The sequence below is a fragment of the Nicotiana tomentosiformis genome, chromosome 6 (assembly GCF_000390325.3).
Source record: "Nicotiana tomentosiformis chromosome 6, ASM39032v3, whole genome shotgun sequence".
Classification (NCBI taxonomy): Eukaryota; Viridiplantae; Streptophyta; class Magnoliopsida; order Solanales; family Solanaceae; genus Nicotiana; species Nicotiana tomentosiformis.
In genome coordinates, this window is record NC_090817.1 from 146,565,026 (window position 1) to 146,631,688 (window position 66,663).

The 66,663-nt window shown below is 38.8% G+C and overlaps 3 protein-coding genes across 4 annotated transcripts; 1 reads left to right on the plus strand and 2 right to left on the minus strand.

Annotated features, from left to right (window-relative positions):
• The first annotated feature begins 12,788 nt into the window (after window positions 1-12,788).
• On the plus strand, window positions 12,789-13,406 carry LOC138894906 (uncharacterized). Its single transcript, XM_070179641.1, has one exon. The coding sequence runs from the start codon at window positions 12,789-12,791 to the stop codon at window positions 13,404-13,406; it is 618 nt and encodes a 205-aa protein (XP_070035742.1).
• A 26,088-nt stretch (window positions 13,407-39,494) lies between these two features.
• Window positions 39,495-41,791, minus strand: LOC104120939 (transcription factor MTB3). 2 transcript variants are annotated; one of them, XM_009632817.4, is made up of 2 exons: window positions 41,654-41,791; window positions 39,495-41,310 (listed from the first exon to the last, which is right to left on the minus strand). In XM_009632817.4, exon 2 carries the CDS (start codon window positions 41,156-41,158, stop codon window positions 39,734-39,736), a length of 1,425 nt encoding a protein of 474 aa, XP_009631112.1. In that variant the 5' UTR covers window positions 41,159-41,310; window positions 41,654-41,791; the 3' UTR covers window positions 39,495-39,733. The 2 variants fall into 2 exon arrangements, with proteins under 2 accessions (XP_009631112.1, XP_009631111.1); XM_009632816.4 differs by having other exon boundaries at window positions 39,495-41,350; window positions 41,654-41,774.
• A 7,483-nt stretch (window positions 41,792-49,274) lies between these two features.
• On the minus strand, window positions 49,275-51,837 carry LOC104120938 (heavy metal-associated isoprenylated plant protein 33-like). The gene is made up of 5 exons (XM_033652743.2): window positions 51,695-51,837; window positions 51,250-51,287; window positions 51,061-51,136; window positions 50,041-50,368; window positions 49,275-49,441 (listed from the first exon to the last, which is right to left on the minus strand). Exons 2-5 carry the CDS (start codon window positions 51,268-51,270, stop codon window positions 49,420-49,422), a joined length of 447 nt encoding a protein of 148 aa, XP_033508634.1. The 5' UTR covers window positions 51,271-51,287; window positions 51,695-51,837; the 3' UTR covers window positions 49,275-49,419.
• Window positions 51,838-66,663: the final 14,826 nt, after the last annotated feature.

Sequence of the window (66,663 nt, forward strand, 5' to 3'; positions counted from 1 at the left end):
AGTCGTGACATTTGCATAGCTTGAGGTTGGGCAGTATATACAAGGTATGTGAGGCTATCCCCTTCATTCTTTTGCATGACTCCGATTGTACATAATGTAATGAACGAGCTCCCAAAGATACTCTACTCTTAGAAGCTAGCAGTACTTACATTGCTGCCCTTCTTATGAAACGATTGATATTGATGTTACTTCTCTTATTCTTATATTATCAATGTTGTTGGTAGTTCCTGATTCTTATAAGATTCTCGATGAAGAGTTAATCCTAATAACGTGTACGAAGGATACCGACCTTACGTCACTCCGAAAGGTTCAAAATGTGATTCCAATGAGTCCAGCATGCATCATATATATGTATCTATTTTACTCTACCGAGCCGTGCTATAGTCGGCCGGGTATGGCACCTATTGTGCAACCACTGATCAGTTGGGTTTTACCGAGCTCCACGTGGCCGGTATGATTCTACCGAGCCCTATGATGGCCGGGTACGTTTTACTGAGCCTATTACGGCCGGGTACGATATGATGATGGTGATGCCCACAAAGGCGTATGTTTTAAAAGTTTATGTATATATATGTATGTATCATGTGTTTCATGTCAGTAGCCCTCAGAGGTACCTAGATGTCACAGGTTGTATATTCTCTATCCCTGTTTACATTACTGTTCTTACTTATGCTTTCCTGCCTTACATACTCAGTACTTTATTCGTACTGACGTCCCTTTTATTTATGGACGCTGCATGTCGTGCTGCAGGTCCTGATAGACGGGTAGACGCAGTCCCCCACCACAGTAGGCTGTCCAGTTCAGCGGTTATTGGCGAGATCCCTTCTCCGGACTTTCCGTGGTCTTGGTATGCATTTTTGTTATAGACATTATGGGTATGCCGGGGCCCTGTTCCGGCAATGTTGTAGAACTTATGATCCTTTAGAGGCTCATAGACAGGTGTCGACTCATGGTAGCTCGTACCTTATATATAGTTTCTTGACAGTCTTGTCGTCCCATGTTATGTATGTTCATGACATTATCTTTCATTGTTGGATGTTCATGATCCATGTCTACCATTTATATTGATCTTGTCGGCCCTTAAAGATAATAAGGAAGGTTAGATAAAATGTACATTGGTGCTCGGCAAGTATGGCCCGGGTGCTAGTCATGACCCTCCAGTTGGGTCGTGACAAACTTGGTATCAGAGCAAGTCTGTCCTAGGGGTTGTCTATGAGCCGTGTCTAGTAGAGTTTTGATTATGGATGTGTAGCGCGCCACATTTATAATCAGGAGGCTACGTGACATCTAGGGTTGTTACCTTCTTCCTGAATCTAGATCGTGCGTAGAGTTGAGTCGTAAGTGTTCATATCTAATATTCACCTTATTTTCTTTTAGCGATGCCTTCGACTAGGAAGCAAGCAATTAGTAAACGGCTTGATACAGCTGTGAGAGAGGGTAACATTCAGGTGCCTCCAGCCATAGCAGGCCAAAGTGAGCCTCAGAGTGAGATGCCATCTCATACCTCTCTGTCTCCTCCAGAGGATATTAGGAGGCACCCAGTACATCCAGTTCCTCCGTCTGGCACTACAGACCACGATATGCGCAGTGCGGTGCAGTTGTTGACTAGCTTGGTAGCTGCTCAGGCTCAGAGGCAGAATACTGGTGCTGCTGATAAACCGGTTATGCATGCTAGTGATACGGAGGCAGTAGAGTTGGCTTCTTATCGGTTATGGGATTTAGCGATTTTATGGTATTATTGTACCATCCCGGTAAAGCCAATGTTGTGGCAGATGCTCTCAGCCGTAAGTCAATGGGAAGCTTAATACATATTGAGGCAGGTAGACAAGGGTTGACCAAAGAGCTTCACCAGCTGGCCAATATGAGAATCAGATTGTTGGACTCTGATGACGGAGGTGTTACTGTACAGAATACAGCAGAATCATCTTTGGTAGCCGAGGTAAAAGCACGGCAATATGAAGATCCTACCTTAGTAAGATTGAGAGAGGGAATTCAGCAGTGTAAGATTACAGCTTTCAAGATCGGAGGAGATGGGACACTGAGATACCAGGGCCGATTATGTGTGCCTAGTGTGGCAGGGTTGCGAGAGAAGATTATGATTGAGATTCATCAGTCCCGATATTCTATCCATCCTGGCTCGACAAAGATGTATCATGACGTTAAGGAGCAGTATTGGTGGGATAACATGAAGAAGTCTATTGCAGAATTTGTAGCCCAGTGTCCTAATTGTCAACAAGTAAAGATCGAGCATCAGAAACCTAGTGGATTGATTCAGAATATAGAGATTCCGACCTGGAAATGGGAGGTGATTAATATGGACTTCATTATTGGATTACCTCGCTCTTATCATAAGTTTGACTCCATCTGGGTGATAGTTGATCGACTTACAAAATCTGCCCATTTTTTGCCAGTTAAGACAACTTACACGGCTGAAGATTATGCGAAGTTGTATATCAAGGAGATTGTTAGGCTTCATGGTGTTCCGGTATCTATTATATCAGACCGAGGAGCTCAATTTACGGCTAACTTTTGGAGGTCTTTTCAGAAGGGTTTAGGCACACAAGTAAATCTCAGCACTGCATTCTATCTGCAGACTGACGGATAGGCTGAACGTACCATTCAGACGCTTGAAGATATGCTACGAGCATATGTTCTAGATTTCAAGGGGAATTGGGATGACCATCTAGCACTTATAGAATTCGCCTACAATAATAGCTACCATTCCACTATTAAAATGGCCCCGTATGAGGCACTGTACGTGAGGAGATGTAGATCACCAGTTGGATGGTTCGAAGTCGGTAAGGTAGAATTATATGGGCAAGATTTGATTCACCAAGCCATTGAGAAGGTGAAAGTGATACAAGAGCGACTGAGGATGGCACAAAGCAGGCAAAAGTCTTATTCCGATGTCCGACGTCGTGATCTGGAATTTGAGGTTGGTGATTGGGTTTTCCTGAAGATCTCGCCGATGAAGGGTGTTATGCGTTTTGGGAAGAAGGGTAAGTTGAGTCCGCGGTATATTGGGCCGTACAAAATTCTTCGACGAATTGGACAGGTTGCTTATAAGTTAGAATTGCCATCCGAATTAGAATTTGTACACCCGGTATTCCATGTATCTATGTTGAGGAAATGTATTGGAGACCCTTCTCGGGTCGTCCCTATCAAAGATGTACAAGTTACAGAGGATCTATCATATGATGAAGTGCTAGTGGCTATATTAGATCGACAAGTTCGCAAGCTGAGAATAAAGAATGTAGCTTCTGTCAAAGTATTATGGAGGAACAAGAATATAGAACAAATGACATGGGAAGCAGAAGAGGAGATGAAGTCTAAATACCCTTACCTATTCCAGAGTGAAGATAACGAGGATGCCGGGGGAAAGAAGGACACATTATAAGGTGGAACGGCTCTATGAGGTAAGCAATAGCTTGTGAATACATTTTTTTTAATACAAAATGGTGATATGCAGATAATGTACATATCCATAATGCTTTGTATAGTCTTGTAAGGCCATAGGTTGGGTTTAACTGCTTGCAAGTTTGGCTAGTGTCCATTTTATAGGGGAAGCTCAGCCGGAAATTTCCGTCAGAATCCACGATGAGTTAGACACCCCATAAACCCTTACATTCGAGGACGAATGTTCCTAAGGGGGAGAGGGTGTTACAACCCAAATTTGCATACCTTAGATCACGCCGTAAGTTATTCGACGTAAATCCAAGAAGAGATTATCTTTGAGATGATAAAAAGTTAATCCTATTGGTCTTAAACGATACAAGGGTGTATAAGAGTGGTTAACAAGTATTAGAAGTTAAACGAATCAAGGATGTTGTAACCCATATTTTCGGGTAACACTAGAGGTGATTAATTGTCCCAAGAGATCATGTTTTAATGTATTTGAATCATATAATATCCGTATCATAAGTCTTGAAGTCAAGCGAGTTATGAAACAAATTCGATAAAAGTTGTCGCAACTTACGTTTATAATTTTACTTAAACTTTAGGTCAAATGTTACTACATTTTTCTCCCAATATACTTGGAATTATGGGGTGATCTACCTATCAAATTGAAGATCTATGAGTCTAGTTTCCAACGCATTAAACCGTTCGCCGATACGATCTCGGAATAGAGAGATATTCACATTTTCGTAAGAGTGCACCAAGCAGCTCTCTATGGGGCCCACATAGGCGGTTTAAGACATATGGATATATATAAGATACCTCAACCCCGTTTTAAGTCATTATTTTTCAGTATATTCAGACCTTAGAACCCTAAAAACACTCTCTCAAGGTTCTCTCATGATCCAAGACCCAAACAAAGGGCAAACAACACAAATCAAGTGTCGGGAATCCCGTGGCGCTAGTAAGTTTCTTGTTCTTCTTGTTGTTGCTGATTTTTGTGTTGTTCCAGCTCGTGTGGGAGGTTGTTTTAAGTGTTTTATGTTCTGTAAATACTCCTTCAAGTTTTTAATATCAACCCTAGGTGATTTCAAGTCTTCTAAAGTAATTCTATTGCCGAAAAACCCGAATTGATTGCTAGTTTCGCTTCCTTGTTCTTGTGGCAGAATTGGAGAGATATTTCGTGGAAAATTAAGGTCAAATTGGAGTTGTTATTTCTGTTTAAAGGTAAGGAACCTCTTACTCTATATATATATATTTAAGATTATCCAAGTTGCGGCTAAGTCGTTGAAGCTAGAACTTGTGAAATATATATCGAAAGGCTTGGTAGTAATGTTGTTGGTTGGTGGACTGTTTTGGGAGGCTCAATATGATTATTAATGATGTTGTTTGGGCTGTTTGGTGATTGTATTGACTTGTGTGAAGTCATATAAATAGGGAAGGTGCTGTCCGTTTCATCGTAAAATAGGTTGCGGTCGATACATAATAGTTACGACGCTTAAACGATAATGATAGTGTCATTTCTCTTATTGTAGACTAAAGAGTCGTGACATTTGCATAGCTTGAGGTTGGGCAGTATATACAAGGTATGTGAGGCTATCCCCTTCATTCTTTTGCACGACTCCGATTGTACATAATGTAATGAACGAGCTCCCAAAGATACTCTACTCTTAGAAGCTAACAGTACTTACATTGTTGCCCTTCTTATGAAACGATTGATATTGATGTTACTTCTCTTATTCTTATATTATCAATGTTGTTGGTAGTTCCTGATTCTTATAAGATTCTCGATGAAGAGTTAACCCTAATAACGTGTACGAAGGATACCGACCTTACGTCACTCCGAAAGGTTCAAAATGTGATTCCAATGAGTCCAGCGTGCATCATATATATGTATCTATTTTACTCTACCGAGCCGCGCTATAGTCGGCCGGGTATGGCACCTATTGTGCAACCACTGATCAGTTGGGTTTTACCGAGCTCCACGTAGCCGGTATGATTCTACCGAGCCCTATGATGGCCGGGTACGTTTTACCGAGCCTATTACGGCCGGGTACGATATGATGATGGTGATGCCCACAAAGGCATATGTTTTAAAAGTTTATGTATATATATGTATGTATCATGTGTTTCATGTCAGTAGCCCTCAGAGGTACCTAGATGTCACAGGTTGTATATTCTCTATCCCTGTTTATATTACTGTTCTTACTTATGCTTTCCTGCCTTACATACTCAGTACTTTATTCGTACTGACGTCCCTTTTATTTGTGGACGCTGCATGTCGTGCTGCAGGTCCTGATAGACGGGTAGACGCAGCTCCCCCACCACAGTAGGCTGTCCAGTTCAGCGGTTATTGGCGAGATCCCTTCTCCGGACTTGCCGTGGTCTTGGTATGTATTTTTGTTATAGACATTATGGGTATGTCGGGGCCCTGTTCCGGCAATGTTGTAGAACTTATGTTTCTTTAGAGGCTCATAGACAGGTGTCGACTCATGGTAGCTCGTACCTTATATATAGTTTCTTGACAGTCTTATCGTCCCATGTTATGTATGTTCATGACATTATCTTTCATTGTTGGATGTTCATGATCCATGTCTACCATTTATATTGATCTTGTCGGCCCTTAAAGATAATAAGGAAGGTTAGATAAAATGTACGTTGGTGCTCGGCAAGTATGGCACGGGTGCTAGTCATGACCCTCCAGTTGGGTCGTGACAAGAAGACCGTGGAACGTTCGAGGATCATGATTGTGTGGGTGGAGGAGATTCCATTGAGAAGTTATGGAACTGAAGGCTCATGTGATAGAAGAGATATGCTCACGCTTCAAGAGGTAACTCGTGAAACCTCGTATATGCTAGTTGTCTAGATTACATATGATTTTTAATACTGGGATTGCTTCCGCTGCTTATTATAATCCAACACAAAGCGGATAATATATATCATATCATGTTAAGAGCATCTTTGGACAGTTTTAGCCCAACAACTGGCCGGTATCAGAGCCACTATTTTGGCAGGACGAGTATGGATATAGCAAAGTGATAGTGTAGGGCCCCACTTAGTGCCTTTGTCCATCTATTGGCGGGATTACTAACTTTACTCATAGCTTCAAAGATGCGTATACAGCCTCTCCTTAGGTTTCATTGATCGTAAATACTCGAATCATGTAGGGGAGAATGTTGGATGCGTGTGAACAAAGTCTCACATGAGAAGTAAAATCTTTAAGAAAAATCGTGTGGGTTTGACCCAAAGCCGATAATATCACATCGTGATAACAATATTTTTGGACCGTTTAAACCTAACACATGAGTCTCAAATGTATATAGAAGTCATATGATTTTTGTTCCCCTAATTTTACAAGACATTAATGTAGACTGTAATCATCATAGGTTACGACCTTAGCCACCCAAGTGACGGAGCTATACCCCAAGGAATGATTCAAACAACTACTCTTTCTCTTCATTTTTGTTCAATTCTATTTTGGCGTGAACTTGAAATTTTAAGCAGACTTAAGTGGCAGTGATTGGTACAAACCTGAAAAAAAAATTAAAACTTCGAAGTCATCGCATGCGAGTACTAATACATTCAAAGTGATGACCATAATTCAAGAAAATAAAACATAAGTAAACTATAAAAAAAATGTTTTAACATAAGTAAACCACCACCTCACCCCGCCCCCAAAAAGGAAAAAAATACAAATTTGCTTAACATATAAAAAACATGTAGAAAATTTGAAACACTTTCAAATTTGGTGATTGAAAGTGGAAATGTCCTTTTATCTTTTTTATTCGATATTATGTCTTCTCCCAACTATATAATACTGGCAATACGCTTAACTTTTTATCCTTGAATTTGCTCGATATAGCCTTTTCTTCCTTGTCAAGAGAAAAAGACGTTAAATTGTATTATATACAGTTTGGTATTATTGTTAAAAGTTTAATGAATAAGATGATGATATGAGAATTCTTCATTACGTATTATTGTGTTCTGATTTTTATTATCACAAGACTAAAACCAAGCCATCCAACTGGCCTGGAGATGAAGAAAAAAAATTCCTTGATTAGTTTCTTGAAATTAAGAGATAGAAAGAACTTGAAATTAATAAAGTTCTTATCGAGAACTTAGACGTTTGAATTAATGAAAATTGGAGATGAAAAAAAACGTATGTCCTTGACTAATTACTACTAGAAATTAAGAGAAAGAAAGAGCCTGAAACTTATAAAGTTCTTATTGAGAACTTCATCATTCAAAAAGATAGAGATTATACATTACACCCAATTTATAAAAAAAAATACAATAAGGTAACAGCAAAAGCAAAACAACAGAACAGTAGAGAGATATCGTACTCATTTACGTTCTTTATTAATCCGCTAAGTATATGAATTAATTAAATACTACTACTTTACAAATCAGGAGTAGTTTTATTCCCGAGTAATAGTCATAGCCACAACACCAAAGAGGACATTATTCTGAGGGTATGCATTAATTAGTAGAAGGTTTAGAAAATTTCTAGTGCTAGTGAAACTTTTCCTTTTTAACAATACTAGACCGAGACGGGCTTATTAATGGAGCAAGAAGGACAATACTGAATTTTTATATAGCTGACCTCCATTCGTTTGAGATTGAGACACAGTTATTATTAATGTTATATGCAGTAGTCATATTCACACTGGTGTCAGTTCCTCGATTAGTTGATGAAGACCGAAATCGGGAACGAGTTTGCAAAGATGGTAACACAAATGACTTGCAAGTTAATGTTGTTGCAACAAAAATGGATTCAAATCATGATATTTGTACTACTTTTTCAGGGTTTTTCACACAAACATATATGTTATCTATGTCAAAGAGGATAGACATACAGGAACATACCGGGTCAAACCAACTGATTCATACATATGAAAAAGTACGATAAAAGCCAATGGCCTCTTCCAAACAGGGCACTCCTAAAGCATAAGGGATGGCTCAACTATCAACCTCTGGAACGACAACTGGCTCCCACACAATAGATGCCTACGCCACACGATCCAGGGGCCCATACAACACATGGAGGAACAACTATATGTATCCTCAATCATCTCAAACCACTCATGGTCTCTAGGGATACATCCTACAACTGTTCAATTCATAAATAACTGTAACGACCCGTCCGGTCGTTTTGATTATTTCAGCCCCCCCTCCCCCTCATTTACTGCTCAATTTATGATTTACAGTTGTTATGTGACTCGTTGGGGTGATTGGTTTGGGTCCGGTGAGGTTTTAAAATGAATTGGAATACTTAGTTCCAAGGTTTAAAACTTAAGTTGAAAAGGTTGACCGGATATTGACTTATGTGTAAACGACCCCGGAATAGAATTTTGATGATTTCAACAGCTCCGTATGGTGATTTTGGACTTAGGAGCGTCTCCAGAATTTTATTTGGAAGTCCGTAGTTAAATTAGGCTTGAAATGGCGAAAATAGGAATGTAAGTTTGAAAGTTTGACCAGGGAGTTGACTTTTTGATATCGGGGTCGAAATCCAGTTCTGTAAATTTTCATAGCTCTATTATATCATTTATGAATTGTGTGCAAAATTTGAGGTCAATCGGAATTGATTTGTTTGATTTCGGCATGGAATGTAGAAGTTGGAAATTGTTAGTTTTCATTAGGCTTGAAATAGAGTACAATTTGTGTTTTTGATGTTGTTTGATGTGATTTGAGGGCCCGACTAAGTTCGTATCTTATTTTAAGACTTGTTGGTACATTCGGACGGAGTTCTGAGTGGCTCGGGTGTGTTTCAGGGCGAGTTTTGAGCAAGTCCGGGCATTTCGGCACTCTAACGATGTTATGGAACAGTTGAAGTGCGGAGGGTACATTTTAGAGTGCAGAAGTACGGCCACAAACTCCCAAAGTGCTGGGGCAGTAGGAATTGTGTGGACCGCACTTGAAGATGTGCGGACCGCAGTTTAAATTGTGCGGTCCGCAGAATTCTTCTCGCGGCCGCAGAAAGGTGATTTCGCAGATTCGCTGGTCAAACTTCGGAAGCTTATATCGTTTATTCTACAAGGAATTTGGAGATGATTCAAATTCAAAGGTTGTAGACCTTTGAATCTAGTTTCTAGAAAGGTATAACAGTAATTATTTGGACATTTGTATAGAAAGTTATGCGTATTTTACTGAAGCCTGGTAGTGCAGTCACTGTGAAGTGCGGCCGCACAATTTGGATTGCGGCTGCGGAACTTGGAAATGTGCGGACAACTCTTGAAATGTGCGGGCCGCACATTGGGAGATCAGACGTGGTACTATATAACCGAGGGTTAGGGTATTATTTTATATTTGGACTTTGGGAGCTCAGTTTGTGCGATATTTCGTGAGATTTTTAAGAAATTCATCGGGGTAAGTGATTCTAACTCGGATTTGGTTAACATACATAAATATATCATTATTTTCATCATTTAATCAGTATTTGGAGATGAAAATTTGGGGAAAATTGTAGAAATTTCATAAAATAAATTTTTGGGATTTGAATGTCGATTCGAAGTCGGATTTGAGTGAAACTAGTATGGTTAGACTCGTAATTGAATGGGTTGTCAGATTTTATAATTTTTGTCGGATTCCGAGATGTGGGCCCCACAGGCAATTTTTTAATTAAATTTCGGATTTTTGTGGAAAATATGTATTTTCATATGGAATTGATTCCTATAATTTGTATTGACTAAAAAGAATTAATTGTGGCTAGATACGAGGCTTTCAGAGACTAATTCTCGAGGCAAGGGTATAGCGGAGTAAGAAATTACACGGTTTGAGGTAAGTAACACTTCTAAACTTCGTTCTGAGGGTATGTGCGATGATCCCAAAGATCATCTTTAAATTTAAGAATTATTTCTATGTTCTAAAATCTCAAATAGCACTATTAATCATTTCTTGACTTGCGTGTACAGTCCGTATAATTTTCCAAAAAGTTTTTATATGAAAAATTGATTAAAATGTGAAATAGAGCCTTAAAACTCAATTGAGTTGACTTTGGTCAATATTTTGAGTAAATAGATCCGGATCAGTATTTTGACAGTTTTGGTAGGTCCGTATCATGATTTAGGACTTGGGCGTATGCCCGGAATTTAATTTGGAGGTCCCTAGCTCAAGTTATGGTCATTTAACGGAAATTAGGAATTTAAAGGCTAAAGATTTCCAAGTTTGACCACATATTTGATTTTTTTATATCAGGGCTAGAATCCGATTCCGGAAATTGGAATAGCTCCGTTATGTCATTTGTAACTTGTGTGCCAAATTTTAATTCATTCCGGATTCGTTTAATATGTTTTGGCACGAGTTTTACAAATTGAAAAGTTTGAAAATCAAAAGTTCGAATCGAGGTTTGAATTGTAATTTCTGTGTTGTTTGATGTGATTTGAGACCCCGGGTAAGTCCGTATTATGTTATGGAACTGGTTGGTATAATTGGACGAGGTCCCGAGGGGCTCGGGTGAGTTTCAGACGTGTTTCAGATCATTTTCGTAAAGGTTTGCAGGTCTGGTTCTGGTGTTTCGCACCTCCGACTTTTGGAGCGCAGGTGCGGCCCCACTTCTGCGGAGAGACTCGTCGCTTCTGCGATTTTGGAACTGGGCAGCCTACTCGCTACTGCAGTTAGGCCTTCGCAAATGCGGAAGGCACCGCTTCTGCGGCTCCTTCATGCACTTTTGCGCAACCGCAAAATGCGGCTTAACCTCCGCAGATGCGGACACATGCTGGGCAAGCCTATTTCGCAGATGCGAGATTTTTCTCGCAAATGCGAGCTCGAAGATGCGAAAATGCTGGACAGATTGCTTGAAAATTGGGAGTTAGCCATTTTTACTCATTTTTGGGTTTTGAGTCTCGGATTTGGGCGATTCCAAAGGGGATTTTCACGACTTTGAATTGCGTAAGTGTTCTATAACCAAAAATGATTATACTTCATAAATCCTTGTCTATATTCATTATTTATTTCGGATTTAGATGGAAGAAATTGGAAGTTGTGTAAAACTTTCCAAAAACGAAAAATAAGATTTGAAGGTCCAATTTACATCAAAATTTCATAATTTTTGTAAGGTTGGACTCGTCTCGGAACGAGTGTTCGGATTTCGTAAGTTTTTATGAGATTTGATATGCGGGCCCTACTGTTAATGTTTTAGATAAATTTTGGATTTTAATTCGAAAAATTAGTAAATTCATATGGAATTAATTTCTATGATTTGTATTGAGTATATTGAATTGTTTATGACTAGATTTGAGGATTTCGAACACGAATTCGCGAGGCAAAGGTTTATTGGAATCTTGAATTTGGTTACAAAGCGAGGTAAGTGTCGTGGTTAACCTTGACTTTAGGGAGTATGACTTATTTGTCTATTTGCTACGTGATTTAATGTGCGAGTATAATGTATATGTGAGGTGACAAGTACTTATGCGTTGTGGTTGAGTCAAAGCATGCAGGTGGAATTTGTTTATTGTGAATAATTGCCTATGTAATTAAGATATTCCTACTTTTATTCGTGAAATTATTATCTATTTAATTATTGTTGAATATTTTGGAAGGTGAAGTCGGTATTCTGGTATTGAATTGATTGATAAGTGTATATCCCCGCATTTAAATACTCTTCCGAATTTATATTATTATTTTTATGGTAAGAAAAAGTGTAAAAGCATGAAGGGTGATGTCGTGCTATTTTTACTATTTATAATATCATTGTGATGGTAAGGAAGAGTGTAAAAGCACGAAAGGTGTTGCCTTGCCATTTGTGAGTGTAAAAGCACGAAGGGTGATGCCGTATCATTTTCAGAGAGTGTAAAAGCACGAAGGGTGATGTCGTGCCAAATGAGAGTAAAAGCATGAAGGGTGGTGCCGTGCCATTTTCATATCATCATTTGCTCATTTTATTGTTGAGGAATTATTTGGTTGCTAAGTGATAATTCTCCTGCTGAAATTATTATATCAACCCCTTTCGCATGTTCCCTCCCAAATTTATAAAGTGTTATTTATTATTTTATTGTTGCTTCGTATTTGTATATCCTTGTACAGGTTGTTTACGTATGTGTCCTGTCATAGCCTCGTCACTACTTCGTCGAGGTAAGGCTCGACACTTACGGAGTACATGAGGTCGGTTGTACTCATACTACACTCTGCACTTCTTATGCAGATTTTGGAGTTGGTCCCAGTAGCGTACCATAGACGTGCTCAGATTTAGCTACTCAGAGGAGACTTGAGGTATAACTGCACAGCGTTTGTAGTTCGAAGTCCCCTTCTATCTTATCTCAGCTGTGTATTATTTTTCAAACAACTTGAATTTTATTCAAACCTTTATTTGTATTATTCTAGTAGCCCGTGCACTTATGACACTAGATTTAGGGATGTATTTTGATAATTCGGTATTTATGATAATTCGGAACATGGGTATAGTTGAGACTAATGGGGTCGATTTTGCGGTATTTCAGATGACGGATTCTGCCGAGAGGTGGTGGAGAGATTTTATGTTGCCCAGACCAGACGGGTCGCCTACGCTGACATGGGAACAGTTCTCACAACTATTTCTAGAGAAGTTCCTCCCTATCACATTGAGAGAGGATTTTCGCAGGCAGATTGAGCGTCTCAAGCAGGGCAGTATGACTGTTACTCAGTACGAGACCTGTTTTGTGGATCTAGCTCGTCATGCTCTCCTTTTAATTCCTACTGAGGGAGAGAGAGTGATAAGGTTTATTGAGGGACTTACTCACCCTATCAGGCTTCAGATGGCCAATGAGACCGGATGTGAGATTTCCTTTCAGGCGGCTGTTAATGTTGCTAGGAGGATCGAGATGGTTCTTGCACAGGAAAGAGGGCAGGGGTCTGATAAGAGGCCTCGGCAGTTCGGTGGGTTCAGTAGTGCCTCGTATGGAGGCAGGGGTAATTTTGGTAGGGGTCATCCTCCCAGGCCGTTTCATTCAGCGCTCCACGCATCCTACAGTGCACCATCAACTCTTATCAGTGAACCTCCGATCCAGAGTTTTCAGGGTGGTTACTCAGTTTGACAGGGACAATTTTAGGGTCAACAGTCACAACAACCGAGGTCCTATTATACTTGTGGTGATTGGAGGCATATTGCTAGATTCTGCCCAGGTCTCAGGGCAGCATGCAGTAGCAGGGTTCTCGTGCTATGATTCCAGCACTAGTTGCTTCACCGCCTGCTCAACCAGCAAGAGGTAGGGGTCAGGCATCTAGAGGTGGAGGTCAGGCTATTAGAGGTGGAGGCCAGCCAGTTAGAGGCCGTCCCAGGGACGCAGTTCAGAGTGGTGGGGCCCAACCCTGATTTTATGCTTTTCCAGCTAGGCCTGAGGCCGAGTCATCCGATGCCGTGATTACAGGTATTGTTTCAGTTTTCCATAGAGATGCTTCAGTTCTATTTGATCCTAGATCTACTTATTCCTATATGTCCTCTTAGTTTGCTTCATATCTGGTGATGCTTCATGATTCTTTGAGTGCTCTTGTGTGTGTGTCCACTCCGGTGGGAGGTTCTATCATAGTAGATCATGTCTATCGTTCGTGTGTGATTACTATTAGGAGTCTTGAGACTAGTGTGGATCTTCTACTTCTTGATATGGTAGATTTTGATGTCTTCTTGGGTATGGATTGGATGTCACTTTATCGTGCTATATTGGATTGTCATGCCAAGACGGTGACCCTCGCTATGCCGGGGTTACCTAGATTAGAGTGGAAAGGAACTCCTGGTCATTCTACAAGCAAGGTTATTTCTTATATGAAGGCTCGATGTATGGTCGAGAAGGGGTGTCTAGCCTATTTGGCTTATATTCGCGATCCCAGTGTGGATGTTCCTTCTATGGACTCAGTACCAGTTGTTCGTGAATTTCCAGAAGTATTTCCTGCAAATTTGTCGTGGATTCCACCCGACAGAGATATAGACTTCTGTATTGATTTGGCTTTGGGCACTCAGCCCATTTCTATTCCATCATATCGTATGGCCCCGCCGGAACTGAAAGAACTGAAGGAGCAGTTACAAGACTTTCTTAATCCGGGATTTATTAGACCTAGTGTCTCGCCTTGGGGTGCACCGGTGTTATTTGTAAAGAAAAAAGATGGTTCAATGCGAATGTGTATAGATTATCGACAGTTGAACAAGGCTACTATCAAGAACAAGTATCCACTGCCAAGAATTGATGACTTATTCGATCAGCTTCAGGGTGTCAAGGTGTTTTCAAAGACCGACTTGAGGTCTGGTTACCATCAGTTGAAGATTAGGGCATCTGATGTCCCTAAGACAGCTTTTTGAAATCGGTATGGGAATTACGAATTCGTAGTGATGTCATTTGGGCTGACAAATGACCCAGCAGCATTTATAGATTTGATGAATCGGGTGTTCAAGCCCTATTTGGATTATTTTGTGGTTGTATTCATTGATGATATATTGATTTACTCTAGCAGTCAAGAGGAGCATGAGCAGCATCTTTGGAGTGTGCTTCAGACTTTGAAGAATAATCAGTTATATGCCAAATTTTCAAAATGTGAATTTTGGTTAGACTGAGTTGCCTTTTTGGGGCATGTTGTATCGGCAGAAGGCATAAAAGTGGATCCTAAGAAGATTGAGGATGTTCAGAATTGGCCTAGACCTACTTCGGTTACAGAGATCTGTAGTTTCCTGGGTTTGGCAGGTTATTATCGTTGGTTCGTAGAAGGGTTTTCATCTATAGGATTTCCATTTACCAAACTGACCCAAAAAGGTGTTCCATTCGGATAGTCAGACGAGTGTGAGTTGAGCTTTCAGAAGCTCAAGACTGCTTTGATTACGACGCTAGTGTTGGTATTACCCACAGGTTCAGGATCTTATACGGTGTATTGTGATGCATCTCGCGTTGGGCTTGGTGCAGTATTGATGCAAGATGGCAGGGTGATTGTATATGCGTCGCGATAGTTGAAAGTTCACGAGAAGAATTATCTTGTTCATGACTTAGAATTGGCAGCCATTGTTCATGCGCTGAAGATTTGGAGGCATTACCTGTACGGTGTCTCGTGCGAGGTATTTATTGATCATCGTAGCTTACAATATCTGTTCAAACAAAAGGATCTCAATTTGAGGCAAAGAAGATGGTTGGAGCTGTTGAAGGACTATGATATCACTATTTTGTATCATCCCGAAAAGGACAATGTGGTGGATGATGCTTTGAGTAGAAAGGCAGTGAGTATGGGCAGTCTTGCGTATATTTCGGAAGGTGAGAGACCGTTAGCGGCAAATGTTCAGACTTTGGCTAATGCGTTCGTAAGGTTAGATGTTTCAGAACCCAGTCGGATTCTAGCTTGCACAGTCGCTCGGTCTTCTTTATATGAGCGCATCAGAGAGCGGCAGTATGATAATCCTTATTTACTTGTCCTTAAGGACACGGTACGGCATGGTGATGCCAAACAGGTTGTTGTGGGGGAAGATGGAGTTTTGCGAATGCAGAGTCGTATTTGTGTGCCTAATGTGGATGGGCTTTGTGAATTAATTCTGGAAGAAGCCCACAGTTCCAGGTATTTTATTCATCCAGGTGCCGCCAAAATGTATAAAGATTTGCGGCAACATTATTGGTGGAGGAGAATGAAGAAGGATATAGTTGCATATGTAGCCCGGTGTCTGAATTGTCAACAAGTTAAGTACGAGCATCAGAGACCTGATGGTTTACTTCAGAAGTTAGAAATTTCTGAGTGGAAGTGGGAGCGTATCACTATGGATTTTGTTGTTGGGCTTCCACGGACTCAGAGAAAATTCGACGTAGTTTGGGTCATTGTAGACAGGTTGACCAAGTCAGCACATTTCATTCTAGTGGCAGTTACCTATTCTTCAAAGCGGTTAGCTGAAATTTACATTCGTGAGATTGTCCTCCTTCATGGTATGCCCGTGTCTATCATTTCTAATCGAGGTACGTAGTTCACTTTGCACTTCTGGAGGGCTGTACAGAGTGAGTTAGGCATGCAGGTTGAGTTTCGAATTCATTGGATCCTTTCCGCGTTCGAGAATCCACCCCCTCCCCCCTTCTTCCACTCCGCCCCGAAGAGTAACTACGACCAATTTAGTCACGTTTTCATGTTACAATTGAACACTATCCATTTTTTATTATTCTCAAAGGATAAGATTATTCTCTTTACCAAACATATGCGGATCGAGTACATCATTTCATCCACAGACAAATAGACAGTCAGTACGCACTATTCAGATATTTGAAGATATGTTTCGCGCTTGTGTTATAGACTTTGGAGGTTCTTGGGATCAATTCTTGCCACTTGCATAGTTTGCCTATAATAATAGCTACCAGTCGAGCATTTATATGGCTCAATATGAAGCATTGTACGTGAGGCGATGTCGTTCGCCAGTTGGCTGGTTGGAACCGGGAGAGCCTCGGTTGTTGGGTACCGATTTGGTACAGGATGCCTTGGATAAGGTCAAAATTATTCAGGATCGACTTCGCACAGCTCAGTCTAGACAAAAGAGTTATGCCGGCCGTTAGGTTCGTGATATTGCATTCATGGTTAGAGAAAGAGTATTGCTCCGGGTTTCACCTATGAAAGGTGTAATGAGGTTTGGAAAGAAGGGCAAGTTGAGCCCTAGGTATATAGGACCCTTCGAAATTCTTGAAAGGGTGGGCGAAGTAGCCTACAAGATTGCATTACCACCTAGTTTATCAGCGGTTCATCCAACGTTCCATGTGTCTATGCTCCGAAAATATCATGGTGATCTGTCCCATATGTTAGATTTCAGCTCAATCCAATTGGACAAGGATTTGACTTACGAAGAGGAACTGGTTGCTAATCTAGACCGGCAGGTCCGACAGTTAAGGTCTAAGAGTTATCCATCAGTTCGAGTGCAATGGAGAGGTCAGCCGGTAGAAGTATCTACCTGAGAGTCTGAGTCGGACATGCGGAGTAAATATCCACACCTTTTTACCATCTCAGGTACTTTTCTAATTCCGTTCGAAGACGAACATTTATTTTAGAGGTGGAGAATATGATGACCCAAAAGGTCATCTTTAAATTTAATAATTATTTCTATGTTCTGAGACCTCAAATAGAACTATTTATCATTCCTCGATTTGCATGCGCAGTCCGTCTAGTTTTCCGAAAAGTTTTTATATGAAAAATTGATTAAAATGTGAAATAGAGCCTTAAAACTCAACTGAGTTGACTTTGGTCAACATTTGAGCAAACGGATCTGGATCAGTATTTTAACAGTTCTAATAGGTCCGTATCATGATTTGGGACTTGGGCGTATGCCCGAAATTTAATTTGGAGGTTCCTAGCTCAAGTTATGGCCATGTAACGAAAACTAGGAATTTAAAGGTTAAAGATTTTCAAGTTTGACCACGGATTTGAATTTTTTATATCGGGGACGAAATCCGATTCTGGAAATTGGAATAGATCTGTTATGTCATTTATGACTTGTGTGCCAAATTTGAAGTCATTCCGGATTCGTTTAATATGTTTTGGCACGCGTTTTACGAATTGAAAAGTTTGAAAATCAAAAGTTCGAATCGAGGTGTGAATTGTAATTTCGGTGTTGTTTGATATGATTTGAGACCTCGGGTAAGTCCGTATTATATTATGGAACTGGTTAGTATAATTGGACGAGATCTCAAGGGGCTCGGGTGAGTTTCAGACGTGTTTCAAACCATTTTTGTAAAAGTTTGCAGGTCTGGTTCTGGTGTTTCGCACATGTGACTTTTGGAGCGCAGGTGCGGCCCCGCTTCTACGTAGACACTCGTCGCTTCTGCGATTTAGGAGCGCAGTTTTTATGCGTATTTTACTGAAGCCTGGTAGTGCAGTCACTGTGAAGTGCGGCCGCACAATTTGGATTGCGGCCGCGGAACTTGGAAATGTGCGGACAACTCTTGAAATGTGCGGGCCGCACATTGGGAGATCAGACGTGGTACTATATTACTGAGGGTTAGGGTATTATTTCATATTTGGACTTTGGGAGCTCAGTTTGTGCGATATTTCGTGAGATTTTCAAGAAATTCATCGGGGTAAGTGATTCTAACTCGGATTTGGTTAACATACATAAATATATCATTGTTTTCATCATTTAATCAGTATTTGGAGATGAAAATCTGGGGGAAATTGTAGAAATTTCATAAAATAAATTTTTGGTATTTGAATGTCGATTCGAAGTCGGATTTGAGTGAAGCTAGTATGGTTGGACTCATAATTGAATGGGTTATCGGATTTTATAAATTTTGTCGGATTCCGAGACGTGGGCCCCACAGGCGATTTTTTAGTTAAATTTCAGATTTTTGTGGAAAATATGTATTTTCATATGGAATTGATTCCTATAATTTGTATTGACTGAAACAAATTAATTGTGGCTAGATACGAGGCTTTCGGAGACTAATTCTCGAGGCAAGGGTATGGCGGAGTAAGAAATTACACGGTTTGAGGTAAGTAACACTTCTAAACTTCGTTCTGAGGGTATGTGCGATGATCCCAAAGATCATCTTTAAATTTAAGAATTATTTCTATGTTCTAAAATCTCAAATAGCACTATTAATCATTCCTCGACTTGCGTGTACAGCCCGTATAATTTTCCGAAAAGTTTTTATAAGAAAAATTGATTAAAATATGAAATAGAGCCTTAAAACTCAATTGAGTTGACTTTGGTCAACATTTTGAGCAAATGGATCCGGATCAGTATTTTGACAGTTTTGGTAGGTCCGTATCATGATTTAGGACTTAGGCGTATGCCCGAAATTTAATTTGGAGGTCCCTAGCTCAAGTTATGGCCATTTAACGGAAATTAGGAATTTAAAGGCTAAAGATTTCCAAGTTTGACCACATATTTGATTTTTTTATATCAGGGCTGGAATCCGATTCCGGAAATTGGAATAGCTGTGTTATGTCATTTGTAACTTGTGTGCCAAATTTTAATTCATTCCGGATTCGTTTAATATGCGAAAATATGTCCGCAGATGCGAAAATGCTGGACAAAATGCTTAAAAATTAGGAGTTAGCCATTTTTACTCATTTTTGAGTTTTGAGTTTTGAGTCTCGGATTTGGGCGATTCCAAAGGTGTTTTTCACGACTTTGAATTGGGTAAGTGTTCTATAACCAAAAATGATTATATTTCATAAATCCATGTCTATATTCATCCTTCATTTCGAATTTAGATGGAAGAAATTGAAATTTTTGTAAAACTTTTTAAAAATTAAAAATTAAGATTTGAAGGTCCATTTGACATCAGAATTTTGTAATTTTTGTATGGTTGGACTCGTCTCGGAATGGGTGTTGGATTTCATAAGTTTTTATGAGATTTGAGACGTGGGATCCACTGTTGATATTTTAGATGAATTTCGAATTTTAATCCGGAAAATTAGTAAATTCATATGGAATTAATTCCTATGATTTCTATTGAGTATATTGAATTGTTTATGACTAGATTTGAGGATTTCGAAGGTAAGTGTGGTTAACTTTGACTTGAGAAAGTAGAACTTATTTGTCTATTTGCTACGTGATTTAATATGCGGGTACAATATATATGTGAGGTGACAAGTACTTATGCGTTGTGGTTGAGTAAAAGCATGCAGATGGAATTTGTTTGTTATGAATAATTGTCTATTTAATTAAGATATTCCTGCTTAAGTTTATTATTGATTATTTGATCATTATTCGTGAAATTATTATTCATTTAATTATTGTTGAATATTTTGGAAGGTGAAGTCGGTATTCTGGTATTGAATTGATTGATACGTGTATATCCCCGCATTTAGATACTCTTCCGAAGTTATATTATTATTTTCATGGTAAGAAAGAGTGCAAAAGCACGAAGGGTGATGCCGTACCATTTTTATTATTTATAATATCATTATCATGGTAAGAAAGAGTGTAAAAGCACTAAGGGTGTTGTCGTGCCATTTGTGAGTGTAAAAGCACGAAGGGTGATGCTGTATCATTTTCAGATAGTGTAAAAGCACGAAGGGTGATGTCGTGCCAAATGAGTGTAAAAGCACGAAGGGTGATGCCGTGCCATTTTCATATCATCAGTTGCTCATTTTATTATAGAGGAATTATTTGGCTGCTAAGTGATAATTTTCCTGCTGAAATTATTATATCAACCTCCTTCGCATGTTCCCTCCCAAATTTATAAAGTGTTATTTATTGTTTTATTGTTGCTTATTTGTATATATTTGTACATGTTGTTTACGTACGTGTCCTATCATAGCCTCGTCACTACTTCGTCGAGGTTAGGCTCGACACTTACGGAGTACATGGGGTCGGTTGTACTCATACTACACTTTGCACTTCTTGTGTAGATTTTGGAGTTGGTCCCAGTAGCGTACCATAGACGTGCTCGGATTCAGCTACTCAGAGAAGACTTGAGGTATAACTGCACAGCGTTCGCAGTTCTAAAGTCCCCTTCTATATTATCTCAGCTGTATAATGTCTTTCAAATAGCTTGAATTTTATTCACACCTTTATTTGTATTATTCTAGTACCTCGTGCACTTGTGACACCAAATTCAGGGATGTATTTTGATAATTCGGTATTTATGGTCTTCCACACTTTATTTCAGTAATTGACTTTTATTTAATTAAATTTGCTTTAAAATAGTTAAGATTATTTTAACGTTTACTTGCCTAGCAAGTGAAATGTTAGGCGCCATCACGATCCCGAAGGTGGGAATTTCGGGTCGTGACAGTATGAATCCCCGAATTTGGTGTTATATAAATTATTTGGAGGTGACGCACACGATAGTTGACGAGCGGGTGGACGTGCACCGTAGAAATTGTAACTTGAATAAATTCTGTGGAGTTGAAAAATTAAAGAACCATGTTATTATCCATGTATCATATACGTGTTAGAGAAATTGAGTTGAGGCTCTTAGTAAAGATCATGTTTAGGCTACATACCGATATTTTGGGACCCATGGGTCATGTTGCTGTTAAATTAATTGTTTTAAAAATGTACATTTCACACTCAGTCATATTCATCCATTGTGAGGATATTTATAGGATCGAGTTGCCCGCCTGCATCAGGCCTTATAGGCTTTACTATTATATGGATCGGGGCTGCCCGCCTGCAGCAGGCCTTATAGGCTTTATTATACAGATCGGGACTGCCCGTCTGCAGTAGGCCATATCGGCTTTATATCACGCTTGGGCTGAAAGAGCCCCTCCGAAGTTTGTACACACCCCCAATGAGCGTAGTTGATATACGTATATCTGGGATGGATCTTCCCTAATATATATATATATATATATATATATATATATATATATATATATATATATATATATAAATATTAATGGATGGATCTTCCCTGGGCATGGATCTTGCCTGAAGTATTTATATTGAGGGATGGATCTTCCCTGGGCATGGATCTCGCCCGAAGCATTTATATTGAAAGATGGATTTTTCCTGAACATGGATCTTGTTCGTATCATTTACATTGGGGAATAAATTATCCCAAGGCTGATTTGGCCTTATACGGTACTGAGTGACTGACTGTCAGTCGATGTGTATCTATATATGGGATGGAATATCCCTGGGCTCGATTGGCCATAAACAATACCGGGTGACCAAATGATTTGTGACAGTATTACATGAGGTATTTCCACTGAGATGACATATTCCTAATATCATGCAGTATTGATCTAGTTCACTTGTACAGAGTTTAACTGTTGAACTTGAAAGCATGCCTACATTTATGTATCATTATTTATATTGGACTGTACCTGCGGAGCTCATCACTACTTTCAGCCCAGAGGTTAGTCTTGTTATTTATTGAGTTAGTTGTACTCATACTACACTCTGCACCTCGTGTGCAGATCCAGGTGCTTTCGGACATGGCGACTGTTAGATCTCAGAGTGCTATCAGTCGGAGACTATCAAGGTAGATGCCTGGAGTACGCTGACCTTGACTCTCTCTCTTTCAGTTATTGTATTGTTCTATACTTTCAAAGAGTGTTTTGTCAGTTAGACTTTGTATTCATATTAGATGCTCATGTACTCAGTGACACCAGGTTTTGGGAGTGTTTATATCTGTATTTGTGAGTTTTCTTTCGCTGAATTTAAATAGTATGTTTTCAAACTTCAAATATATGGTGGTTTATTGAGATTGACGGCTTGCCTAGTATTGAGATAAGCGCCATCACGACAGTTTGATTTTTGGTCATGACCAGTTGGTAGCAGAGCTCTAGGTTACATAGGTCTCATGAGTCATGAGCAGGTTTAGTAGAGTCTTGCAGATAGGTACAGAGACGTCTGTACTTATCTTCGAAAGGCTGCCGAACGCTTAGGAAATTTCACTTTTTTTGTATTCTATCCTGTGGAATTGATTCAGCTTGAAACATAACTCTTTGAATTCCTTCCACGTATTCGTGTGCGCATGTGATCGCTCGGTATCAGTTGTGCATCATCGTCTTGTTATTCCATGAACGAGGTTCGTGATATGTATTCTGTGTTTTGGTGAAGGGCCATTCTGGAGGACTTGAGGCCAGGGTTAGACTGCAGCTTAAGCTCGGTAGCTTGAATTGTGTGAACTTGTACATTTGGGCTCATATGTCCGGTAGTGTCCCTATGTGTGAAATTTATGGATCGATAAGCGGTTGAATGGCTATATGGTAAGTATGACGTGACTACGGGATATGTTCAGATGGGTTGAATGTGACGAATGAAGTTTACTTGTGACTCAAGAGTTTGTATTGGGTACTTAATTTCTGTCTTGATTTGACGTGTAGTCTCGAGTTGTGAGTGTATTGAAGGATCTTTCACATTGTTAAATTGTGGGACATATTAAATTCTCATGTCTTGTTAATGAGTTTGGATTCAGAAAGATTAAGTGATTGCGTAGTTATTGTAGTTGCGAAAGGGTATAACAAGATGCCAATTTGAGGCTAAGCAGGTGGGTTATCTCCTACGGAGTAATCTATGTAGGTGTGTTCCTTATAATGTTGAGTGGAGAGTTTCTTCTCTGCCAGCAGAGTGTATGTGTTGAGATTTGAATTTGAATCTGGTTGAGAAAGTTGACTTGACTGTCACGAGAATGAAGGCGAGCTTAGCAGATGAATTGAGGTATTTTATGGTTTGTGTTACCCGAGCTTGTGAAGAATTTTTGTTGAGTTAACTGCAGTTTTATGGCAGTAATAGATTATGGATATTGTGAGTTATGAAATATTTTGTTCTATGGCTTTGAGCCAAGTGGGGGAGCCTGCTATTGATGATTTGATTTCATGGTTATGTGTTATACTGGTTTCGGTTTGAGGCATACATGTGAATCGATTATGACTTGCACAGATTGAGATCAAGGATGACTCGAGCAAAAATATTCCTGGATACGGGTTATATTGCACTTTATGAGTATATGAAAATCATGAGATGATCGAGTTGTTATTGTTGGATATAGTACGCACGGAGTATGAATTGATTGGTGATGTTAAGGCAGGGTTACTTTTTTGAGTGTTGTTAAGCTAAGGGAGCACGTGTCTTTCGGCCCGTTTGGGCGGTGCAATTTAGATTTGAGCAGAGTGGATGACTCTCTAGAAGATTTTAATAGGTTCAAGATTTAGATATAGCAATCGAGAATTTTTCCGGATTTGTGTATAGATAGAATCTGAGATTAATATTTGATGGTGTCGAGACTTGCGGTAATTCTGTATAACCATGGATTCTACATTCCAGTATAAGAAGGGTAAAAGAATAATTTTAAATTCACATAAGGTATTTTCAGAGTGGGCGTTTCAGTTATGGTACTTATGGGGGTGCTTAAGAAGAATACAGTGGCTTATGGGCCTTAGGGCGGCGTGGTTTTATGTTAGGATGTCTAGTAGTGAGCTTTGGGTAAGGATCGTAGTGTTCTGACAAGGAGAAATGTCAACTTGAGGGTAATTCAGAAGAAACTCGGAGAAAATAGGACAAATGGGTAATATGTTGGATCAGTATGGTAATAGTATGCTCGGTTCTTTTGGTTTTTATGATGAGGTGGGGCTTTACAGGTGTTTTTTGGCAACTTTCGGATTTGGCAACCTGTGTGGCTTGGTCGAGTTAGAGGAATTCAGTTCTGATAGCTTGGTTATGTGCAAATGGATTTCAAAGTGTTCTTGATAGTTTCTACCATGGTTTGGGCCAATATTTTCTACTGGTATGGGGAACGTGTTGTGTATTGTAATTTTCTCCTGGAAAGAAGCAAGAGAAAGGTTTCTAACTAATAGGATATGTAATTTGCTGGTGACTCAGAGTTTATAATGAGATTCTCGTGCTTTTCACACGATATATGTGGTGTGGTGTGCGGGATTTAGATTTACATGTACAAGGTAGCAGTTCATTCTTGAAAGAATGATCACGAATTTTGGATAGAATGGTTAATCTCAGATATTTAGATGAATATTATAACTGCTCGGTAATCCGTGAGAAGGGTACGCATTTCAAAAGGCACATTGTGTTTTGACTTATGGATGTTCATTGGCATTGCAGTACTCACCTGGTTGATAGACTGCTGATATTCAAATTATTGCTATGTGGTACGGAAGAATTATGAAAGTATTCCTCATGGGATGATCGTGCATGAAAGATGTGTTAGTTGTGAGCACCTAATTTTTGACTATATTTGAATTTTTATCACCTTCTACTATGTAAATATTTTTAAAAATTTAATATATATTATTTAGCTTTGTTACACCTTTTTTTTTTATATATATATAGGGTAAAAGTTAAAAATAATTTGAAAGGTCAATTATTACTATTAATATTATTTTTATTTTTATTTTTATCTTTATTTTAAAATAAAATAAATAAAAAAATCGAAAAAAATTTAAATATTTTTAAAATTTCGGATGGGAACAAAAAATAGGAAAAGTAGAAGTATGGAATTAAAAAGTAAAAGTAAAAATAGGTGGAAATTATTTATTTTTTAAAAGTAAAAGAAAGTGAAAAATTGAAAAAATAAAAGTAAAAGAATGTGAAAATTTAAAAAATAAAAAGTAAAAGAAAGTTGGAATTAAAAAATAAAAGTAAAGGTAGGTGAAATTTTTTTTAAAAAAAAAGTAAAAGAAAGTGAAAAATTAAAAAAAAGTAAAAAAAGTGGGAAATTAAAAAATAAAAGTAAAGGAAAGTGGGGAATTATTTTTTTTTTTAAAAAGAAGAAAAATGAGAAGTTAGAATTCTTTTTAATTAAAAAATAATAAAATAAAACAAAATAAAAAAATATGAAAAAATTCTGAATTTGTTTTCTATAAATAGAAGAGAAATGTGTGGAGAAAAGGGGGGGAGAATGAGAAAAAAAGAAGGGAGGGGGGAATTGAGAGAAATTGTGTTTCTTCTTCTACGCTAAGGCAATTTCTACTTGTGTCATTCTTTCTTCGTCTTTCTTTCGAAAAATCCAACAAGTCATCACCGAAAACCCAACAAAAATACTTCATAACATCCATTTTACACGCCAAAAAGTGAAGTCAATAGTCGAGGTCGAGGATTCCGTTGGAGCTCCGTTCACTAGGTTTGATGTTATTCGTCGCTTATGCTTGTTTGACGTTCGTCTGAGTTATTGTACATGTTCTTGGAGACTCATTTAATTGGAAATTTTGCATTAAAGGTTTATTCTTCCCTCTGTTCTTTTTATCTTATTTCATGTAATTTTATTTATTTGCCTTTAAACTTTATAAATAATAATGTAAGTTAGTCCTTAAATGCTATATGCTTAATCATATTTTTAAAAATATGGTATTCAAACTTGCTTTAAAGTTGGGAAGATTTGGACCCTAATAAGTTTGGGCTTCAATTGTTGGGTTGTAGGGTATTGGTATATGACGGATTATTTATTCAAATATCTAAAATTATACACTTCTTCCACAAGTAATTCCATAATTCATGGCCTTCACAATAATCTCAAACTTAGGAAAGAAACAAATCATGAATGCGCTAGAATGCTTTAGGCGTACTCTTAATTAATTGAATCTTCGTGATTATGTATACGTTCGCGTGACATAATTACAATTTCCAAAACTAAAATCAAGGTATGCGTTCGCGCAACTTTGGGCGAAACAACCTTAAATATAATAAAAATGCTATTAATTGCGTGCACGTACATGTGACATGATTTTGGCATAATAAACAAAACGGATTCACGCACGTGATTTGTTTCAAAGATAATTCCATATTTTAATATAAAAGCGGATAGATAAAACATGAAAACCAATAAATCACAATTTATCTAAAATTAATTCAAGCCAAGTTGTAGTCAATAAAGCGACCATGCTAGAATCATGAGATTCGGGGAATGCCTTACACCTTCTCCCCGATCAACAAAATTTCTTACCCAGACTTTATTTTTGCAGACCAATAATAATAGAGTCAGACCTTCCTTTGACTAGGGATTCAAATAAAAGGTGACTTGGAACACCCCAAAAATCAATTCCAAATAGCGACTCTGTAAATAAAATAATCCCTATTCAAATTTGTCATTTTAATTGGAAAATATTTTTAACCCACAACAATCTATAATCTATATCTTTTGGGGTAAAATGAAGTGTGACATTAGTCATTCGAGTGCTGGAGTTGGGATCAGTTACGGTGGTCCATGTGTTCTATGAATTTGGAGTTTGGGAGTTCTCCGAAGCATATTGTTTCAGGGTTGCGGCCTGTTTGAGGTGAGTGTTTTATTTAAACTCAGTGGAGGCACTAGTTGCACTAATTATTTGTGATAGCTACGCGCTATGAGTGCGCATATATGTGAGGTTTGAGCCCATGTGCGGGCATCAGAGCAAGTATTCATACTCGGAAGAATGCTTAGGCTATGATATGCCTAGAGTTGACTGTTAAGCGTAAAATTATAACGTTTCTCGTATTCGTATCTTTGTTGAGAACTATCTAGACTATACTTGAGGTTACAAAGAGGCTAATTCCCTGAATAATCTGGGTAGTTACTATTTCTGTGATAACTTGCCGATTGAGCTGTGATAGCATACTTTGCACATGCCTACACTATGGCGTATTATTTATACCAATCCAGGAGCATGTGAATCCTATTTCATTTATCATATGCATGTGTACTTATTTGATTGCTCCGGTATAATATGCTTGGACTGGAGGCATGTGACCATGCCAGGCGGATTATGTTATTGGCACGTGAGTTATTCGTGCGGATCCATATACTGACATTATTGGCACGTGAGTTGTCCGTGCGGGTCCAGATATTGATATTATTGGTACGTGAGTTATCCGTGCGGGTCCAGATATTATTACTATATCACGTGAGTTGTCCATGCGGATGATGTTAATGTGAGCTCTAGGAGAGCTAGTTATTGTTATTAGATTTGTGTGTCATAGTTCTACTATATATGATGAGCTCATAGCATTGTGGTTGTGGTTGTGTTGGTTGAACCTGCAAAGGCAGTTCTCTTCTTTGAGACATTTTCTATTTTTGGGTACACGGATTGCGCCGTTGTGGTTTGAGTCATATTGGTGTTGCTTTTCTATGGGATAGTTGTGTTTAATAATATAAGGTCATTGGACCTAAAATGGGTACTATCAGGTTTGATTACGGTATATTTGGAAAGATAATATTGAAAGCCGGCTTACAAAGTAATTATGGTTCTGGTTGGGGCGAGAGAGCTCCAAGACTTGTTGATCTGATAAGGGGTCATGAGATTCCGCTTGTTTCTTTTATTAGCAACAGTGTACGAAGGTTTTGGAATGAGGTTTTGTTTGTTATGGGGTTTAATACTAGTACCAAGTTGGTTTTGAGTAGTTACTATGATCGGGAATGGTGCTGCGAGTATGCGAGTTGTGTAGTATGTTATGTGATTATATCCGGGGTTATAGTTATGGCTTGATACATCTTGTTCCAACTTATACAGTGTATAAATGTGAGATTCGGTCTTGAAAAGAAATTCTGAATGTTAGAAATTGAATTCCAAGGTTTATGGGCTAAGGTTGAAATAATGATCTTCAATTGCGTGGTATTGTCAAGCCTATATGGAATAGGGTGGCGTGGGATCACCCCCGGGTATGTGTGCGGTAAGATGGAATAGTGATGTGATGGCTTGGAAACAATTCTTGGTACGTTCGAGGACAAACATATGTTTAAGTGGGGCAGAATGTAACGACACGGCCGGTCGTTTTTAGTATTTCAGCCATGTTCTCCCATTTACTACTCAATATATGCTTTAGAGTTGTTATGTGACTCGTTGGGGTGATTGGTTCGGGTTCGGTGAGGTTTTGGAATGAATTGAAATACTTAGTTTCAAGGTTTAAAACTTAAGTTGAAAAGGTTAACCGGATATTGACTTATGTGTAAACGACCCCGGAATAAACTTTTGATGATTTCAATAGCTCCGTATGGTTATTTTGGACTTAGGAGCTTGTCCGAAATTTTATTTGGAAGTACGTAGTTAAATTAGGCTTGAAATGGCGAAAATAGAAATTTAAGTTTGAAAGTTTGATCGGGGAGTTGACTTTTTTGATATCGGGGTCTGAATTCAGTTCTGAAATTTTTTATAGCTCTGTTATGTCATTTATGACTTGTGTGCAAAATTTTAGGTCAATCGGAATTGATTTGTTTGGTTTCGGCATCGAATATAGAAGTTGAAAATTGTTAGTTTTCATTAGGCTTGAATTAGAGTGCGATTTGTGTTTTTGATGTTGTTTGATATGATTTTAGGGACATACTAAGTTAGTATCTTGTTTTAGGACTTATTGGTACATTCGAACGGAGTTCCGAGTGGCTCGGGTGTGTTTCAGAGTGAGTTTTGAGCAAGTCCGGAAATTTCGGCACTCTAACGATGTTATGGAACAGTTGAAGTGCGGAAGGCACATTTTAGAGTGTAGAAGTGCGGTCGCAAACTCCCAAAGTGTTGGGGCAGTAGGAATTGTGCGGACCGCAGTTAAAATTGTGCAATCCGCAGAATTCTTCTCGCGGCCACAGAAAGGTAATTTCACAGGTTCGCCGGTCCGACTTCGGAAGCATATATCTTCTAATCTACAAGGCATTTGAGGATGATTCAAAAATCAAAGTTGTAGCCCTTTGAATCTAGTGTCTAGAAAGGTATAGCATTAATTATTTGGAAATTATTACAGAAAGTTATGGCCATTTTACAGAAGTCTGGTAGTGCAGTCACTATAAAGTGCGGACGCACAATTTGGATTGCGGCCGCATAACTTGGAAATGTACGGACAGCACTTGAAAATGTGCGGACCGCACATTGGGAGATCATACGTGGTACTATATAACCGAGGATTAGGGTATTATTTCATATTTGGACTTTGACAGCTCGATTTGTGGTAATATTTCGTGGGATTTTCAAGAACTTTATCTGGGTAAGTGATACTAACTCGGATTTGGTTAACATACATGAATATATCATTGTTTTCATTATTTAATCAGTATTTGGAGATGGAAATTTGGGAAAAATTGTAGAAATTTTATAAAATAAATTTTTGAGATTTGAATATCGATTCGAAGTTAGATTTGAGTGAAACTAGTATGGTTGGACTCATAATTGAATGGGTTGTCGGATTTTATAACTTTTGTCAGATTCTGAGACGTGAGCCCCACATACGATTTTTGAGTTAAATTCTGAATTTTTGTGGAAAATTTTATATTTTCATATGAAATTGATTCCTATAATTTGTATTGACTGACACGAATTAATTGTACCTAGATACGAGGCTTTCGGAGACCAATTCTCGAGACAAGAGCATAGCGGAGTAAGAAATTATACGGTTTGAGGTAAGTAACACTTCTAAACTTAGTTCTGAGGGTATGAATCCCCGAATTTGGTGTTATATAAATTGTTTGGAGGTGACGCACACGGTAGTTGACGAGCGTGTGGACGTGCACCATAGAAATTGTAACTTGAATAAATTCTGTGGAGTTGAAAAATTAAAGAATCATATTATTATCCATGTATCCTCTACGTGTTAGAGAAATTGAGCTGAGGCTCTTATTAAAAATCATGTTTAGGCTACGTGCTGATATTTTGGGACCCATGGGGCCGTGTTGCTGTTAAATTAATTATTTTAAAAATGTACATTTCACACTTAGTCATATTCATCCATTGTGAGGATATTTATAGGATCGAACCGCCCGCCTGCAGCAGGCCTTATAGGCTTTACTATTATATGGATCGGGGTTGTCCGCCTGCAGCAAGCCTTATAGACTTTATTATTATACGGATCGGGATTGCCCGCCTGCAGTAGGCCATATCGTCTTTATATCACGCTTGGGCTAAAGGAGCCCCTCCGGAGTCTGTACTCACCCCCAGTGAGTGCAGTTGATATACATATATCTGGGATGGATCTTCCCTGGGCATGGATCTTGCCCGAAGTATTTATATTGTGGATCTTTCCTGGGTATGGATCTTGCCCAAAGCATTTATATTGAGGGATGGATCTTCCCCTGGGCATGGATCTCGCCCGAAGCATTTATATTGAGGGATGAATTTTCTCTAGACATGGATCTTTTTTGTATCATTTACATTGGGGAATAAATTATCCCATGGCTGGATTGACCTTATACGGTACTGAGTGACTGACTGTCAGTGGATGTATATATATATACGTGATGGAATATCCTTGGGCTGGATTGGCCATAAACAGTACCGAGTGACCAAATGATTTGTGACCAGTATTACATGAGGCTTTTCACTGAGATGACATATTCCTCATATCATGCAGTATTGATCGATTTCACTTGTACTAAGTTTAACTATTGAACTTGAAAGCATGCCTACATTTCTGTATCATTATTTATACTGGAATGTACCTTTGGAGCTCGTCACTACTTTCAGCCCAGAGGTTAGTCTTATTACTTATTGAGTTGGTTTTACTCATATTATACTCTGCATCTCGTGTGCAGATCCAGGTGCTTTCGGACACGGCGACTGTTAGATCTCACAGTATTATCAGTTGGAGACTATCAAGGTAGATGCCTGGAGTCCGCTTACCTTGACTCGCTTTCTTTCAGTTATTGTATTATTCTATACTTTCAGACAATGTTTTGTCAGTCAGACTTTGTATTCATATTAGATGCTCATGTACTCAGTGGCACTGGATTTTGGGAGTGTTTATATCTGTATTTATGAGTTTTCTTCCGCTGAATTTAAATAGTATGTTTTCAAACTTCAAAGATATGGTGGTTTATTCAGATTGTCGGCTTGCCTAGTATTGAGATAGGCGTCATCACGACAGTTGTGATTTTGAATCGTGACAACAACACTATCATCCCATTCTCCACCAACAAGCCCAAGCAATCCTTCTGGAACCAAACTACCCTTGGCAATTTAACTACAAAATCAGCATATATGCTACAACTCCAGATCACCAACCAACTGCCATCACCCACTCATGTCACTTGCTCTTGGATTTGGCATTTCAAATGCCTGAACAAATACAAATTCTTCTTGTAGCTACTTCTGCACTACAAACTCCCTACTAGAGACTCATGTACTAGAGAATAATAATTCAATCACACTTCTGTCAATTCTGCCCAAATAATGTAGAAGACATAAACCACATATTCTTTAGATGCAAGCATTCATGCCATTTATGGCCTTTATTCAACTTACGCCTACCCCAACCTCACAACCTTGCCAACCGGATAAAGGAGCACTCTTCAAAAAACAATACCATCCAAACACCAAATGCCTCATTCAAAGCACCATACTCTACCGTAATACCATTCATCCTCTGGAATATTTGGATTAATAGAAATTCAAATCTCTTTAACAAAATCCCAGTCCTTACGTGCAGCAAAAAACTCATGCTTCAAGTAGCATAATACCTCTCACTCACTCAGACAACAACATCCCCAAAACTAAGGCTGCAAATCACAGTAAGATGGTTACCACCACCAACTAGCCAATATAAGCTCAACGTGGATGATGCTTATGATCCAACTCACCAAACCAGTGGTACTAAGGGAATAATTATAGACCATAGCGGCACATGGATAGTGGGCTTTGCGCAAAAAGCGACTGCAAATTCTGCAATACATGCAGAGATGCTAGCACTACTTGCTGGACTGGAACTATCTTTCACAAAAAATCTCTTCCCAATTATAGTGAAAACAGAGGTATTATGTAATTTATTTAAGATTGAACAATCGTGATTCTCATATCTCCTTAATGATTGCAGTTTTCTTCTTGATGTTATTGGATCGAAGTTTATAAACTACATTTACAGAGAAGGCAACTATGTGGTTGACGGTCTAGCAAAGTATGGATGCACCATGCAATCAACAACGATGGAGAAAGACAACATAATCTACTGGAAAACTCCACCGGACTTTGTTTTACATGCTTTCAATAAAGACAGATTGGGGACAATCGTTATGAGATCTATCCCTATGTTATGTAATAACAATAACTAGACTTTATTTAGTGCTTTAATATAAATTATTCCTTTCTTTAGCAAAAAAAAATGTCAAAGAGGATGGGTTCAATTAAATTTGCTCCTAATTTAAGATTATAGATCCGACTCTACGTGTACATGTGCAATACTAGCATCAGTATTTGTCACAAGGCATGGCTAATTTGGACATCATGCTATTTGAATCTTCTTTTATGCAGTTTCGTTACATATAGTCAATGAGCACAAAAAGAATTATAATGTATGTCATTATGCAAGATCGGTAAAATTGAGGATTATGCCATAGTTCAGCGATAAAACTGTTATCTTATAATCTCTTTCAATTTGTTGGAACCTTTTCCGAATACGAAGGTCAGATTGATTAATTTTTGGAGTGAATTTGGACATAGATTCTTTAAGTTTTTGAAATAAAATTTATATATTTATTAGAAATTTCATAAACAAGTATATATAAGTTACAATAGTTAATAATTTAAAATATCTAAAAATTACTCACAAAAAAAATAATCAAAGAAAATTTTATTTCACTCCGACAAATAGTAAAAGATTTATTCATTTTCAAAGAAGGGGGTACTTTTCAGGTGCAAAATTCGATTCTTATTAGAACTTTTTTTTTCCCTCTAGCGAGCCCTTATGGGGAGGGGAAAGAAAGTGTTTAAACATTTTTTTAAAGAAATATTTTAAAAGGATAATTATTTTTTGGTACTTGGTAGAGGGCGCAACTACCTTGCTCTAAGTGGTGTCTCGTGGCACCGCTAGGTTAAATTGTTTTTATTATATATGTATATATAGATTATAAGTATTATAAAAATATTGGGTACAAATATAAAAAATAACACGACGTGTCACTATTATAATTTATTTGTTTGTAGCAACTAGCAATTATGTTACCTCATAGATTTTAAGACTCATGCATCCAAAAAACAAAAATATGGATTTCATGACTCATTCGTCATTTCTTTTTATTTCCTTAAAGCCAACACGTCTTTAGGTTTAAGACAAATTATAAAGTTGAGTGACTTCCATTTTCTGCTTTATTCTCCGTTAGACAAATTCAATTTATAGGTTCCTCCGTAAAACCCAAGCAGTCAATGGTCAGAGCTCTTCTACCAAAAGAAAACTTGCCAAAGAACAAAGAATTGATTTTTGTAGATGTCACAAATTAAAGAGCTAGTTTAGTTTCAGTTTTCATGTGTATAAATAGACATACTTGCTCACTTATAATATTATTATTCACAATATCTTTTCAATCTCTCTCATCATATCCTTAGTTTAGTACAATTGTGAAACAACATTAACATGAGACTTATAATAACACCTTTTCTCCTTCTCCTTGTTCTTTCAATGATTGAAACAAATGAAGCTATAAGAATTCTTGATGAAACTCACCTTTTATTACCATCTTTGCAAATCCGTCCCCCAGTTAAGACTCCATCACCCAATCTAGGAACTGGTGCCAGTGTTAATATGGCAGCCAGAGTCACTGAAAAAAACTTTGTTGGTCGTAAAAAAGCTACAAAAACTCTTGATGAAACTAGTCATCTTTTACTACCATCTTTGCAAACCCGTCCCCCAGTTAAGACTCCATCACCCAATCCAGGAACCGGTGCCAGTGTTAATATGGCAGTCAGGGTCACTGAAAGGAACTTTGTTGGTCGTAAAAAAGTTATAAAAACTCTTGATGAAACTAGTTATCTTTTACTACCATCTTTGCAAAACCGTCCCCCAGTTAACACTCCATCACCCAATCCAGGAACCGGTGCCAGTGTTAATATGGTAGCGAGAGTCACTGAAAGAAACTTTGTTGGTCGTAAAAAAGCTACAAAAACTCTTGATGAAACTAGTCATCTTTTACTACCATCTTTGCAAACTCATCCCCCAATTAATACTCCATCACCCAATCCAGGAACTGGTGCCAGTGTTAATATGGCAGCCAGAGTCACTGAAAGGAACTTTGTTGGTCGTAAAGAAGCTACAAAAACTCTTGATGAAACTAGTCATCTTCTATTACCATCTTTGCAAACCCGTCCCCCAGTTAAGACTCCAACACCCAATGCAGGAACCGGCGCTAGGGTCAATATGGCAAGCAAGTTCACTGAAAGAAACTTTATTGGTCGCGAAGAAGTTACTTTTGCTCTTCCTCTTCCTTCTACTGTAAACGTTTGACAAGAAGAACTCTTTATTTGTAACAATATTCAATTAATTCATATACTTAACATAGAATAAACCAGTTAAGACTTTAAATTTAGTGCTACTGTACTCTCACATTAATTATAGATGTGGATTCAATTACAGTTTCTTGGTATATATATGGTGTTTAAAGAGAACATTGTTGATCAATTGTCTTTGTTTTATAATACATGGAATATATTGACATGATAAAGCGCCTTTCTTCTGTGCAATGCCACTGCTGCATAATTTTCAGATGATATTTTCTAAACTCTAAAAAATATTATGCAAATTTACAAGCTAGATATTTATGCTCATACACAAATCCAACGCGTGAAAAACAATGTTTAATTTGCATGTGTTGACGATATAACTAGTGCTCCTAATTAATTTTGAGCCATGATCAAACTTTTCTTTTGAGTATAATTGGAACCTAATGAACTGGACGTACTATTTCCTAAATCCTAATAACTTTCTGTGAATGGTTTTTTTATACATAGAGAGGCTGTATGTAAGGGGTGAATTCAGCTATAACATTTCTGCAATTATAAAAAGATAACTGTACACTCTTTGTTCAAGAGTGAAATTTCTAGATCTTCCATATGTCAAGACTGCAAATAGTTTATAGAATCCATGTTTAGAATTACATGCAGTACACAGAAGATTGTTTTTATGTCAATATTTTTTTTTATTATGTTCTGATACTTAGCATCCTATCACAAGACTAAGATCAAGCTATCCAATTGAGATGAAGAAAAAAAACATATCTCCTTGATTAGTGACTAGAAATTAAGAGAAAGAAAGGGGAAAATCTTTATTTTATAAAAAAATCTAATTAATAGAGAATTACGTCGACCCTTATATATCTTTTCCTTATCAGTATCATCGTTTTTTGCTATATTTATCTTATTCTTCGATTTTATGACTATGGTTGTTGTTTCAGGTTAGCTTTACTATTTTTTTGATGCCAGTACCTTTATGTTCTACAGTTTTTTTTTTATCATAGTTAGCTTTTTTACTCTTCTAATTTTCAAACATGTTAAGTGTTAACGCTTTTAATGAGCCGAGAGTCTATCAGAAACAGTCTCTCTATACTGCAAAGGCATAAGGTCTCCGTACACCCCACTCTCCTCATACCCCATTTGTGAGATCACATTGGGTATATTGTTGTTTGTTGATGTAGAGAATTATTTCGACATTTGAATGAAAATTGGAGAATATTGTTCTTAAAATTAAATATAGAGATTACAGTAAGTCAATAACACATATCCACGTTGCCCCTAAAAGCCAAACCGGGTAAGGAAAATGAAAATCTAGTGGAAATTGGACCCTGTAGTTTTAGAAAGTAAGGAAGCAACTGCACCATTTGAATTATGGGTTTAAGTTATGCGCAATGTCGCCGTAAAATATATTTACGAAATGAAGTTACTTATAAGATAATTATAGATAAGTTTTTATGATAAACATCAGTAATGATAACATGATAAATTTGGTAACAGCCTAACAGGCATGTTATCGCAAATTAAACTTCACTGAAAGTGTAAAAATAATATTTTTAGTGTCAGTAATAAGAATGAATGATCGAGTGCATAAAATAATTTTCACTCATACTCTTCCTTTTCCGTGTTTCTTGTTCTGACTTTCTTGTTTATTTGAATCACCAAATTAGCGCGTATTTTGTGGTTAAATCCTGATCAGTCGCTTCAGTTTTTCTCCTCCTCTCACATATATGAGTACATGACCCATTCAATTTTTTCTTTGTATACGCCAGAACAGTCAATAGTCAAAATTCTTTTAAAAAAAGTTCCAAGTCCTAGTAACATGTACAACGTTATCTCGGGTATAAACAGTTTGTTACGAAGCCCCCTCATTTTCTTAACGGAAAAGGGCCGAAAATGTCCTTAAGGGCAGTGGCTTCTGTGAACCGATAGGATAACGAATGACATATATAAGTAGGGGTGTCAATAGATATTCGAAAACTGACTAAACCGATCGGACCGTACCGCACCGAACCGATTTTTAGGTTTCTAAGTGATTCTCCATTAGACAAATTCAACTCCTAAGTTCCTCTGTATGCTCAAAGCAGTCAATGGTCAGAGGCATTCCACCAAAAAGAAAACTGTGCTGAAAGAACAAAGACTTGATTTTTTGTACAAGTCACAAAAAAACTTGTTTAGTTCAGATTTCATGTGGTATAAATACACATACTTGTTCACAATGACTCATCAATCTTTCTAAATATCCTTATTTTAATACATTCAACTGTGCAAAAAACATTAACATGACACTTGTTGAAATCAGCAGTAATAGAATAATGAAACCACTCCTCTTTCTTGTTCTTCTAGTTCTTTCAAGGATTGAAACAAATGAAGCTACAAGAACTCTTGATGACACTAGTCGTCTTCTATTACTATCTCTACAAAACCGTCCTCCAGTTAAGACTCCATCACCCAATCCAGGAACCGGTGCCAGTGTCAATATGACAACCACATTCACTGAAAGGAACTTTGTTGGTCGTAAAGAAGCTACAAGAACTCTTGATGAAACTAGTCATCTTCTATTACCATCTTTTCAAACTCGCCCCCCCATTAAGACTCCATCACCCAATCCAGGAACCGGTGCCAGTGTCAATATAGCAAGCAGAATCACCAAAAGGGACTTTGTTGGTCGTAAAGAAGCTGCAAGAACTCTTGATGAAAGTAGCCATCTTCTATTACCATCTTTGCAAACCCGTCCCCCAGTTAAGACTCCATCTCCCAATCCAAAAACTGGTGCCAGTGTCAATATGGCAACCAGAGCCACTGAAAGGAACTTTGTTGGTCGTAAAGAAGCTACAAGAACTCTAGATGAAACTAGTCATCTTCTACTACCATCTTTGCAAACCCGTCCCCCAGTTAAGACTCCATCACCCAATCCAGGAACTGGTGCCAGTGTCAATATGGCAGTCAGAGTCACTGAAAGAAACTTTATTGGTCGTAAAGAAGCTACAAGAACTCTTGATGAAACTAGTCATCTTCTACTATCATCTTTGCAAACCCATCCCCCAGTTAAGACTCCATCACCCAATCCAGGAACCGGTGCCAGTGTTAATATGGCAGCCAGAGTCACTGAAAGAAACTTTGTTGGTCGTAAAAAAGCTACAAAAACTCTTGATGAAACTAGTCATCTTGTACTACCATCTTTGCAAACCCGTCCCCCAGTTAAGACTCCATCACCCAATCCAGGAACTGGTGCCAGTGTTAATATGGCAGTCAGGGTCACTGAAAGGAACTTTGTTGGTCGTAAAAAAGTTACAAAAACTCTTGATGAAACTAGTCATCTTTTACTACCATCTTTGCAAACCCGTCCCCAATTTAAGACTCCATCACCCAATCCAGGAACCGGTGTCAGTGTTAATATGGCAGCCAGGGTCACTGAAAGGAACTTTGTTGGTCGTAAAGAAGCTACAAGAACTCTTGATAAAACTAGTCATCTTCTATTATCATCTTTGCAAACTCATCCCCCAGTTAAGACTCCATCACCCAATCCAGGAACCGGTGCAAGTGTCAATACGGCAACCAGAGTTGCTGAAAGAAACTTTGTTGGCCGTAAAGAAGTTGCTTTTGTGCCTCCTCTTCCTCCTCCTACTAATGCATCCCCTCAGAATAATGTCCTTTGTGACGTGTTCGCGGCTAAGTCCCAGAAATAAGCTTATCAAAAGCTACTATGAACATCTGACAACAAGAACTCCTTATGGGTAATAGTATTCAATTAATTTATACATTTAACAAAGAATAAATAAGACTTACAGGCTAATGTGTTGTGAGAGTCTTCCACACAATAGGTGTGGGTTCAATTCTTTCTGTTGTTTCATTTTTGTTGTACATGTTACCGTACACCATAATTTATGTATGGCAATGTGGCACAGGCCACATCATGCCAGCACAGCTTGTTGGTACAGTGGATAAAAAGAACAATGTTGAGCAATTGTCTTTGTTTTATGATATTTGGAATTTATTGACGTGATAATGCGCCTATAAATTTTTCTGTCAATGCCAGTGCTGCATTATTTTCAGATGTCATCCTCAAAAAGGCAATCTGAACACTAGTTTGAGGAAAGTCCACAATTTAGTTTTGGCATATTGAACGAAAAGCATAAGGATTGCAGCTCTTAAGGGATTGAACACTAGATACTCCAATGCATGGGAAATGGTGTACTAGAAAAGATTACTTATGGTTGATATTCTACAACTGTACAACACCTGGTCAAGCAAAAAAATGGTTTCTGGTTTTAGGAAGGGAACAACCACTTGATGCAGCATCTTCACAGTAAAGATGTATGTGAAGCCTTGGATTAGCAAGAATACAGGAACTACAAAGCACAATTGGTTAGAATGGACTGATTCCAGATTCATTCCCTCAATTAGTAAAGGAGCAAGAAAATATTACCTACAAACTAACAAGCTAAACATTGAAGCTCATACACCAATCATCGATGAAAGTATAATAATCTGAACACTCTGATACTAATCACCAGTTAACAAGAAATTTACTTGCATTAACGACAAACATACACAGCATGAGTGACATCGTCTTGAAACACCTGAATCAGTCGGAAAGAGCAGCTGCTAGTATGTCCTTCAAATTCTCATCGCAGATATGATTCTCATCAAATTAAACATATATAATTATGTAGTCTGCAAAATATAATGCAAACTTACGAGCTAGATATTGATGCTCATACATGACAAATCGTGGAAAGGACAACATCTGACCACTCTGATATGGATTACCAGTTCCTTAATGAGAAACAGCTTGTATTATACTACAAACAACGTACATATTATAACTAACCTTATTTTTTAAACACCTAAATCATTTGGATAGAGCAGCTGTCAGCTTTTCCTTCAAATTCTCAGCAGCACCACCAGGAGCTCGTATAGAGAATGTGTGGACGATTTCACTGTTTTCTGTTAATGAGACATTGGATTCTTGTGCCACTATTTGATGTTCTTGAAATGTCTTCAGAACTCTAGAAACAGGGTGAGCATTCAAAGGGCAGCCTACTCTCACAACTGCATCATCTTGTCTTTGATGAAAATCAATTTCCAGGGGAGCCTGCTGCTTTTGCTTGTCGTTTACCATCTCCTTCTCAGCATCTAAAACCCTAATTCTAGCCTGAAGATCCGTTATATATGCAATTGCATCTCCAAGCAGTGATGCTTTATCCATCTTTGAGATATTTGGAACAACTGCTCTTAAAGCGTAAAACCTCTGGTTAAGCTTCTCGCGCCTCTGCCTCTCTGCTTCAACATGATTCAATGCTTCTTCTCTCCCATTGGCCGGCTTTCTGCCTCTCTTTCTTGGTTTCCGTTCATCTAATTCAAGTTTCCCTTCACCTTCATCGCTTCGATACCCATTCGATGAGTTTCCATAAACTTGAGAACTACCTAGCGCTGCTTGTACTTCGTAAGCATCTGAAGCAAAACTCAGATCTTCTTCCACCTTTGGAGAAAAATTTATGCTGATGGGACCCGACTTAGAACCACCGAGACTGAGTTCCCGCCCAAATATCTTTGGAATTGCTTTAGGCTGTGGAGGATTAGATACCACCACCGATGTTTTCACCATCTGAATCAAATTCTGATCTTCTGCAATTGACTTTAGAGAACCTAGCTCCACGACCCCTGATTTCAGCGGAACAAATACTAGTGTCTCAAATCCAGCCAATTTTGCTAGATAAGATCTTGATTGGAAATGTTCTAAGCAACCTTTTACTTCAGAAACCCATATCGATCTAGCAGAATTAAATGATTGAGAAGGACTAGAAGGCTTCTCAAAAGGGAAGACGTAATACATTGACGTGAGATAAAACACCTCCACGTCCGAGACAGAATCCAACTTGGCAGCAATATTATCATCTTCTGACCCTCCAAAGCAAGTGTGAATCTTTTGAAGAACAAGTTTTTTCTTGTTTCCATCCATCATTTTCTGATGCTCGGAATCATTCCCGCCTTCACTCTGTCCCATCTTTGCTTCTCGACAATGTCCATCACCCCATATCAAAGCTGATTTCCCCGATTTTGACTTTGCAACTTGCCAATAGATTGCATAAGTCCAATCAGACCCCTCGACAATCTTGCAAAGCGATTGCTGCACGCCCAAATCCCCTCTTGACGAAGTAAATTCCGTGAGCATGTTATTCGAAGCTGACCAAGTGAAAAATTCTATTGCTTCTCTACCTAATACCCCTTCCATAATAACCCTTTCCTCTTCCTTCATAAAATGTTTCTCCCCCATATTTAAACCACTCAAAAATCCCCAATTCCACACAATAGAATTATCCTTAAAAATTGATTCCTTAATTCAAATCCAAAGCCTACACCAACCCAAATATTGATGGAATACTATGACAAAGCACTCCGAGAATCATGAAATACCTCTGGCAAACCCTAGAAAAAATCCGTTCTCAAAAAGTTCAAATTTTTAACCCTAAACATACCACAAATTCAAGAATTAGAATATCAGACCCACAAAGTGAAAAGCAGATACTAATTCTCGAACAAAAGGGTACTTTTATTAGCAAAGAGAAAAACAGAAAATCCTTCAAAAATGGGAACTTTAGTAGTGAAGTAGCAAGATTCACCTCACCAATTACAATTCTGAGAAAAAACCCTATATTTGAAGGTGGTTTATATAAGTTTTTGTACAAAATAAATAACAAAAGGCCAGAAATGGGGAATATAAAGGAAAATAAGTTGAAGAAACAAAGTTGGATATGGAAGTAAGAGTTACCTGAAGCTGAAATGAAGATGGTGAAAGGTGCATGTATATGAAAGGAGAAAGATTTGCTCGTTTTTCATGTGGACTTCAACAGACGCTTCTGTAGAATTTAGATCTGAATCACAAGAACTATCAAGTATTATTATTATTATAAAGTTTCTTTTTAATTAGTTTAGATAGTGTGCTCGAGTTTGAGTACTGCGTATGAAAAAAATTCTTTACAGGTACCGTAAATTTAGATATACCAAAACAGGATGGAAATCAAAATATAAAAGTAGATAGTGTGATTATTTTATTTTTTGGGTGGATTACGTGGACCTTTTCTTTAATCTAACAAGTTTTTTGTTTCAATTTTAATTTAATAAGTAACAAGATTAAGCAGTTCTCTTTTGAACGGTTTAAAAATATTGGTGAAATTATATTTCTGGTGCTTAATTTTTAAGATCTAATGAATTTTTGTCATTCTTTTTTTGAATTAGTGCACAAACGGTGTTAGTTTTTCTTTTTGTTTCTCATTCAGTGTTCGTATTTATTTTTTATCTCCATTAATTTGGATTTGTTGAAAATTTATTAGAGAAAAAGTACTATCTACTAAAAAAAAACTTTATTCTTAAGACTCAGCACCAGAAAATGTTAAGAATAAAAATATATTATTCATCCACCACAATTCTTAGTGTAATGACGTTAATCTTTGAATTGATCAAATTAATTTATACTGGCTGTTTGATTGGCTTATAACGGCGTTAGTCTTTTTAGGACTCAAAATATGTTTTTTACTTATTTATTCCTAATAAATTTGTGAACAACAATATTGTTTATCCTCAAAATCGAATAACAATTGAATTTGTTAGTGGTTATAAGGACATGTGGATTAACTTAATACAAAGCGGTAAATTAGATTACAATTAAAATAAATAGCGATAAAATAACTGCAAACCACAGGAATTGGATGATTTCGACTTAAGAATGCACGCCACCCTTGAGTTGAATACACTTTTATTGACAGAAAAATATCAAAGAGTAAGAACTTGGAGAATGTATTACTTATCGGTATATGTTACCATATTCCTAATGAATTGTCAAGTCCCCTTTATATATTAGGGGAAATCTACCTTTCAAGGTATTATTTTATTGTTCTATAAAAGGCAAAAGTCCTTGATTTGCTGACCGTTGGTTCACTTTTTTGAGCCATTCCGTAATTTCTACCATAATAATTGGTTAATAGCGAGAATTACGGACCCCTGTCGGATGAGTTGGCAAAGCTTTCTTCGAGGCCATTGAAAACAGGATCGGTTACGCCTTCGGTAAACTCGAGGGCAAATCTGATGGTTTTGATGGCTAACTTTGACAATGCTTTGGGTTCGATCATAATCACCATGTGCCGATCTTGGCCGATGGTGTTAGACGTCAGATCGATCTTCGAGCTCGACTTCACCCGATCACAGATATTTCGACCATGGCCTAATCAGGGAGTTCGAAAGCTCGATCGAATATAGAGCTCGATTTTACCCGTATACAGATAGTCCTCTCGTTCTTCGGAGAGTAGATGATGAGGAACGACATGAGCCTCGGATTCTTACTTCAATATATCATGACGCAAATGATAAAAATATGACGTCAAAATCCCTTTGTTTTTTTGGAGAGTAATTGATGAGAAATGATACGAGCTTCCGATTCTCATTCCGATAAATTATGATGACGAATTCATGACGTAAGTGACAAGAATAGTTGAAATGTTCCGTCGGCCCAGTCTCCAAAGCATTAAATGTGTGTCAGTTAATGGTCGACCACTTCGGGATGTGAACCGCCGTTTGAGAAAACTATAAATATCCTTTAATCCATTTATTAGAACTTTTATATTCAAACTCTTCTCTTGTGTTTTAAGAAAGCTTCATCACCTTCATCTTTTGGTTTTCTAGCTTAGCCTCAAAACTTCTTCTCTTCTAGTTCTTTGAAAATTTACATAAGTTATCTGTTAAGCTCGCCTCCTCTTTTACCAACACTTTCTTTTCTCCATTGTTTATAAGAAATGGCAAAGACTTCAAAATCAGTTCCTAAAAAAGAAACCCATTCTTTCTCGAAACCATCTGAAATTATTTCGCCTGCTGCTACTCAGGAACCTTAAACTATTAATTGAGACAAAATAGAACATGGACTTGTTACGCATTAAATGTATGGTGCCCAATTCCTCATAATTCTATATATCCATCCTATATATCCATCCTACCAAATTTTATGCCATCCGTGCCGAAACATTCCCTGCAACATTTAGGGCTTCTGTTTTATCTCAAACCTCTTTTGGCTTTTGCTCACAAATACTCAATCAATCACAACAAATCTTACATCAAAACACATATGCAACCGCCAAACGTATTCCAAATTGGTTCAAGATTCCTTCCAATTCAGTAATAGTAACGATCAGAATTTGAATATATTTGTTTGTCTTCGCTATTATCAAGTTCAGTATGATGATCTCTTCCCTCCGTTCCGGGTTTCGTTAACCCGGAACGGCCTTAGCTTTTTAATTCGGGCAATGCCAAATAAGCTTCATGCCCTCGAGTGTTATTAACTCGGAATGGCCTTAGTTTTTTAATTCGGACAACGCCAAATAAGTTTCATGCCCTCGAGTGTTATTAACTCGGAACTGCCTTAGCCTTTTAATTCGGGCAACGCCAAATAAGCTTCATGCCCTCGAATGTTATTAACTCGGAACGGCCTTAGCCTTTTAATTCGGGCAATGCCAAATAAGCTTCTTGCCCTCGAGTGTTATTAATTCGGAACAGCCTTAGCCTTTTAATTCGGGCGATGGCTAAGTGGCAGTCCTCGAGTGAGAGTGAATGTTCGAACTCGGATTAAGGTGGCCATTGGGTTCGATAGCTTTAGGAAATTCCTTGAAAGATATAAGAAATATTTTAAAGGACAAGATGTTTATGTGCAAGGAAGAATCTTCTTTTTTATTCTTGTGCACAATAGTTGTATATGTATACATGTTTTGTGCCAGAGCTCGAGCGGTCTGTGTGGGCACGGTCCATTTGACCGTTTGGCCCTTACAATAAATCCTATTGATCAAGACCCTTCAATCACGAAGTTTCTTTCCTTGTTAAAGTCGATATCTGAGGGTATTGCCCCGAGTGTTCAGGGCTTACTGAAGAGTGGCCTCGAATGCTGTTGTGATTATTGTCACTGGTTTGTAGCCGGCCTTCAATTCTAAGTTAGCACGATTTACTTGTTGCCTCGTTAAAAACCTTACCGGAAAACCTATTTGGGACAAAGCCAGTTCAAGGAAAAGAGTGCAAGCGTGCTTTCAGACCTAGGATCTCGTATCATCCCTTGTTGGTCACCTACAAGTGTTAGTTTGAAATGTAAAATAAAAGAAAGAACAGTGTCGTACCTTAGCACTAATATCGCTTTAAGTGAGTTATATTCTAGTTGCTCGGCAATTGCTCGCCGTTTATTGTTCCGAGCTTGTAGGATCATTTTTTGATGATCTCGATAATTTAGTACGGTCCTTCCTAGTTTGGCCCCAATTTTTCTTCGTTCGGGTTTCGGGTGTTCAGTGTAACTTTTCTTAGCACCAAGTCCCTGGTATTGAAGTAACGAAGGTTGGCCCTTCGATTATAATATCTCTCGATCCGCTGTTTTTGTGTGGCCAACCAGACAAGGGAGGCTTCGCGCCTTTTATCTAATAGCTCGAGGCTCGTACTCATAGCCTCGTCGTTCAATTCTTTTGTTGCATATCGAAATCTGATGGTCGGTTCTCCGACCTCGACCGGTATTAAAGCTTCGGTGCCATACACCAAAGAAAATGGGGTGGCCCCGGTACTGGATTTTGAGGTTGTACGGTATGCCCATAAGACCTCGGGCAGTATCTCTTTCCATCTTCCTTTGGCGTCGGTCAACCTCTTTTTGAGGTTTTGGATTATGGTTTTATTGGTGAATTCTACTTGTCCGTTCCCACTAGGGTGGTAGGGAATGGATAAGATCCTTTTGATCTTATGGTCTTCGAGAAACTTGCTTACTTTGCTGGCGATAAATTATTTCCCGTTGTCACACACGATCTCGGCTGGTATTCCGAGCCGACATATGATGTGGTCCCAGATAAAATCGATAACTTCTTTTTCTCTGACCTTCTCATATGCATGTGCTTCCACTCATTTAGAAAAACAGTCAGTCATAAATAAATAAATTAAGCTTTACCGGGTACCCGTGGAAGGGGGCCAACGATGTCCATCTCCCATTTCATGAATGACCATGGTGATAAGACCGAATGTAGCGGCTCTCCTGCTTGATGAATCATCGGAGCATGCCTTTGGTATCCATCGCATTTTCGAACAAACTCCTTTGTGTCTTTTTTCATGTCGATCCAGTAGTAACCGGCTCTGATTATTTTTTGAACCAGTGATTTGGCGCCCGAATGATTCCCACAGGTACCTTCGTGGATTTCCCTCAAAATGTATTCGGTATCCCCTGGTTCCAAACATATCGCGATCAGGCCATCGAGCGTTCTTCTGACTAAGGTTCCATCCTCTGACAAACTAAACTAGGTTGCCTTCATACATAGGGCTCTCGATTCTTTTGGGTCCGAGGGCAGTTTTTCGGTCCTGAGATATTCCACGTACTTATTCCTCCAGTCCCAAGTTAGGCTCGTTGAGTTGATCTCGGCGTGGCCTTCTTCCACCACCGATCTCATAAGTTGTACAACTTCTCTTGAGTTGATCTCGCTGTCTTCGATCGACGATCCTAAGTTAGCGAGGGTATCAGCCTCGCTGTTTTGATCCCGAGGTACATGTCGCAAAGTCCATTCTTTGAACTGATGTAATGTCACATGTAACTTGTCCAAGTATCTCTGAATTCATTCTTCCCTGACCTCGAATGTCCCATTAACTTGGTTTACCACAAGGAATGAGTCGCACTTGGATTCGATCACCTCTGCCCCTAAGCTTTTGGCTAATTCAAGGCTTGCGATCATGGCCTCATATTCGGCCTCGTTGTTAGTCCATTTCACAGTCTTAATAGATTGCCTGATTATATTACCTGTTGGTGGCTTTAGTACGATGCCAAGTCTGGACCCTTTTGTGTTCGAGGCTCCGTCTGTAAAAAGGGTCCAGATTCCCGAGGAAGTCCCCAAGTAATCAATAACTCTCTTTCGATCTCGGGTATTAGGGCCGGCGTAAAATCGTCCACGAAGTCTGCCAAAATTTGGGACTTAATGGCTGTCCGAAGTCGGTACTCAATATCGTAACGGGCTTACTTTCACGGCCCATTTGGCCAATCGACCCGAGAGTTCGGGATTATGCATAACGTTCCTTAACGGGTAAGTAGTCACGACACATATGGGGTGACACTGGAAGTATGATTTTAGCTTCCTAGAGGCGCTTAGCAGAGCGAGCACCAGTTTTTCTAAGTGAGGGTACCTAGTTTCGGCCACACCTAAGGTCCTACTAACATAATAAAATGGAAATTGCATATATTATTCTTAAGACTCGCACCAGAAAATCTGGTTAAGAATAAAAATATATTATTCATCCACCCCAATTCTTAGTGTAATGACGTTAATCTTTGAATTGATCAAATTAATTTATACTGGCTGTTTCGTGGTGTTCTTAATTTTCCTATGATTGTTGTGGTGATACTAATATTGTCTCCATTTGTCCTTTTGTCCTTTTGTTTTCTTGAGCCGAGGGTCTTTCGAAAATAGCCTTTCTACTCCTTCGAGGTAGGGGTAAGGCCTGCGTACACACTACCCTCCCCAGACCCATTAATAGAATTTTACTGGTTTCTTGTTGTTGTTGTCGGTCTGAGACGAACTAGCATTGCTGCATGCAAAATGGCGTGACCCCAAACAGAAGTGGAAAACCTCGTTTTCATCAGTAATGGTCTTGCTATCAATTTCAGACGTTTAATTAAAGACTCTGCAAGGCCATTTTGAATGTGAACATGAGCTACATAATGTTTCATTTTTATCCAAATTGATAAGCAATAATCATTAAATGCTTGGGATAAAAACTCAGCATCATTATCAAGCCGAATAGACTTAATTGGATTATCGGAAAATTGTGCCCGTAATTGGATTATTTGTGCCATTAACTTTGCAAACGCGAGGTTGCGAGATGATAATAGGCACACATGAGACCATCTAGAAGATCAATCTATTAAGACCATAAAATATTTAAACGACCCACTAGGTGGGTGAATAGGTCCACAGATGTCCCCTTGTATATGTTCCAAAAACGCAAGGGACTCAATCCCAATATTTGTTGGTGATGGTCTAATAATTAACTTGCCTTGATAACAAGAAGTGCAAGAAAATTCATTATTTAAAAGAATCTTTAAATTATTTTCTTAATGGATGCCCATCTGAGTTTTCTATAATTCGTCTCATCATAATTGATCCAGGATGTCCCAATCGATCATGCCAAAGTACAAAAGTATTGGGATCAATAACCTTTTGGTTTACGATAGAATGTGCCCTAATTGCACTAATTCTTATCCAATACAAGCTACAAGATAAAGATGTGAACTTCTCAATAACCCTTTTCTGACCAGAGATATTTTTGGTAACGATGAGATATTCAAGATTACTCTCATCTATTGTCTCAATATGATATCTATTTCGGCGGATATCATTAAAACTAACAAGTTCATCTTGGACTTGGAGGAGAACATTGCATTATCTATGATTAGTATTGTTCCTCTAAGCAGAGTTATAATAGCTCTTACAGAACCTTCAATTAGATTACTACTACCAGAAATTGTAGTAACATCTGCCTTACACATACTTAAATGAGAGAAATATTTCTTCTCTTTGAATATTGTATGTGTCATGCATGAATTAATTAAATAAATATTTTTACAATTAAACTTTGATTCAAATTTGCTTTGTCAGATATCCATATTTGCTTAGTCTTCTCAAAGAGCTTTTTGAAACGGTAGAGTCTCGTGTTGATAACGTGCAATGAAATAATAAAAGAAGAAGAACAATATTGTAGAGAAAAGGGAGAGAATTCTTATTGCTTTGAGATGAATTACAATTGAATAAGACCCCTCTATTTATAGGGAATGAGTGACTTAGCCATCAAATAAAATTCCTAAAATCTCTCTAAAATATAGACATTCACCTTAAATACAATTCTATTTATAACAAATTGAATTATTTTGCTCTAATGAGCATAATAATTGACCTTGACCAGTTGACCGCCTTAAAATCATCCAATTATTATTATTATTATTATTATTATTATTATTATTATTATTATTATTATTATTATTGAAAGAGACAGATGACCTAATAATGATAAAAATTTACATGCATTCATTATTTATACTAAGTCATATAAATTTATCCTGGTTAAATTATAAATTAAGATAAAAAAAAATTATTAATTAATTATAATTTTGGAATAAAAGTATATGCCAAGACATATATCATTTTATTGGTTGGGGTAAATATTGCTGGTGAATAAAAAATTTTACCGACTAAAATCAATATGAAGTAAGGTCTGTGTACACACTATCCTCCCCATACCCCACTAGTAAGATTTTACTGGGTCGTTCTTGTTGTTGTTGTAAAATCAATATGAGGGAATGGTCAACCTCAGTAGAACTACAATCAAACTGCACAACTCTAAAATCCATAGCCACCAATCAATTTAGAAGTTAAAGTTAAAGCATAAGCAGTACAGCAATTCAAAACTAAATAGCTAGCACATTGATGAATTTAACAGCTAAAATATTCTTCCAATAGTCATTGTCCCTTTCCAGCATATTCCACATAATAATTAGTAATAAAATGGGTGATACCTGCAAAACAACACAAGCATTTTCAGTCAACATTAACTTAAAAAAAATTATACTACAAGAAATAGGGATTGGTTAAGAAAGCTAATGAGTAAGCCATGAAAAATCATTATAAAGATTTGAGTCTAATTTGGTATCTGCTTGTTATTATTAGTGTAGTTTCATATTTTGTAAAAAAAAAAAAAAAAAAACTCCTTAGGGATCGTTTGGTTGGAAAACAAGTTATCTTATGATTAATTATCTCGGGATTAGTTATCTCACCCTCCGATAGCGATAAAAAAATACTATAATCCCGAGATTAGTTCTACCACGATTTATTCCAACCAAACATGGGATAAATTCATTCAAATTTAATCTGGGAATTAATTATTCTTTATACCTCGTACCAAACGAGCCCTATAGGTTTACCACATAGTGCATCAATTGAGTGTGGTAGCAAAGATACCCTTGTACTAGAAAGTGTTATTTGACACCACTTTGCCGAAAACATTCACTATATGTGTGTAGGCACGCATGCATTTGAAGTCCAAACTCAAACACCAATCGATGTAATAATAAGGCGATACTGCTTACGCAAAATCCCGCAGAATAATGATTCGTACCTAGGCGGAGGATATGGGGAAGAATGGCCGCTGCCGTAGTAGTAAGGTTGCTCCACCATAGGTCTTCTCATTGCCATTGTGTTGTAGTAGTCATAGTGATCTAATGCACCATAGTTATGGCCGTGGCCGCCATAAGAAGGACGATAATAGCGATTGTCATTGGCATAATAATGATTTCTAGGAGTAAGACCAGGATGTTTCAGCTTCACATATACTACCTCTGCATGTTTTCCTGTCCTAGTTAGTGCTTTCACAAGTATGTTTGGATCCACTTCCCCACATACTCTTACTTCTCCTGCTTTTGCATCTATTGTCAATGAATACACTCCTACACAAAAAACTTCACTAGTAAGAAAAAAAACAATTCAACTCTCAAATCTTATATAGGGCGCAAAGCATCTAGCTTCACACGGGTCCAGGGATGAGTCGTATCCCTAGGAGTGCGATGTAAAAGTCTAATTTAATGCAGGTATTAGAGGTTGTTTCCACGGTTTGAATCTTTAACATATAAATCACACGAAAACAACTTTCAAATGTTATATGCTAAGGATAAAAGATCAAATTTAATTCTCAAAGCTTAGTTAGGGTTATAGTATTTAGCCTATGAAAATATAATAGGCTCGACCACTCAGGCCTGAGCGAGTTAAGTTGGACATATACTCACAGATAAGTCATTTGGGCACAACCCAAGTTAGTTCATTTAAACGTTTGGGCAAATTTGGGCTGCATTAAATAAAAGAAAAAGTTGTATTGCCTAGATTTAGTAATTAAACAGAATATGAAAGAATAGCAAACAGATGAAAAATAATTTTGAGTTGTGCGAATTGAGTTATGACCAATTAATTAGTCCAAATTAATGTGCTCATTTTTATCTAAGTAAACATTAGAAAGATTATCAGCCCATTTATTGATTCAACTTGTTTTAAGTTGTCCAATTGCGGCTCAAACTCACTCGTTTGACACCCCTACTTGAGCCTAATTAATTAGATGGGAATTTAAGATTAGTGATAAGCATGTTACCGCATACGGAGCTTAAAACTTGCACCATATTCATTTTGCAAGCATCGCAATGGACATCCACTTTCAAAATGCAACTCTACAAAAACAGAGAAGACAATTGAAATACACAAAAATTACAAAGCATACAGTCTTTTAATTCCAATGTTCAAGAAATAAAAGCCAATTGAGACAAAAGGTTTTCGCACTTACCACGTCTGCAAAGGGCTCCATAGAAACCACTGGTGTATCTAAATAATTGATAAATGGAAATTGAGATCAATAAAACCAAATATATATCCAAAGGTAACAATATTTTGTTACAAACAAAAATAAAAATCCTACTAGTAGTATTTATTTTGTCCACGAATAAAAATTACTTTTATCTCTTTCTCTTCTGTAAACTAAATACCCTTTTATCATGATTACATAACATGAATAATATGAAAGAGAGGAAATACGAGTAAATGGCGAGTAAACTTATAAAGATTTAGAACCATGTGTACGTGCTAAAATTTCACAAAAATAAATATAAATAACAGATTTCGAACCCAATAAATCAGATGAGAACCCATATTGTACAAGTCCTGAATCGACCTCTGATTTGAATCAAATAACAAGGGGAAAAATAAGATTGATAAAGAATATGTATGCTTACTTATCACTTAGCCAAATGGAATATTGAGGAACTGAGAAAGGTACAGAGGGGAAACTGTACGTAGCTTAGAGATAATAATTTTTCAAAAGGGTTAACAGCAATTAATGGAAAGATTTTACATTAAAGGCAAATTATGATCGTGTGCCAAAATAAAGAAGAATAAGAAACTTAAAAGGTGGGATATTCTGTGTCTAATTTAGGAGAGTGTAGATTTAGGGCGCATAAATCTTTACTTTTCTTTTCCTTTTTTATATTTTTTCTTTGGACACTTTCCAATTTTAATTGACCGTTTTATTTCTAATAATTATTATACAATTTCTTTTCGGATTCTTATATTATGTTACTAGCCATACAACTTGCACATGTACCTTTGTCTTATTGAATCACTACACTACATATTTTAATATCACATATAAATCAGCTATTTTAATTTACTTTTTAACAAAACACACTTTTTGTTTCCATAAATTCTTTACGTCCTTTTCATATGTGATTATGTTTAACCAGATACAAAATTTTACAAATTTAAATTAAAAAAAAACTGAACCAAAATGTATACGCAAAGTACCAGAAGTATCCTTTTCAAAATGAGTGGTGGTGAAAATTGGGAATCTTGTTCCAATTCCACATTTTGTGTTGTCTTCTATCCGGAATCCTGCATTTTCCGCAGTAATGTTTCATATATTTTGTTATTGACGTTTTTTGCGTGATTGGACATTAATATGCAAAATAGAGTTGTGTTTACCCTCAAAATCGGATAACAATTAAATTTGCAAGTAGTTTTAAGGATATGCGAATTAACTTGATACAAAGCGATAAATTAAGTTACTATTGAACAAACAAAAATAAAATAAATTCAAACCACACGAGTTGGATAGTTTCAGCCTTAGTGAAACATTCACTCTCAAGTCGGACTCACCACGACCGGTACAGATGAAAAGGAACAAGAGCTAGAGACAGAGAAATTAATAATATATTGCTTTTGAGTGTGTGTTACAATGTACTTCATGAATTATCAAACCCCCTTTATGTAGTAGGGGAGTCCTATTTTGGGTACAACTCTATAAAAGGTAAAGAATCTTCTAATTGCCGGTTCCTTATCGATACGTACCGAGATCTCCGCCGTAATATTCGGCCGGTCACGGATATTTCGGCTTTCTGTTGGCTATGCTCCATTATCTCACAATGTTTTTCGAAGTCTTCGAGGCTAGGACCGATTCCAGGATCATGGCCTCAATATTCTCCAAGGCAGGTGTTATGTCCCCGGATTCTGGCCCGGTGGGACTTTGGCTCGATTTCGGTCCCTTGTCGCCATGTCTCGAGCCTGGCTTATTTTGTCGGAGGTTGGGATGCACCATGAGCTCGATTTCACCCGTATACAGATAGTCCCCTCGTTTTTCGAAGAGTAAATGACGAGAAACGACATGAGCTTCTGATTCTTACTTCGACACATCGTGACAGAAATGACAAAATATCCGAAATGTCTCGTCAGTCAAGTCATAATGGCATTAAATGCATGTCACCCGTCGGTCGGCCGTCCCTGGATGTGAAACGCCGCTGAACTACTATAAATACCCCCTCCTTTGTTCATTTTTACTTTACATCCAAACCTTCTACCCTCGTACCTTTAGGATTCCAATACTTTTTAGCATTTTTACCCTGGTTATTCGAGGTCCTTTGCAAGAATTTTTACCCATCTTCTTCACAAGCCAACAAGTCTAATCCTTCAACTTCCTTTCTTTCTTCATCTTTCTCATATTTTCCTCCATCTTCATTTTCTAAGGGAATGGCAATGACTTCCAAAACCGTTCCCCAGAAAGAAGCTCCTTCTTTTTCGCGGTCGGCTACTGAGGCCGAGGAGACCATTCCGCGCGACCGTCGATGAACCAGTACTTGAACCCCCTTTGAAAATGTTCATCCCCGGGGGATGCTCGGTCAACGTCAATTTCAAGGTTGAAAAGCCTCCATACAGGGTCGGTGTGAGGAGGTCTCGAGATACATCTGCTTGATTACCAAAGAGGCCCTCCCTACGATCCAAAAAGACTGCAACTGGGCCAATAAAGACATAGTGATCCCCGACCCCGAAGAGGCCATTACCACCTATGTCGAGGAATATCTAAGTGTTTACACTTATCCCTTTACATTGGGCCCGGTTGACCAGGCCATTTTGGATTTTTGCAAGAGGTACAACGTGTGCCTAGGCCAAATTCATCCATCACTCTAGAGGATCGTGATCCTCCTCCGGTTTTGCATGAACAAAATCGATGGGTTCTCGTTCACCATTGATCATCTACTCCGCTTATACAGTCCCCAAATCTTCTGGAGGGACTGATAAAGCTTGTGCGTCAGGCCAGCAAAGCCTCGTTCTCAAATATTGATGAGGATCGGGATCGAGGCTGGCAAGGCCGTTTTGTCCGAGTAAGGACTTCGAACTTGATCCCGGCTGAGTGCAGGCCATTCCTCGAGAAGTGGAATACGTCACGTAAGTAGAACTTACTTTCGAATATTGATTTTATACTTATTTCTCTTTTCCTTATCGGTGCTTTGTGGTGGTGCAGCCGTTGCCCGGGTCCCAAATGTTATCCCTCGACTCAAGGAGCGGGTCGAGGGTATCGTTTCACAGATTCCCTACTCCAAGCGCTCGTGGCGCAAACTCTCTAAAGGCCGTTGGGAGGCTCGTTCCCATGGTGAGACTTATTTCCCGAGTAGGCTGTATTAGGACTCTCCTTTTAACATTAAGCCTTTACTCCCTTTACCTCTTTTTGCAGGCTTATCTAAGGATGTCTAGCTTAGGCCTCCAGTCGGTGGTGAGAACTTACATGCCGAGTCCCCAACTCCGAGACAGGTCGAAGAGAGGAAAAGGAAGGGGGCTCTGAGTTCCCCGAGCTCGGAGAAAAAGAAAACAAGGAGAAGGCCAGTGCGCAAGTCAAAAAAAAACACCAGCGCCCGAGCACCAGCTTCGGATTTGCTCTATCGACTGAGGGACGACTCCGAGGGAGAAGAACCTTTTGTTCTGGTGGTCCGCGAGCCGTCGCAGCTCAAAGAGCGGGGGCCTCTGAACTAGAGATACGTGAGGCTGATCTGCCTCAAGCTAAGGAGGTCGATGAGGAGACCGGGGCTGAGGCTTTCCAAGATGCTGGCAGTGCCCCAAAGGAGGCACTCGGTGTGATAGAAATCACCGAGTCACCCTCATTTACCAAGTCCATGTACAACGAGACCCAAACGGTGAAAGAGCGCCCCAACGAGGGGGCCCACAGAGCAGACGACCCCTCCGCTGCTTTTTTGATGGCATGGATTCCACCGCCACGGAGGACGTCGCCGGATTGGGTGACTTAGAGGTACCGAGAAAAAGCCCGTCCTCGGGGGTAAGTGGGCCTAACTCGAGCCCGAAACTGATCAACTGGTTCCCTGCCCCGAGTGTGGATCATGATCGGAAGCGGTCCATTATCATCACCGTTCCGGAGGATGTCCGGGTTCTTTCTGCCACCGTAGGGGTAGCCTGTTATCTCTGGTGCCTGGTGATCGAAGAAGACCATGCCAAAATAAACGAGGCAGACGCGTCGTACCTGTTTAATGAAGCACAACAGGCGTTGAACCGGGTAACTCTAAATAGCTCCTAGTGATTTCAATTTCTCCTCTTATACTTGAACTAATTCATTGATAATCCTGATATTTTTCTTCGTATTCGTAGGCCTTGGTGCTTCACCACGAAACTTTCTTCCGGTATCCGAATGAGCTGAACCAACTCGAAGCCGTAGTCAAATAGCTTGATGAGAATAGAGACATGTACAAACTTCTCAGCGAGCAATGTGAAGGAGAGGCTAAGAGCCTTCGAGCTGAGTTGGAAGCGGCCCGGAAAGAACACGCCGACCTGGTTGAACAGGTAAAAATCTTTAAAGTTAGTGATGATGAGCTAGACACGGTGACTAATGGTCGAAACCCACAGGTCCAACAGAAGATTGATCGAATCGACCAACTCCGAGCCGAGATATATGCAATCAAGGTCGAGCGACAAGGGAGAAGGCTGAGGCGTGATCCCAAAAAATTGAGGTGCTCCAGTCTCAGCTAAGTTCGATTGTTGCCGACCGAGAGGCCCTTGCCAAGGAGCTTAAAGCGGCCAAGTCAGTGGTTGAAGTAACCAAAGCTGATGCCGATGAGATGGTGGCCCAATATAAAGCCGATGCCGAGGCATCCCAGGATCGTCTAAAAGATATTGTCGAATACGCAAAGTGGCAGTCCCGAAGGGAGGCCCTCGAGGAAGTTCATGCTCGGGGTTTGGATTTGTCGGCCGAGGTCGAAAATGCTTAGGGGCTTGAGGCCGAGGCCAAGAAGTTGGCGTATCCCAAGGATGAAGAAGACTCCGAGGGTTTGGGTGGATCCGGGGGCGGAGAAGACTCCGATGGTCTTGGTGATGAGGTGGGCTCCGGCGAAGATCAAGTCGTTTAAGTGCCTTGTAAATTATACTTTGTTTTTGCACCTTTGAGCTTTTTTTGAGGCCGTTTGGCCTTTGTCAAGATATTTTTATATATATAAGGCTCTTTTCCCCTTCAACAGTTTATAAGCTTTTTTTCCTCTCGCTCTTTTCTTTATGATTGTAAAGATATTGAATGCCTTAGCTAGGTCTTGTTCGGAGGTTCGAACATGCCTTACTCTCGATATTATTTTGCTTAAGACTCGTGGGGGACTCGGTATAACTGGAAGCTTTTCCCAAAGTATTTAGAATATTTTAGGTTACAATTTGCCGAGGGTAGTCTTTTGAACCGGTTTAGAATTTTTACAGGCCTTATTTTTTGGTTACGGGTCTCGGATGTCTCCGAGTTGTTCTAAGATGGTCGTAGCCTTTCTAGTTCGGGTGTTTCCCAGTGGGCCTATTACCCTGAGTCATTCGGGCTTAACCGAGATAACCGTCCCCGAATGGGGGTTGCCGTAGCCTTTAAAGTGCGGGCACAACCTAATAAGCTTTGTTCCCCCGGGCTTCGTTATCCCGGGCTGTCTGAACCTGCCTTGGGAGGCAGTCCCCAGGCGAGGTGGCCCTTGAGCTTGATGTCTTTAGGGGATTAAATGTAATAAAGAAAATTTTCAAGGGACAAAATATTTATCTGCAAGGAAAAAGTACGTAATATACAAAGTTACACATGTGTTTAAGCTTTGTGTCCGGGCTCGGGCGGCCTATATGGGCACAGTTCATTTGAATGTTTGGCCCTTACAGTAAATCTTATCGATCGAGCCTAGACTATTCGAGCACAAAGTTTCTTTCCTTGCTAAATTCATTATCCGAGGGTGATGCCCCCAGTGTTCGAGGCCGGTCATAGAAAAGCCTCGGATACTGTTGATCTGATCCTTGGCATTGGTTCGCAACCGGTCTTTGATTCTAAGTTAGCACAATCCAATGTTGACTCGTTAAAAATCTTGCCGGAAAACCCAATTGCGAAAAAACCGGTTCAAGAAAAAAAAAGTGCAACGCATGCTTTTAGGCCTAAAATATTGTATCATTCTTTGACGGTCACCTGCAAGTGTTAGTCCAAAATGTAAATAAATAAAAAGAAGTAAACAGGGTTATACCTTAGCAGTAATATCGTTTTAAGTGAATTATGTTCCAGTTGTTCGGTAGTCGCTCACCGTTCATTGCTCCGAGTTTGTACAACCCTTTTCCGGTGATCTCGATAATTTGATACAGACCTTCCCAGTTCGGCCCTAGCTTCCCTTTGTTAGGGTTTCGGGTGTTTAATGTGACATTCCTTAACGCTAAGTCCCCGATATTGAAGTGTCAAACGTTGGCTATTCGAGTGTAATACCTCTCGATCCGTTGTTTTTGGGCGGCCAACCGGACGAGGGCAACTTCGTGCCTTTCATCTAACAATTCCAGGCTCGTATTTATGGTCTCGTTGTTTGATTCTTCGGTCGCATATCGGAACCTGAGACTCGGTTCTCTGACTTCGACCGGTATTAGAGCTTCAGCGCCGTAAACCAATGAGAATGGGGTGGCTCCACTACTAGACTTCGAGGTCGTACGGTATGCCCATAGGACTTCGGGCAAGATTTCTTTCCATTTTCCTTTGGTGTCGGTCAATCTCTTTATGAGGTTTTGGAGTATGGTTTTGTTCATGGACTCCGCTTAACCATTCCCACTAGGCTGATAGGGGGTTGACAGGATTATTTTGATCTCGATCGACGAACTGCTTCCCCATTGTCACATACGATCTCGGTCGGCATTTCGAACCGACATATTATGTGGTCCCAGATGAAATCAATGACTTCCTTCTCCCAAACTTTCGCAAATGCCTGGGCTTCCACCCATTTAGAAAAATAGTCAGTCATAAACAATATAAATTGAGCCTTACCGGGTGCCCATGGAAGGGGGCCGACGATGGCCATCCCTCATTTCATGAACGACCAGAGTGACAAGACCAAATGTAGTAGCTCCCTGGGCTGATTAATCATCGGAGCATGCCTATGACATCCATTGCATTTTTGTACGAACTCATTCGCATCCTTTTCTATGTCGATCCAATAGTAGCCGGCTCTGATTATTTTTTGAACTAATAATTCGGCGCCCGAATGATTTCCGCAAGTGCCTTCGTGGATTTCCCTCAGAACATACTCAGTATCTCCTGGTCCTATACATATTGCAAGTGAGCCATCGAACGTTCTCCGGAACAGTATACCGTCTTCGGACAAGCTGAACCGGGCCGCCTTTGTACGTAGAGCCTTTGATTCCTTAGGGTCCGAGGGCAGTTTTTTGGTCTTCAGATATTCTATATATTTATTTCTCCAGACCCAAGTTAGTCTTGTTGAGTTTATCTCAGCGTGACCTTCTTCCACTACCGATCTCATGAGTTGTACGAACGCCCCTGAGGTGAACTCATTGTCGTTGACCGACGATCCCAAGTTAGCAAGGGCATCGGCCTCGCTGTTTTAATCCCGAGGCACATGTTATAGAGTCCACTCCTTGAACTGATGTAACGTTACCTGTAGTTTATCCAGGTATCTTTGCATTCGTTCCTCTCTAACTTCGAACGTTCCATTAACTTGGTTCACCACAAGGAGGGAATCGCACTTAGCTTCAATCACCTTTGCCCCCAAGCTTTTGGCTAGTTCGAGACCTGCAATCATGGCCTCATACTTGGCCTCATTGTTAGTTAATTTTACAGTCCTAATAGATTGTCTAACTACATTACCTGTTGGTGGCTTCAGTACAATGCCGAGTCCGGAACCCTTTGCGTTCGAGGCGCCATCCGTAAAGAGGGTACAGATTCCCAAAGAAGTCCCCATGTTCAACAACAACTCTCTTTCGACCTCGGGTATTAGGGTCGGCGTAAAATCGGTCATAAAGTTTGCCAAAACTTGAGACTTAATGGCGGTCCGAGGCCGATATTCTATATCGTACCCACTGATCTCTACGGCCCATTTGGCCAACCGTCCCGAGAGCTCGGGTTTATGCATTACATTCCTCAATGGGTAAGCTATTACGACACGTATGGGGTGATATTGAAAGTACGGTTTTAGCTTCCTAGAGGTGCTTAGCAAAGCGAGCGCCAACTTTTCTAGATGAGGGTATCTAGTTTAGGCCTCGCCTAGAGTTCTGCTAACATAGTAATTTGGATATTGTGTACTTTTCTCTTCCCAGACCAGGACTCCACTTACCGCTATCTCCGATACTGCTAAGTATAGGTATAGTTATTCGTCTGTCTTCAGCGTGTGAAGCAGCGGTGGGCTCGATAGATATCGCTTGAGCTCCTCCAAGGCTCGTTGGCACTCCGGGGTCTATGAGAAGTTATTTTTTTTCTTCAACAGTGAGACGAACCGATGGCTCTTGTCGGATGTGTAACACCCCGAAAAATGTCGAAGTACTTAAGTGCTATTAAGAAAGTTGATGTGCGCTAATTATATTATTTTGTGTGCAGACGAGGACTATTAATACGATAGATATTATAAGTGATGTGGGGTCTAAGGAGAGTCCTAAGTCTAAGTCAAGTTGGAAATTACATGATAGACTAAAGTTCCAAATGAGTACGCACAAGACCAAACTTTGGACAAGCATATCTACATATATAAGGATTTATGTGATGGACAACCTATCAAATGAAAAATCGTCGAGTCTAGTTTCTAACACTTCAAACTGTTCGTCATTTGAACACTCCTACAAGAAGTTATGACCAAATTCCCAAAGGCTAGATCTGCGGTCAATTTTGCGACCGCAAAACGATTCCGCATAAGCATCGCAAAGTGGAGCGGAGACGGACAAATTTTGAAAAAAACTATTCTTCTATCGCATAATTGATTATGTTGTTGCATAATTGATTATGTTGCCCACAAAACTATTATGCTATAGCACAATTGCACCACATAATTGACTTCGGGGGTCATATTTGAAAATTTTCATATCCGATCCAATTTTGATATAAGGCCTTAGGGGGTCATTTTAGAAGGTAAAATGTGATTTTTATAGAGAGATGAGAGATCTATCTTAGAGAGAGAAAGAGAAGGCCTAGCTAATTTGTTCATCAATTCTTGCTCAAGACTTGAAGATTTCACAAGATTCTCATCTAATAGGTAAGATTCTACTCACTAGCCCTAAATTTCGGGATTTGGATTAAAAGTAGGTCATGAGAAGTATGATTCTTGGGTGTGAGAGTATTATGTATACATGTATGTACAAATAAGGTTTGTGGGGAGATTTTCGAGCTCAAATGGGTAAAGATTGGGTTGTGAAGTGAAGGAAATCTTGTGGCAGAATCTTATAACCAATTTGCACACCTAGTGTTTGATGAAATGCTTAAGTGAGGTGAACCTATGAATATCTTCCTAATTATGGTTTACTTTTGTTATGTTTCTAAATAGATTGAAGTTGCTAGAATTTTCTGAACATCGTAGTAATGTAAGAAAAGCTCAAGAAAGGTATGTTGGCTAAACTTCTTTCCTAGAATTGAATCACATGATGTTCTAGTAAATCCCAAGTTATTCTTTATAAATCAAATTTCTGAATAAGCTTTGTGTTGAAAGGTATATGTTCAAAATGTGTTCCGGATACTCTTATCATATGATGTTATCCTTCGGGAATGTGTTCAAAGTATGAGTTGGGTATAAAAATGTTATGACTCTAAATAGTGTTTCAAGTGAAGGCTATTATGCCAAATTGTGTAAGAAGTCTGAATGTACTTAAGACTCTTAATTGCTCATAGGAGTACTAAAAGTCGTGATTAGAGATTCTTTGTTGTCAATAATCTATAAAGTTTCTTGAAAGTGAAAGTAGTGAGTTGGGGATATAAAGTATGGACATTGTGCCAAGAATGAAAGTTATACTTGTGGCCAATAGCGCCAATGAAATGAAATGATGTGTGAAATATTATGAAATGAGCCTTGATTCAACTATTCCAAATTGACTCCGAAAATAGAATTATCCAAAAGCTTATGTACTCAAATCATATCCAAATGTGGTTGTTCTAACTAATGCTTATACTTGGTAGGTATTTCCAATATGTTTTGATTTCTTACATATTCATGAGTTGAAATTGTGTATTGCCCTTTTGGGGAATGGTATTTCAAGAGTATTCTATATGATGATGTTTATGATGATGACCCATGAAAGGAAAGAAATAAAAGTGTGGAATATGAAATACGGCCATTGTGCCATAAAAGAAGAATCACATGTATGGCCCAGAGAGCCAATGAAATAATGATATTGTAAATAGTTGAAAGTACTAATGAAGTGATATATGGTGTGAAAGGTTATGAGATGAACGTATGCATACTTATGTTTCCAATGTGCTATAAGTTCCTACGCCCTCATGAAGAGAGGCTATGGTGTTCCTAAATGTTTTAAATGTTCTTAATTTCCTGTGACCACCCATGGCAAGTACAAGTAAGTGGTAGTATGAACACAAAATGTGATTGTTGCCTAAATGAGAATTATGAGGTGTTGTATGTCCCAATAGTTTCAACTATAGTTGAATGTTTCTGAAATAATGTATGTAAATGACTTCGATTGTTAAGTCCCCAAGAGTCATGAACCTAGATAATGACCTCAAGATGTCAAGTGAGTGAATAACGAGATGAAAGGGAAATGTCCTATGCTAAAGGATGATAAACCTTAAAGGATTATGTACTCACGTCCTATGCTAAAGGATGATGAAAGGGCTCGTGTGCCATTGAAATCGACTTATTGATTTACCATGCATGTGCTAATGTAATGAGTTGTGTTTCTCCATGATGAGCATGAACATGAAGTATTCCAATGATATTAGAAATTACGACCTTAAATGTAATGACAAACTATGTCGTTTTGAGTTTATATATGGTATTGTGATTAGGATTACACATCCACCCGCATACATTGGGTGAGGCGGCAAGGCCTCTTTGTGTAGGGATTGTGGTATTTTGATACACCTCCACCAGCATATATTGGGGTGAGGCGGCAAGACCGCTTTGTGTAGGGATTCTGGTATTGTGATACAACTTTACCCGCATATATTGGGTGAGGCAGCATGGCCGCTTTGTGTAGGGAATGTGGTATTGTGATACACCTCCACCCGTATCTATTAGGGTGAGGCGGCATGACCGTTTTGTGTAGGGATTGTGATATTGTGATACACCTTCACCCGCATATATTGGGGTGAGGCGCCAGGACCTCTTTGTGTAGGGATTGTGGTATTGTGATACACCTCCACCCACATATATTAGGGTGAGGCGACAGGGCCGCTTTGTGTAGAGATTGTGGTATCGTGATACACCTCCACCCGCATATGTTGGGGTGAGGCGGCAGGGCCGCTTTGTGTGAAGGTGTTTATAGAGGATCCCCGACTTAATATCTATAAATGATTAATGAAAGCTCTTAGTAAACGTTGATGGCTATCTAAGCCCTTTTATTGTTACCATGATTCATCATATTCATGTTGTATTTCCAAGCCCTTGAATAAGTGTATTGTATAGGTGATACTATGAACGGTCTATGAGACACATAGGTATATAATATGATAGGTGATACTGTGAACGGTCTATGAGACACATAGGTGTATAATATGATATGTGAACACTAAGGATGGTCTATGAAATGTATATGTGAAAAATAGGATAGGAAGGTGCCACTTTCATTGTCCTTGTTTGTACATGTTATTACATTACACTATATTATGTATTCCATATATAGTCATATGGCTCAGTTGATCCTAAATGAAGTTTAGAATGATGCAAGTGTAAGAAGACTTGAAATGTGATTCTATGGGATGTTTCGTAGTCTCTTGATGTACTTTATTTGCCTCTTATTTGAGTTACCGTATTTTCATATGTTGTTTTGACTGCCTTACATACGAGTACTATTCCACATGTACTCACGTCCCTTTTGCCGGGGGCGTTGCATCTTTTAATAGATGCAGGTATACTTCTACAAGATGATATGGATCTTTGATAGGAATCTTCTTCACTACTCAGCTTATGGTGAGCCCGCTACAGTTCTAGTGGAATGTTTGGGTCTAGTTTATTTTATGTATATAGGTATCTATTGTCATATAAGCTCCATGTATATTGTGGGTTATGTACTTAAAGATTTAAGTTTTGTCATATATCTATGTTCACAGTATTTACAGATATTTAAAAAGCTATGTACCCATCGTGAGGAGAAATTTTAGAACGTTGAGCCAAATGTATTCAATATGAAAGTCAATATCTATTATGTTATGGTAAATCATGCATGAGTAATGATGAGAGGTTAATGTAAATTAGGCTTGCTCGACTGGGTTTACTCAGTTGAGCACCGGTCGCGCTCATCGAGGTCGGGACATGATAAGATGATCTCGAAATAAATCATCCCAAGGCAGTTATGCGTCCGGTTAACCTTTGTACAACTTTCACGTTGTCCACAACAGTGATATCTTCGATGACCTTGATCTTATCGGGGTTTATCTCGATTCCCTAGTTGGATACCAGGAATCCGAGGAATTTACCGGACCCGACTCTGAATGCACATTTTCCCGGGTTCAGCTTCATATTGTATTTCTTCAATATGCTGAAGGTTTCCTGCAAATATTTCAAATGGTCATCTACTCGCAGGGACTTAACCAACATATCGTCAATGTAAACCTCAATTGATTTTCCTATTTGTTCTTCGAACATCCGATTTACTAGGCGGTGGTAAGTGGCACCGATATTTTTTGGTCCAAATGGCATCACGTTATAGCAGTAGGTGCCGTACTTGGTGATGAAGGAAGTTTTTTCCCGATCATCCGGGTACATCCGAATTTGGTCGTACCCGGAATAAGTTTCGAGAAAATTAAGGATCTCGTGGTTGGCCGTTGCATCGATTATGCGATCGATGTTAGTCAAATGGAAAGAGTCCTTGGGACACGCTTTATTCAAGTCTTTATAGTCCACACACATTCTTAATTTGTTCCCCTTTTTGGGGACTACTACTACGTTTGCTAACCAGTCCGGGTATTTAACCTCCCAGACGGACCCTATTTTAAGGAGTTTAGATACCTCGTCCTTGATGAAAGTGATCATGTCCAATTGCATACCTCTAAAAAGGTATGAAATGGTCGTTTGCAGTTATAGTAACCCAACTAATAATCGGGGTCGAATCCACAGGAAGCTAAGATGAGAGTTAAGGGTATATATTTTAATGCGCGTGATTGGATTATCTTGATTTGCACTTCCACAAAAAGGTTTGTTTTCTATTTCTAATTTTACACTAAATATTGAAGAATAAAGAAAGAAGACTAAGATAATTGTTTTTGAGTTTTTTCAAATTGATAAAAAAAACCTAGGGCTGTGAGCATTACCTAGGTGTTAGCCTAATGGGATAAAGACCTTAATGCTTGTTTTGTTGATCGGGGTATATTATAACTATCAACTCTCAATTATCTACTCAATACCTCTCGGTCAGAGAGTGATTTTGTCCAATTTGGCTTTCTCAAGACCAAATGGGTATCACACAAAACAATTGATAAAAGCTCAAGTCGGGTTATTACTATCTCTAGGTTGAACCCTTTAATTGGGTTAATCAATCTCTCGATTGACCCAATTCCTTATTAGTCAAATTTTCCTAGACTAAGTCTCTCTTTCTCAAGTAGAGACTAAGTCAAATAGGCATGAATTAATGTTTGCAACCATTAATTTCACAAATTAAAGCATGAACTAGGTTAAATAATAAATACTAAATCATAAATAAGCACTAAATTGATCTACCCATAAGGTTTACACATTAGGGTTGAGTCACAGCCCTAGTAAAAATCTAGCTACTCATACTTGGAATTGAAGAAAAGAAGAAGAAAGACTAATTAAACTCATAATGTAAGCTTAAAATAGTAAAATCTATTGTAAATTATACCAAAAAATAGTAAACTTCCAAAAGAGGCAAAGAAAAACGGCTACAGTAATTGGTGATATCAAAACTAGACCTAAATTCGTGAAACTCTTCTATTTATACAAGTCTGAAAATCTCGGACAAAAATACCCTCGGGAGGTTCTGCGACCGCACAATTTCACATGCAGTCTGCAGATTTCTTCATCTTGACAGGAATTTGAGTTTTGCGGCCGCACATTTTTGAACCGCGGCCGCCAGTCATCCTTCTGCGGTCCGCACAATTATGTCTGCGGTCGCAAGACACTTCTTCTGTGGGCGCACAATTCTCAGAGGCCCAGGACTTGGAAATTAGCACTCTCTGATCTTGGATCCTAGCCCAACTCTTGCGGTCGCACAATTTATGTATGGTCCGCAATTTGCACAAACGTCTACTGGGTTTTTCTTCCTTGTTTGCGGCCGCAGATGGAATTCTGCGGACCGCACATTGCATGTTTCTGTGCCCTTTATTGCCTTGTGCTTAGATTACTCCTTTTTTAGTCGGATTTCATCTCGGGAGTCCAACTTCCACCATTCCTACAATTTTGCACATTTTATTAGTTTCGGAAACACAATTCAATGCTTTTAGACTAAAACAAAAGCTAAAGGACATTAATAAGCAGTCAAAATCCCCACTTATTAGAAAGCATATTTGACCTCGGACTGGGGTCTCCTCTTCTGCTTGACCGAGTGGAACTTCGAGTCCAGGCTTAGCCTGTAAGTGGTTATTTCTGTCAGGATCCCTGTCATATCAAGGTGGGACCAAACAAAACAATTTTCGTTAGCTATAAGAAATTGAATGAGTTTTTCCCTGAGCTCGGGATTCAACCTTGTGCCCAAGTATACCTTTCGATCGGGCAAGTGTTCGATCAGTACGACTTGCTCCAGTTCCTCGACCATTAATTTGGTAGCGTCGGAATCGTCGGGAGCTATGAAATACCTGGTAACCCTATAGTCATCGTCCTCACCCATCTTATGCTTCTCCGTTTGGGACGGAGTCGATGTCAGTAGTTGCTATTTGGTTTCTCCCTTGGTGACCGGACGCAGCTCCTACGGTGTCGAAAGTGTGGATATCATGACCGCCTCATCGACCGTGAACATATCTTTTGCGGCCGGTTATTCACCGTAAACTATTTTTATTTCTCCCTGCGTCGGGAACTTCAACACCTGGTGCAGAGTCGAGGGTACCGCCCTCACGTTGTGAATCCATGGTCTTCCAAACAGAGCATTGCACCTCAAGTCCCCTTCGATCACATAGAACTTTATTTCCTGAACGGTCTTGGCGATGTTCACCGGTAATGTTATCTCCCCTTTAGTGGTCTCACATGCCATGTTGAACCTGTTTAGGACTTGAGCTGTAGGCACGATCTGATCTTGTAGGCCTAGTTGTTCCACGACCCTCGATCTGATGATGTTGGCCGAGCTACCTGGATCAATTAACACACTCTTAACTCGAGATTTATTTATAATTACTGATATTACCAGTGCATCGTTATGGGGTTGCACGATCCCCTCAGTGTCTTCGTCGTTGAAGGACAAGGTTCCCTCCGGCACGTAATCCCGAGTCCATTTTTCCCTTGTGATGGATACTTTGGTGCGCTTCAGCATCGGCCCCTGGGGAGCATCGACCCCACTG

Coding starts and splice junctions, on each gene's coding strand:
- LOC104120938 (XM_033652743.2), bottom strand. CDS start 51,270: ATGGAGCCCTTTGCAGACGTG. Junction 51,137..51,249: donor TGGAGCCCTTTGCAGACGTG/GTAAGTGCGAAA, acceptor CTGTTTTTGTAG/AGTTGCATTTTGAAAGTGGA. Junction 50,369..51,060: donor AGTTTTAAGCTCCGTATGCG/GTAACATGCTTA, acceptor TTTTTTGTGTAG/GAGTGTATTCATTGACAATA.
- LOC138894906 (XM_070179641.1), top strand. CDS start 12,789: ATGGGTATAGTTGAGACTAATGGGGTCGATTTTGCGGTATTTCAGATG.
- LOC104120939 (XM_009632817.4), bottom strand. CDS start 41,158: ATGGGGGAGAAACATTTTATGAAGGAAGAGGAAAGGGTTATTATGGAA.